Source organism: Crinia signifera, chromosome 2 (assembly GCF_055691185.1).
Source record: "Crinia signifera chromosome 2, ASM5569118v1, whole genome shotgun sequence".
NCBI lineage: Eukaryota > Metazoa > Chordata > Amphibia > Anura > Myobatrachidae > Crinia > Crinia signifera.
In genome coordinates, this window is record NC_139218.1 from 144,747,236 (window position 1) to 144,812,489 (window position 65,254).

General features: G+C 45.8%; 1 long non-coding RNA gene and 1 pseudogene across 1 annotated transcript; one reads left to right on the forward strand and one right to left on the reverse strand.

The window, feature by feature from the left end:
- LOC146058448 (G2/mitotic-specific cyclin-B1-like) overlaps window positions 1-1,059 on the forward strand; it is a 17,757-nt pseudogene extending 16,698 nt beyond the window's left edge.
- A 26,878-nt stretch (window positions 1,060-27,937) lies between these two features.
- LOC146058898 (uncharacterized) lies at window positions 27,938-41,109 on the reverse strand. The gene is made up of 3 exons (XR_014470029.1): window positions 41,022-41,109; window positions 31,545-31,578; window positions 27,938-27,978 (listed from the first exon to the last, which is right to left on the reverse strand). It is a non-coding gene; the product is annotated as an uncharacterized LOC146058898 (long non-coding RNA).
- Window positions 41,110-65,254: the final 24,145 nt, after the last annotated feature.

The following is a 65,254-nucleotide window of genomic DNA, read 5'->3' on the forward strand; positions in this document are numbered from 1 at the left end:
CTGTTATAATTTATGTGGCTTTCTAGGATACCGAGGCAGTGAAGCCAAACTATCCCCAAGGCCAGGGGATAACAGGCAACATGCATGCAATCCTTGTAGACTGCCTGGTCCAGGTGCAAATTAAATACAGCCTGTTGCTAGAAACCATGTTTATGACTGTTGGAATAATTGACCGCTTCCTGCAGGTAACTACTCTCTGGGTGGGCGCAGAGTTTGTAATGAAAATGTCTTTGCCTATGTAACATCTAACTATTTTGCAGGAGGGCCCAGTTCCCCAAAATCAGCTACAACTTGTGGGGGTGACTTCCATGTTCCTTTATGCTAAATATAAAGAAATGTATCCACCTGAGATAGGAGACTTCACCTTTGTGACAGACCACACCTACACCAAGGCTCAAATACGAGACATGGAAATGAAGATCCTCCGTGCCCTGATGTTTGCAATTGGCAGGCCTCTTCCCCTGCACTTCTTCAGGAGGGCTTCCTAAATTGGGGAGGTAATACCCCCATTAAGTTTAATCAGGTCATGCTATGGAGACCTGAAAGCAGAACTTGGTCAGATACAAGCAAAATGCATTATTCCCTCTGACCTAGACAAGTAGGGTTCTTAGACGACACTAAACATTTATAATTCCAATGCATATAGTATGTAACAGCAAATGTGTTCATCCTTATCTGTTTCTGCTCTATGACGCTTAAATGTTCTATAACCTATAGCAGGTGCAGGCAATGTGCCACACCAGGTGCTAGGGAACTACACATCCCAGTATGCTTTGCAACATCTTGGTCATATACAAATGACAGTGCAGTAAACATTTTAGGACGTGATGGTTTGTGGTAGATGGACTGCTGTATGGTGTCCACATGGCAATCTTCACCAGGTGTCACTTTCCTCCATGGAGAATGAGTGGGGCAAACATTCAATGGTAATAGGTGGGTTCCCATAGTTTTAGTGGAGTATTATAGACATGCGAGACTTGTTCATAAGCATCACTCTCTCAGGTCACTGCAGAGCAGCACAGTTTGGCAAAGTATCTGATGGAGCCAGGGCCAGATTAAAGCAAAGGCAAAAGGGGTCAATACCCCTGGGCCCCCCTCTAGCTAGGGGCCCCCTGTGGTTGCCATGTATTTTTTTAGCTAAAGGTTTTGTGCATGGGAGTGGGGTAGTGCTGCAGCTTCACCTATCTGCCAATGTGACAATGACTAATGGTGCTGAGCATGGGGAGCCAAGGCACACTGACTGTACAAGTGTGCAGTGCATTACTGGTAGTTGACTAAGTCTCATGACACTTTTGCACAAGAGGTCAGAGGCTGAGATGTTTGTGCTGAACTCTGATTGGTGGAGCTCATTACATGTTTCTCAGGCCCATGGGGGACAGCAGCAGCTGTGACCTTAATGACATGGCTTGTGGAATATATATGGGAAATGGTCCGTCAAACCTACTGCAGCATCCTTCTTCATGTTGCTGTAGGGAATATCACCCAGGGCTATCTTGTCACAAGCTATAGCTAATCGGAGATTGTGTACCTGGGTGACAGCTGAGGGTGGATGTGGTTCATTGAGCAGAATGCTAGCTCCCAGCCACTCTCCCGGTTTATCCGAGCTACTCCATGGGGCAGTGACTGGATGAGTTTCCATAGCTTATTAGGGATCTGTTTCTCCTGCCTCAGACAGGCAAAGGTTAATGCCAGAAAGCTGGAAGCTGGAAATTTTTTCGGCCTAAACACAGGTTTCAGTGAAATTGTGGTTTCTTGTGATGTGGCTCTTTATTGGACCAACCTAAAAAAAAAATATATATATATCCTTTTTTTTTTTTTTTTGCTTTTTTTCCGGTGTAAAAGGATAACCCCCCCAGAACCTCAAGAGAAGCTACTAGCTCTATATGTGGATCTTTATACCAAAAATAGAAATTTGGTACTCACCGTTAATTCCCTTTCTCCTAATCCATCGGGACACTGAAGTCACTACGCTGGGGGGATAGAGTGATGCATTAGAGGAGTCCTCCCCTCAGACCTCAGTCTTATGGGCCCTACACACATGCCGATGTGTGCAGGGCTACCTAGCTATGCTAGGTCGGGCTGTGCTGCGCCGCTATAGCATAGCACACAGAGCTGACAGCCCACACACAGAGCGAGCTGTCAGCTCTGTGTGCTAAGCGAGCAGACAGCGCCAGTGTTCTCCGGTGGGAGAACACTGCCGATGCCGAGATTGATGGACACTGTCCATCAATCTCGGCCAGCGATAAAGACGCGCGAGGACCGGCACGGCTGCCAATACAGCCCCCACACATACACCGATGTGTGGGCATTTGTGTGTAGGCCGTATAAGTTAACTGTGCTCGAGAGGAGAAAAGAGACCAGGGAATCTCCGACAGAGAGAGTAAAGAACAGCAAAAGTAACATGAGTATAACTGTAAAACTGTAAACTGCAGACAATCGCATGCACAACAAACAACACATGCAAACTGAACACACCCATACCCAAAAAAGCACAGCGCCGGGAGGGTGTTCAGTGTCCCCTATGGATTCGGAGAAAGGGAATTAACGGTGAGTACCAAATTCCTATTTTCTCCTTCATCCAAGGGACACTGAAGTCACTACGCTGGGGACATCCCAAAGCCATCCCCACGGGCGGCAAGGCGCTGGGCATCCTGCAGCACAGCACGGCCAACATTTGAAGAAGAAGCCGGAAAGGTATCAAACTTATAAAATTTTATAAATGTGTTCGGACCAGACCATGTCGCTGCTCTACACAACTGAGACAGAGACACACCTCTAGCTGCTGCCCAAGATGGTCCCACTGAACGTGTGGAGTGGGCCGAAACTTTAGAGGGCGGAACCTGAGCCACCTGCACATATGCCTGATTTATGGTAAGGCAAATCCATCTTAAACCCCACCTATAGGAAACGGAGCAACCTTGAAAGACAGAACACAGATGTGAGTAATTTATGGCGTTCACACCACGCCACATAAGCCTTCCTTTAAATTCGGTAGTAATGTTGTGAAGTGACCTCCTTCCGAGCTCTGAGCATTGTTGGAATTACCGATTTTGGGATGCCACATCTGCTTAAAAGCGCGGCTTCAATAGCCACGCCGTCAAACGCAGCAGCGGCAAGCCTTGGAAGACGAATGGCCCCTGCAGTAGAAGATCATCCCTTGGAGGAAGCTGCCAAGGTCGGTCTATCAGGAGCCCCTGAAGATCATCGTACCACGGACGACGAGGCCAATTCGGTGCCACCAATATGACTGTTGCTGATTCCCTCCGTTTGAGTACACGCGGCAGCAACGGAAACGGTGGGAATATGTAAATTATAGCGTAATTCTAAGCCGCGGTTAGGGCATCCGTTGCCACTGCCGCTGGGTCCCGTGACCTGGAGCAATACCGGGGCACCTTGCAGTTGTGTTTTGATGCCATCATGTCTATAAAAGGCATCCCCCAACGGTTGACAATCTGTGAAAAGACCTCCGGGTGTAGGGCCCATTCCACTGGGTGGACATCCTGGCAGCTTAAGTAATCCGCCTCCCAGTTGTCCACCCCTGGTATGAACACAGCTGAGAAAGCCAGGGCCTGCCGTTCCGCCCACTGGAGAATTGGGCGTACTTCCTGCATAGCTTTGCGACTGCGGGTACCGCCTTGGCGGTTGACATATGTCACAGCCGTGGCATTGTCCGATTGGATCCTTACAGCTCTTCCCCGCAGCAGAAGGTCCGCCTTGAATAAGGCCAGGCGAATCGCCCAAAGCTCCAGGATATTTATCGGGAGCTTCGCCTCCTGAGGACACCAACGCCCTTGGAAGTGATGTTCCATCACCACCGCACACCAGCCCCTGAGGCTGGCGTCCGTGATGACTATGGTCCATTCCCAGACCCCGAAACTGTGGCCCTTCAACAGGTTTGGTGTATGGAGCCACCATTGCAGAGAAAGACGGCTGCATGGCAACAGGATAATTCGCCTGTGCATGTGCACATGTGAACCGGACCACTGTTTCAGCAGATCCAGTTGGAATGTCCAGGAGTGGAAGCGGCCAAAGGGAAGTGCCTCGAAGGAGGTGACCATCTTGCCTAACAAGCGGATGCACAGATGTACTAACACTCTGTGAGGACTGAGGACCTGTCTGGCCAACTCCTGAAGAGAAAGAATCTTCTCCAATGGAAGGAAGATTCTCTGTAGATGGAGTCAGCTGGGACTTTTTGTAATTCAGAACCCACCCATGTTGCTGTAACACTTGACAACAAACATGAATGCTCTGAAGAAGTACCTCCTTGGACGGTCCCTTGATCAAAAGATCGTCCAAGTACGGGACCACACTTACCCCCTTCGTGTGTAGTAAGGAAATCATCACCCCCATGATTTTGGTGAAGAGGCGTGGAGCGGATGCCAGGCCAAATGGCATTGCCCGAAACTGGAAGTGATCTTCCTTGATAGCAAAGCGAAGGAACTGTTGGTGATTTTCGTGTATTGGGACATGTAAATAGGCATCTTTTATGTCTAAAGAGGCCAAGAATTCCATTGGTTCCAGACCGGCCACTACTGATCTTAGCGATTCCATCTTGAACTTGTGGTAGGTTATGTACCTGTTCAATGTCTTTAAATTTAAAATTGGGTGCACAGTCCCGTCTGGCTGTGGCACCAGAAAAAGAGGTGAATAAAAGCCCTCTGTGCGGTTGGCTGCTGGGACCGGCATTATGACCCAAGCTGCCAAAAGTTTTTGAATGGCCTGTATCAGTAGTAATTGGTCCTTTTCGACATGGGGGAGACCTGTCGTGACAGAACCCATTGGTCTGTACATGACATAATCCAGTGATGATGAAACCCCGCAACCTTCCCCACACTCTGGGGTCCCCCAGATAAGATGGGAGACAGTCGTGCTGCGGGCTTTTCTGGTTGCTTAGGGTCAGTGCGGTGGGCTCCCCCTAAACTTTGGTGCTCCATGAAAGGAACGGAAGGAGGGGCCTTGATAAGGCTTTTTAGGTGGTGGAGCTGAGGTGGGCAAGAAGGTGGAATTGCCCCCCGTGGCCTGAGCAATCAGCTTGTACAGCTCCGGGCCAAATAGTACATCACCTGTAAAAGGCAGACCTTCTACAACCTTTTTTATGTCTGCCTCCGCCTGCCTGCCACGATTTGAGCCACAAAGAACGCCTAGCTGTGACAGACAAGGCGGAAACTCTAGCCACCAAGGCTGCTGAATCTCTGGCGGCTTCTCCTATGTACGCGGGAGATTCGCGCATATTAGCCGCCAGCAAAGCCAAGTCTTCAATGGGCCTTTGTTCCTCTATGCCTTTAGCTAATTCCTCAGCCCAAGTTTCCATGGCCCTGCTCACCCAAGAAATGGCTAAAACAGGGCGTAGGGTGACCCCAGCGGTGGTAAAGATATGTTTTAACCCCACTACTAGACGTCTATCAGGAGCATCTTTAAGTGCAACAGCCCCTGGTATAGGAAGTGCTGCTTTTTTTGAAAGCTTAGACACTGACGCATCAGCCAAGGGCGGATTTTTCCCACTTAGCCCTTATAGAAACATAGAAACATAGAATTTGACGGCAGATAAGAACCACTTGGCCCATCTAGTCTGCCCCTTTTTTTAAACATGTTACCTCAAACCATATTTGATCCTTATTTTTTTGTAAGGATATCAATATGCTTATCCCAAGCATGTTTAAATTGTACTACTGTATTTGCGTCTACCACCTCTGTTGGGAGGCTATTCCACTTACAGTATCTACTACTCTTTCTGTGAAAAAATTCTTCCTCGCATTTCCCCTGAATCTTCCTCCCTCTAGTTTCAGTGCATGTCCTCGTGTTCTGTTGCTCCTCTTCCTGTGAAGAATGTCTCCCACCTGTACCTTGTTAAAGCCCTTGATATATTTGAAAGTTTCTATCATGTCCCCCCTTTCCCTTCTCTGCTCTAAAGTATACATATTAAGATCTTTTAGTCTTTCCTGGTACGTTTTGTGATGTAGGCCATGCACCATTTTAGTTGCTCTTCTTTGTACAGTCTCTAATGTATTTATATCCTTCTGGAGATATGGCCTCCAGAACTGAACACAATACTCTAGGTGAGGTCGTACCAATGACCTATACAGTGGCATTATTACTTCTTTCGGTACTTATGTATTATCTGGGCTCCCATGTTAAATACACCCCATTTTTTCATACCCCTACTATCCAACTACGCATGGAGTTGATTTTATATAGTGTGGCGAGCACAGCGAGCCACCGTGCCCGAAGCGTGGCGAGCGCAGCGAGCCCCGCGAGGGGACGCGGTCTCATAAGAAAAACGGGAGCCCAGATATTACATAAGTACCCTTCTTTCTTTCTACTGCTGATACCTCTCCCTATGCAACCAAGCATCTGACTTGCCTTCTTCATTGCTTTGTTACATTGCCTACCTGCTTTTAAGTCCCCTGAAATAGTGACACCTAGATCCCTCTCTTCCTCAGTAGTTTCCATTATAGTGCCATTTATACTATATTGAGTCTTTGGATTTCTGAGACCCAAGTGCATGATTTTACATTTTTTGGCATTAAACTGTAGTTGCCATTCTCTTGACCATTTCTCTAATCTGCCTAGATCCTCAATCATTTGTTTTACCCCTCCTGGTGTGTCTACCCTGTTGAATACCTTTGTGTCATCTGCAAAAAGGCACATTTTACCCTCAATTCCATTTGCAATATCACCAATAAAGATATTAAAAAGCACCGGTCCAAGTACAGATCCCTGGGGTACTCCACTTGTAACCTTTCCCTCCTTTGACTGTACTCCGTTTACTACAACTCTCTGTTTTCTGTCCTGCAACCACGCTCTTATCCATTCAACTATCTTAGAATCCAATCCCAAGCTTTCAAGTTTATTTAACAGTCTGCGATGTGGGACAGTGTCAAAAGCTTTACTAAAGTCTAGATAAGCTACATCTACAGCCCCACCTTGATCTATTACTTTAGTCACCCAGTCAAAAAAGTCAATAAGATTTGTTTGACATGATCTTCCCCCAGTAAACCTATGCTGTTTTGGATCCTGTAAATTGCTGGTTTTGAGATATTCTACAACTCTTTGTTTTAAGAGTGTTTCCATCAATTTCCCTACTACTGATGTAAGGCTCACTGGTCGATAGTTGCTTACCTCTTCCTTGCTTCCACTTTTGTGCAGTGGGACTACATTCGCTGTTTTCCAGTCCTCTGGGATTACTCCAGTAGCTAGTGACTGGTTGAATAATTCTGTTATTGGTTTTACCAGCTCCCCTTTAAGCTCTTTTAGTATCCTTGGATGTATCCCATCTGGCCCCATTGATTTATCCACTTTTAGTTTTGAGAGTTCTGTGAGGACTTTCTCCTCTGTAAATGTACTTGTCTCTCCCTCAGTTTTCTGACTATACTTGCAACTTAACTGTGGCTCCTTCCCCTCTCTTTCAGCAGTGAATACTGAGCAGAAATAATTATTAATATTATCTGCTATTACATTGTCCCCCTCAAGAAAACTTCCACTCTCTGTCTTCAGTCTAATTATTCCACTTTTTGTTTTTCTCCTTTCACTTATATACCTAAAAAAAGTTTTCCCCCCTTTACCCACTGACTGGGCCATTTTCTCTTCAGCCTGTGCTTTTGCACATCTGATTACCTTCTTAGCCTCCTTCTGTCTAACAAGATACACCTCTTTGTCCTCATTCTTCTGCGTCTGCTTAAATTTCTTAAAGGCCAACTTTTTTGCTTTCACAATACTTGCTACTTCTTTTACTTACTATCCCTTGCCTCTGGAGCAAAGGGATAAGTAGATTTAAATTGTTTTGATAACTGAAACTTTTTCTCTGGAGCTTTCCACACATCCAATAAGGGTTTGTCTAACTCCACAGATTCTGGGAAACACACCACCGCCTTAGGAGGGCGGCCAAAAATGGGGACAAAGGCTGGCGGTTCTGGTTCAGTTACATTCAAAGTGAACTTAACAGCCTGAATAAGGACCTCTAGGCCCTGAGATCCTTCTATTATCTCATCATCCCATTAGCCTGAGGGAGGGGATCATCCTGTACATCCACATCCCCTACGGGATCTTCCTGTTCATCCCCAGAGGAATCCCCCCTCAAAAGCAAGGGAATACTCCTTTTTTTAGGTGGGGGAGGAATGCTTACAGGTTGAGAGGTAGTAGCTCTTACAAAAGAATCCACTGAGCTGATAAGGTCCCTGGCCCAGGAAGGCTCAGCTGAACCCATAGAAGCTAGATGGGAGTGTACCACCTCGCTGTCCCTGCGGTACGCAGACAGTTCTGCTGCCAAAGTGGATAAAACACTAGTGACCCCCTCCAAATTGAGGAGAGGAGAAGGGGCCTTGTCTGCTTCATCCCTCTCATAACACTCCTTGCACAGGGTTACACCCTTAATGTGCTGAGTAAACTGCTGAGTGCACTGGGTGCAGACAACCAGTTTTTGAGACGCCTTTGAAGTGCTTTTAGCAGCCATTGCAAGCACTACCCAGCTCACAGTCACACACACAAGAATTAGGTAGCAGTGAAGGAGAGAAAGAAAGTAATAGGGGGAGAGGAGCCTGCCTTCCCCGAATTAAGCCCACAGTACAGGATATCACTCCAAAGGGAATCCCAGCAGGAATCCCTGTCACTCACCCAGCGCAGTGAACCGGCTGATGAGTAATCGGAGCAGCGTTCTGATGCCCTGTTCAGGAGATCCTTAGAGGCACACCAGCAGGAGAGGCAGCATGGGCTGTAAGATGGCGCCTCCGTGAAGCAGAGAGGGTAAGCTCCGCCCCCTCTGACGTCCCGCTCAGCGTGCGCTGTGCACAGCGGCGCTGAGTGATCTCTGCCCTCCATGCTGGACCAGCACGTACTCTGGTCCAGCCGTCACCCCTAGGTTAGCCCCTGTACCTCCGGCGGGTGACGCGGTCCTGGACCCGTAATGCTGGCCGCGGGCGGCTGCGGCAGGTCCCCAGCGCCGGTGCACTGGTGACCAGGGTCAGACGCGTGCGCCGCAAGCGGTGCCGCTCTGACTCCACCGGAGGGCATCCCACGTAGCAGGCAGCCAGCAGGGTCCTCTGGCTGCCTGAGGCACTTCATTAAATAAAATTTAAACATAAAAGAGCCACTATAAGAGGAGCCCTAGCCCAGGGATCCGACTCCTCCGGGCACTTAACTAAGTCTGATGTCTGAGGGGAGGATAGAGGGGGAGGAGCCATGCCACACTTCAATTTCTTAAAGTGCCGACTCCTCCAATGCATCACTCTATCCCCCCCAGCGTAGTGACTTCAGTGTCCCCCTGGATGAAAGAGAAATGAATATAAGTAGGCAACTGTCTCTTTTATGCTTCTTTCCTACTATATACAAAACCGGTAATCAGCACTTGGTATAAAACTGGAAATAGATTGGATTGACTGACCATTTTATTAAATTAATGTATTACACAATAAAAAAACATATTGCATGATAATTAAAAAAAAAATATAGCTGCATTAGATCATCCTGCTCATAGGTTGAGAATCCTGTAGTATCCATTCCTATGAATGCCACCAGATAGTCCAAAATGGTTAGGGATATGCTGGTGTAATAAAGTGGTAATAATTGCTGGCAAGTTCATTCAGTGAATTCCTCAAGAAATGTGGTGCGGCAAAGAGATGGATGGTAGCTTGTCCATCACCTACTAGAGCATCTGTAATTAGGCTGTCACCAGCATGTTCCATAGCTTGTACAATGCCCTTGGGGTTGGTAGTCTCCAGGCCAGTGTCTGATATTTGCAAAATATGGTTTCTGGGGCTGATTCAGACACTCCTCCAGTAGTTGGGAGGTGAAGCGGTGAAAGCTGCAAGCTGACGCGTTTTGCTACACCAGCTTATTTGTCTAATTTCACTGATGGATATGTACCTTTTGGTAGCTATGACACATGGCAACTGAATGCCTCTACATTAGGCCAATGTGCTATGGAAACAGAAGTTACTTAATGTGCAAGTCCTATGTTCTACACAGTCACAAATACTTTATTGGCAATGTCCTATAAAGCTCTGCATATAGATGTATTCAGGAGCAAATTGGCTACAGAGTGTATCCAATGTCACATTTCATGTTTTTTTTTTTGTTTAGCCAATCAGCGACAACCCTATTCATTTGAAATCTGCAGATTGTGGAGCAGCAGACACCAAAAACCCCTGATCATGGCCACACAACGATTGAGTAAACCCTCAGATCCTTCTGTGTGTGGCCATGATCAGGGGATATTGGATAGATATCGGATTGGATTAGTGTGTGGGCACCTATAGACTAGGGATGTGCACCGGCCACTTTTCGTGTTTTGTGTTTTGGGTTCTGATTACCTTGAGGTTTTGGGTTCCAATGGGTTTTGCCAAAACAACCCCTAAACCAGGGGTTCCCAATCTTTTTTTAATAAAGTCACCCCTAGAGTATCAGAATTTTTTCGCGGCACCCCTAGGCCAAATTTTTTTAATTACATTGTGTTTATATATGCAATGCTTCGTGTCAGTTATGTGGTTAATGGCAGGGTTTGCTTCTGTTTGTACACATTTTATGATTGGCAGCCACCAGCACTGGTTTTTCTCATAAATAATTAACCATTAATATTTTTAGTTGGTCCTGGACCACCAACCCAGGGCACCCCTGCAAGTGTCCTGAGGCACCCCAGGGAGCCACAGCACACAGTTTGGGAACCACTGCCCTAAACGTTTCGTGTTTGGATTTTTTTAGTTTTGGGTTCTGATTTTTTTTTTTAAAAAAGCATAAAAACTGCTAAAATTGCAGAATTATTGTTTTTTTTTTTTTTGCTCCTACGCTATATTAACCTCAATAACATTCATTTCCACTCATTTCCAGTCTATTCTGAACACCTCACACCTCACAATATTGTTTTTAGGGCAAAAGGTTGCACCGAGGTAGCTGGATAACTATGCTAAGCCACAAAAGAGTGCGGCACAAAACTGGTGCCTAGTACTGCCGTATCTACCTCTGAGTGGCACTGCAGAGGTAGATACGGCAGTACTAGGCACCAGTTTTGGGTTCTGATTTTGTTTTTAAAAAGCATAAAAACTGCTAAAATCGCAGAATTTTGGGGGGTTTTTTTTGCTCCTACACTATATTAATCTCAATAACATTCATTTCCACTCATTTCCAGTCTATTCTGAACACCTCACACCTCACAATATTGTTTTTAGGGCAAAAGGTTGTACCAAGGTAGCTGGATAACTATGCTAAGCCACACAAGAGTGCGGCACAAACACATGGCTAATGTAAGAGTGGCACTGCAGCGGTAGATACGGCAGTACTAGGCACCAGACAGGTAGATAAGGCAGTACTAGGCACAAGACAGGTAGATACATCAGCAATACTAGTATGTGCACCAGCATAATTTATAATAATTCATTTTATTATTAGGTAATGCTTGACACTCAGTGGCACACGTCAGTGCACCAGCAGCATGGAATTATTTTTTACAGTCCCACGCAGCACAAGTATTATTTTAAAAAAAATTATATATAGCAGCCTAGTATGTACTAGGTAGGTACACTTAGGCAGTAGCACTGCCAGTGGCAACAGTGGACTGAGTAAATAATACTGGCAGATTCAGTGCAGGCAGCACCAGTGGACTATATAATATAATTAATTATTAACATAATATATATAATATTACAGCACAGCACCAGAGGGAGGCCCCAGCACAGAGGAGACAGTAGTACTACAAGTACACAGTTAGACTGTCCTCCTTGCTAGGGTGATCCCACCCTAAGCAGAGAGGAGAACAGAGTACACAGCAGCACTGAGAGACAGCCCCAGGGAATAAAATATTGCGTTCAAGGTCAAGCTCAAGTTCAAGTTTAAGCCCCAGCAGCAGCACCAACACACCCTCTCCCAACCCACTACTAGACTGGAGCGAAGATGACGGGCGCAGCAGCCGCTATTTAAAGCCTCACAAAATCCGGCGCCGGGCGATTACATTCTGACTCGGATGGACCCGAGTCAGGTGGAAATCTCCGAGCGCTGCTCGGAACCGGGCTCGGAATGATGACGTCAGTGGGGCAGGGCCATCTTAAGAGCATTATGGGCCCCCGGGCAAAACAGTGCAGCGGGGCCCCGATCAAATATATACATTCTCAACCAGCGCTAATATAATCAATACAAACACTTCCCTTATAGGGGTTTTTTTCCTTTGAGTAGTTTTTCACCCTTGATAGTCACCAGGACGTCTCCACATCAGATGAAAATATATGTGAAAATACAAGCATGGGAAATATCATCGCATAAAACTGTATTTAATTTTCACAATCGTTTAAAACATGGGGGTACAATGTTAAAAAAGGGGGGGTTTTCCACAGCATCTGGGTAAGCATACAAAGTGCACTGGGTCACAAACTTAGGCCTGGAAAGAAAATTACCAGATGGATAGGAACTGTTTAGCGAAAAAAAACAGTTCAGATAGACATATGACAAGTCACATACGGATCCCGGGTCACGCAGGTGCTCTCACGGTCAGGTGGTAATCCTCTCTCCTGGGCGTCTGTCTGGCCCTGTGTCCACCTGGTGGACATTACACATGCCACACACTGTAATGCCCATTACATATAATAACATATGCTGTAATGTCTATTACGTATTATGCCACATAAGTGGTGCTTACATGCTTGTTGCTATAGGTTTCTTGCTAGATACCAGGGGTCTCTTGCTTGATGCCAAGGGTTTCTAGCTTGATGCAAACAAAAGGGTTTTGTGCTCAATGCCAGTGTTGCATGCTCTTTGCCAGGGTTTACATGCCCGTTGTCACTGGAAGTTGATAACCTGCCCTACTCCCATGATGTCCATTATATTTATTAACGGTCAGGTCTCAGGGGTCACTCACTCTGAGATACCTGCACAGCACCACTGGTATTCTTCTGCACAGCGCTGCCGGCCACCGGGTCTTCTGCCCATTGACACCAGGCAGTTTGCAGAGTCTCTGCACTTTGGTGCCAGGCTCGAGCTGCATGGTCTCCCACGCAGCGTCTCTGGCTTCAGAGTTGCAAGCAGCAGTGTCTTATTCTCCCACCACTGCTGAACTAGGGCATGGGACGGCGGCGCAGCCACTGGGAATGATATAGGGCAGGCAGGGGTAAAGCAGAAGGATGGGTAGTGACTAGGTCAGTGACAGTGATGGGGGAGCAACGGGCCCCCGGATCAGCTTGGGCCCCATAGCAGCTGCACTCCCTGCAGTTACGCCACTCTCTGAGTCCCACTCCCGACCTCATTACAAGCAGGCAGCGGCAGGGGTAGCTGCCCGTGACTCCAGCCACCCACCTGCTCCAAAGAAGATATCTGCTTCTGCGCAGCATGCTAGCCAGCTCCACACGTTGTTGGCGGGCCGCGGTGGTGTCCGTCGTCCTGCCTCCGCACTTTACTGATGCGGTGCAACTGCAAAATGTAATGAGTGGCGTGACCATGACGTCTTTACGTCCGGGCAGCCGCTCATTAAATATGCATGAGGGAGGAGCCGCATCCAAGGAGCAGACTGTGCTCTCCGAAACTGGCAGCCAGCCAGAAATCGGAGTCAGGTAGCTTTCATTTTTATTTATTTATTTATAGTGGCCGCCAGACAGAGCACCGACCCTGGGCATTGGGCCCCTAGGGTTATGGGGCCCCTGGGCAACTGCCCATCAAGCCCATACGCTAAGACGGCCCTGCAGTGGGGGCTCCGATCCCTGGAATCCGTGTCTGCACATCTCTACTATAGACCTAGCAATTATGCAGTTACTTAACATATGGTGTTACTACACACTGAATACCATCTGATGCACAAAATAGGGGTATAATCAGGTTCCATTTAATCTAAATTATGCTTAAGCTGTATGGACTCTCCTTCTATTGTAAACCTAGCGGCCGGCCCATTCCCATCCATTGTGAAAAGTTTGCACATCATTGTATTTTCGTGCACAGGGGAAGATTTTCATGAAGACACTGTGGAGTTGGTGAGGCTCAGCTGGACAGCGGTGGTGTCCTGTACTGTTTGCTCGCTGGTTTCCGGTGTAAAGTCTGTGTTTTCTGGCTTAATAAAGCCGATGTTGGACCTCCTGGAGCAGATGCTGCAAGCCCCAGAAAAGGCAAGTGCAACAATAAGGAGGATGGGTCCTATGATTATTGGGGGGGGGGGGGGGGGGTTATTCTGTGCTGGTTATGGCTATGTGCCAGTGAGGAGGTGCATGTTCTGTGCTGTGTTGGCGCCTTCTCATGCAATTCCTGGCACTGGCCTGTGGGGACAATGAGAATACTCAGTGATTACATGCAGAGATGCAGTAATGGAACTTATCATGTCAGCTACAAACCAAGACAGGATATATTACATTGCAACCCATCTCTTATAAATTTAGCCAGATCTGTCACTCATCCCCTGTGTGTATAACACTTAGCGGGGTTACAAGAGTGATTGACAGTGTTATACACACATAGTTTCAGCCGTTATACACAAACCCGCCCCCCCCCCCCCTAGGGAAAAGACCAGCGTTATACACATCCCCACCCCCTTGACATCACCTCCTCCCGCCCAGCCAGGGCTACAGTATACGCCCACCATCTACCATTACTCCACAGCCACCAGTTGAGCGGCAGTCTGCCCGCAACCCCCCCCCCCCCCCCCGCGCGCGAGCGGGTCTGCCTTTCTGCACACTGAGCGATTCTCCCCCCCGCGCGAGCGTGTCTGTCCGCACTCCCCGCGAGCGGGTCTGCCCGCACCCGCCCCGCCCCCTCCCCCCTGCGAGTGTTCCTGCCCGCACGCACACACACACCCCCGAGCGGGTCTGTGCCCACCAACAACACCCCCCAGCGCGCGTGCGGTTCTGCCCGAATCCCCCCCACCGCGGGTCTGCCGACGACGCAGTTAAGTAGGGAAATATGCCTCAATGGAAAGTATGGAGGCGAGCTTAGCAGTTCCACAGCAGCCACCTGCATTATGTACAACTAGGATCCTCATAGACATCCTTCATTGTTTCATAAGCAGACTTGGTGGCGCCCCTCCAGATCCTGGTGCCCTAGGCAGCTACATAAAGCTGCCTAATGGTAGAGCCGGCCCTGCTTACCACCCCGCTGTCTGTCAGCCATACCCCTGTGTATGTCATCTTCACACACCCCATCTATCAGCTTTACTCCTCTGTGTTTGTTAGCCTCACCCTCCCCCCTGTCAGCCATACACCTGTGACTATCAGCCTCACCAGCCCGCTGTCTGTCAGCCTTACCCCAATGTGTCTCAACCCCCTGAAGCTGACAGTCTCATCCCCCCGTTTCTGTCAGCCACATCCCGTCATCTATATGTCAGCCTCACCCCCCTCTGTGTCTGCCAGCCTTACCTGCACATCTCCATGTCTGTTGCAACCCCCCCCCCCCCCCACACACACACCATTGATGTCATTTTGTCCTAGATACACCCCTGATCACAATAATGCTGAATCATACTATTATACACTGTTCCCTCACCCACCAGTATGCCACACAGTACTATCTACACTTCTACTTCCTATACTGCATACCTGAGGCTGCCTCGCACTGCACTGCACTGCACTCTCCTACTGCTTCCTTCTCTTATTGCCTGATAAGTACAATGTAAATATTATTCCATATCTGCTCCTACACACATAGGGACTGATGCAGAGCTGTAGTCTGTGCGCAGAGCTTACGTTATGTGTTATCTTACTGTGCATGTTCCATAACTAAGGCATACCTCCCAACTGTCACGATTTCCGCGGGAACGTCCCGATATTCGGGGACGTTCCCGCGTCCCGCCCGGGGCCGCCATTGTCCCGCGGTGGGGGGGACAGTTGGGAGCCCCCCCAGCTTGCCGAGAATAGACGCTGTGCGCATGCACACAGCATCTATTCAGCGCCGACGAGCGGCGCCCCCTTTTCTCGAGGCCACGCCCCCCTTTCGGGAGCGCACGCGAACGTCCCGACCTCCCAACTTCAAAAGTTGGGAGGTATGACTAAGGGCCTGATTCAGACCATTATGCAGAGTTGTCCCATCTCAGACACCTCACCACTTACTGTACATAGGGCGAGATGTACTAAAGGGAAAATGCGGTAAAACCCCCGTTTGACCGCATTTTCCTATGTATCAATACCTGTCCGCCCCGTTTTCGCAAGGCAGGGTATCGCCACCCTCTGGGTGGCAATACCCTATAGAAGCCTATGGGCTTCTTTCGCCGCCCGCCGTACGCGCGCCCACCCCCTCCCGTCCTCCTTTGTTCTCCTCCTCCCCCTGGTGTCACAGCCGGGAGGACATCCGGCTTCAGGGGGAGGAGGAGATGCAGGGGGACGCTGGCAGCCGCCGGGAGGTGACGGAGACCCCCACAGCCCACATCACAGGTATCGCGGGGGTCTCCGTCACCGCAACCCGATGCTGGCCGCATATGTTAGTACATATGCGGCAGCATCCCGGCGGCTGCCATGCGAAGGGCGGCGATGTATGTTAATACATCCCGCCCATAGAGAGGGTGGCACTAGGCATTCTCATGTAGCCTCATACAGAGCATTGTGGGCTGTGCAGAGCTGTGCGCACATACATTTTGTCAAAGAATGTAGAGAACATGTCATATGCCACAATCCCGTTACCTGACCCAAAACAACTCTGATCCGTCAGGTAATACACATTAGTATTAATAGGAAATGGTTACTTACAGGGAAGATCCTTATCCTTAGACAGGACGGCTTCATCTTCCCTCTTTCTCTTGCTCCCTGTAATGCAGAATGGACATTGTATATTATGAGTTACATTTATCCAGCACAATCATATTAGGGACATATAGGATTATTTGAATGAACGTGTAAATACAGATTTATAAGCTGCTGCTATTGGTTCCATGTTGTAGGTTGAGCCATGAACCAGGCATGGATCGCCCATGGATGAGAGCAGACGGCCCATCTCCTGCCAGCCTGAGCGCTATATAACCTCCAGCTTCATCTTCCAACCTTGGTAATGAGACCCCGGAGGTGAGTGGGGTATCCAGGGCTGCGGGAAGGGTTAGCTTGCAGGGATGGAGGGTTAGGCTGCAGGGGGGGAATCCTAGGCACTGGCAGGGAGGGTTAGGGTTAGGCTGCAGGAGGAAGGTTAGGGTAAGGTTGTAGGTAGGGATTGTAAAAGATTTGGGGGCAGAGGTAAGTGTAATATCGAGACCCCTGTTGGGATTCCCTCTATCAGGATGCCTGTGTCGGTATTCTAACCACCAGCATCCCATCAGCCAATCATTTATATGTATTCCAGGGTAAAACTCCCTCATTGTTAGTATTTGTCTCTGGAAGACGACAGTCACTTTAGTAATTAGCTATAAATAAGTAGGAAACAGTATTATTACCTGCTCCGGAGGAGGCTCCACTCGTCGTGGGGACCACTTTCTCCTCTTTAAGTCTTTTCTTGCCTGATAAGTACAATGTAAATGTTATTCCATATATACTCCTACACACATAGGGCGGGATGTATTAATATACATTGCCGCCCTTCTCCTGACAGCCGCCGCGATGCTGCCACATATGTACTAACATATGCGGCTAGCATCGGGTTGCGGTGACGGAGACCCCCGCGATACCTGTGATGTGGTCTGCGGGGTTCTCCGTCACATCCCGGCGGCTGCCAGTGTCCCCCTGCGTCTCCTCCTCCCCCCTGCAGCCGGATGTCCTGCCGGCTGTGACACCTGCTGGGGGGGGAGGAGATCAAAGGAGGACAGGAGGGGGGGCCTGCGCGGACGGCGGGTGGCGATAGAAGCCCATAGGGTGGCGATACCCTGCCAGGCGAAGACGGGGCGGACGGGTATTGGTACAAAGGAAAATGCGGTAAAACCCCCATTTTTCTGCATTTTCCCTTTAGTACATCCCGCCCATAGAGACTGATGTAGAGCTGTAGTCTGTGCGCAGAGCATATGCTATGTGTTTTTGTACTGTGCATGTTCCATAACCAAGTGTGCACAGCTATGGGCAGTGCAGAGTGTTAGAAAGCAGCGCTCCGCGTCTGTCTCCATGCCCCTGGTTAGTGAGCAGCCTACAGACTGCCTTGTCCCTCTGCAGCCACTGTAGTTAGAGTGTCTCCCTGAGTGACAGCTTGCATAGCGAATTGCAGGGCAGAGTCCCCTGACCCTGCAGGCAGCGTTTCCTCTCCTTGACAGGAAGTGACAGAGAGTGCCATAGCGTGTGTGTCCCAATCTCCATGCTGGTTTGCAGCTCCACGTGCACCGGAGCGTGTAATAGCAAGTCCTGCTGTATTCCCCGCTATCAGTGCGCCTCTTACAGAGAGAGATCCATCCTGCGCAACACAAGCGTTACTGGGAGAGATACCGCCAGCGTAAACCAGTCATTGCCATTAACCCTGCACAAGCTGAATGGATCAGATAAGTAACACCTGTGACTGTGAATACTGCATCAGTTATATTGCATGTGAAGTTAACCACTGAAGTACCGTTGTACACTGCAAGCTTATCACTTGAATAAATCTTAAGCTGGTTACATCTTCTAAGTGTGTCGTCTAACAACCACACAGCACGATCATACAAGATACTCTGCCAATAGGTTATGGGCCCAGCACATCACGTGCGCGAAGATTAACCCCCTAAAGACCAAGTGCTAGCGCAGTACATAAAAGAACACCGAGGAATTATTCCTAAATTGACATTTGTGAAAGAGGTAACGAAAATGCACAGCACAGGGCATAGCATGAACTTTCCTAAACTCAAAGGCTCAGAGAATTACACTACATGGAAGTTCGCTATGGAAATGCAGCTTAAAAGGGAGAAACTATGGAAGGTCACAATAGCAACAGCAGATAAGTGAGTGAGTAGTTTTGCGCACCCAGCAGCCTTATGTCAACTAATTCTTAAGGTTCCTCAAACCTTCACCATACACCAAAAATAGAAAAATTGAATAGTGACTTATCAGGCGCTTGGAATCTCCACAATTTTCAGGATCTCTCCCATGTGCATCACGCAGGCAAATAGAAGAGAAATGGCATAAAATAGTGAAGTACGTTTTAAAACATCACAATTTAATAACAATGGCCATAAAAATACAATGATAAAAAATACTGTTTACAAGCACTATACATAAAGTGCATCAGCAGAATAAAATTCTCAACAAAATATCCTTGAATAAGGAGGAGGTAAGGAAATTACCAGATGGTCAGGAACTAGCTGTTAAGCAGTTCCAAACAAAGCAGGGGTTCCCAATCCTTTCACGTGAATGCGGCTGGGCAATCCACTGGTGATCTCTCTGGTTCTTCCTCCCTTTAAGCAATTTTCAGAATGCAGTTCACCAACGCGTTTCTTCCTCACAAGGAGGACTTTTTCAAGGTGTCCCACTGTCTGCGTTCTGATTCTTTATATACCGGTGTTTTTCCCGCGCCGAGGACGGACTCCTAATTAGATCATAAAACTACATGTCCCATAGTCCTCAGCCTCGGCGGGGACTTCCTGTCACGCCGTGTTCCGGCGTGTAGGGTATCCACGGCAATCCAGTCTGTGACGCAGCACAGCTCTGGGTGCCGATACGTCACTTCCGGCCCGGCGTTCCCAGCAGGTTGTTATGGTGACAAGACGCTAGTTGCCGTAACGTCACTTCCGGCCAGCGTAATGAATGGTGGGCAGCGGCAGCGTTACTTTGTCATTCTACCGCTTCATGTCTCAGCCCCAGGTTTCCATTTGTTTATATGGTTGCTGGGTAACGCCTCCCGGACATCCACTCTCCTATATACAACGATCTAAATTAAAAGGATAACAGGTTAAGTTACAAGAACCACTTTATTTCAAAATCGGAGTTGAGACCAGCGGGGATTAGAGTGTTTAACTCATAAATAGTTTGCATTTCTGCCTTAGCCAATTGCTTAGCCAATCCCCGCTGTCTCCAATTCTCCTTGATCTGTCTTAACCCAACAAAGCCAGTAATTCCTGATGTACAGCAGTTATGTTTAACTCTGAAATGTTCGGATAGTGCATGCACAGTGACTCCCTTCCTGATGTTTCTCAGGTGTTCGCTGATGCGCACCTTCAGTGGTCTAGATGTTTTTCCTACATACCACATATTACATTTACATCCGATTGCGTATATTACATTACTGCTGTTGCAGGTTACAAAGTCTCTAATTTTAAAGACCTTGGTGTTGATGGTTATTTCATTGATTTTGGAGGATTCACCCGGGATCCCTCTGCAACCTAAACACACTCCACACCTGAAAAAACCCTTTGATTTTACAGTCACCATAGATTTGGCAGGTGGGGCAGCACTTTTAACTAGGCTATTTCTGATCGTAGGTGCTCGTTTGTATATGCACCTAGGTTTTACTGGTAGCAAATCCCCAATAATGGGATCTTTTTGCAGTACTCCCCAATGTTTTTGAAGCGTTTTTTCCAAAAATCTATGTTGACTGCTGTACGTCGTCACAAATGCCCATTCGAATTTGTTATTGGCATTTCCTTGGAGCTTCTCTTTGGGTTTTAATAATTCTTCTCTATTGAGATCTGCTACCTGACAGTTAGCCATTTTTACATTATTCTCATCATAGCCTGACGATATGAACTTTTTTTCCATCGCACACGCCTGGGTTTTATATGTTTCCAGGGTGCTGCAGTTTCTCCTCAAGCGCCTAAATTGACCCTCCGGAATGGACTTAAGCCAATTTGAATGGTGACAGCTCATGGCTTGAATATAAGCATTGGAGTCAGTTGGCTTATTATAATTCATAGTGTGGAGTTCGTTATTTTCCACATATATTGAAATATCCAGAAAGTTAAGCCTAGTTCTGCTACTTTCGAACGTCAGTTCTATATTTAAATGGTTCGTATTTAAATAGTTAAAAAACTCACATAAAAGCTCCTCTCCTCCTCTCCAGATAAAAATGACATCATCTATATATCTTTTCCAGAGCACCAGGTTCGCCCCAAAGGGACAGTGGTTCCAGATCACATCCTCCTCCCACTGCCCCATAAAGATGTTTGCATAACTTGGGGCGAACCTGGTGCCCATAGCGGTGCCAACATTTTGGAGATAAAAATTGCCGTTAAAAGAAAAATAATTATTTTCTAAAATAAATTGTACTCCATCAATTAAAAAACTTTGTAGATCCCCATCTAAAGTACTATTTGTAAAGGCCCGTTTAAGGGCTTCAATTCCCCTTCGGTGCTCTATAATAGTATAAAGGGACCTAACGTCCCCGGTTACTAAAATCAGGCCTTCCTCCCATACTATTTCTTTTATTGCATTCAAAGCATCTCTAGTATCTTTTAGATGGGATTTATTACACATGACCAGGGGTTGCAGAAAAAAATCAATGTATTCTGACAAGTTTGCACTTAAAGATCCTATCCCCGAGATGATAGGCCTTCCGGGGGGACAATGGGGGTCCTTGTGTATCTTTGGTAAAATATACAATACCGGAATGGAAGGTTCATCATTATATAGGAAGGAATATTCTTTTTCCGTAATGACTTCTTTAAGTTTATATTCTGAGAACAGGCTTTTAATTTTACTCAGCATTTTAGTGGTAGGGTCATTCTTTAATTTTGTATATGTCTGGCCCTCCAACAGCTGCCTGTATACTTCCTTGTCATAATTCTCTTTGGTCATAATGACTATTCCACCCCCCTTGTCGGATGGTTTAATAATAAGGTTTTCATTCTCCCTTAGGCTTTTTAGGGCATTTCTTTCTTTAAATGTGAGGTTGCACCGTTGTATCTTGTGGTCCATTTCTTTAATATCATCTGATACTAATTTTAAAAAGGTTTCTACAAAATTTCCCCTAGAGAAAGTAGGGTTGAAGATGGACTTAGGTTTAAAAGGTGTCCTTCCTTCATTCACCTGTGTCTCTGTTTTTTGATTCAGAAAAAACTTCTTTAGGCTCAACTTTCGTATGAACTTATTTAAATCTACAAAAGTCTCAAATTTATTGAGGGGGAGTGAGGGGGCGAATTTAAGTCCCTTTTCCAACACTGCAATTTCGGCCACTTCTAATTGGTGGTCTGAAAGGTTAAATATTTTAATTTTTCCCTTCTCTTCACTAGTGTTCACTACATGGAAGTTCGCTATGGAAATGCAGCTTAAAAGGGAGAAACTATGGAAGGTCACAATAGCCCCAGGAGATAGTCCAAACCCAGAAGAGGTAGACAGGGCCATCGGCACGATAGGCCTGGCTGTGGAGCAGCATGTTTATTCTACAATCTGTGGGAAAGAGTCCGCTAAGGACATGTGGACAACCCTACAAGGTGCTTATGAGAATAAAGGCCTGATGAGAAGGATAAGCTTGAGACGCACACTATATGGAACAAAATTGAATGCATGCAAGGACATGAACGATTACATCGATAAAATACTATCGATAGCTCAGCAATTAGCATGTGTAGGAGCAAAAGTGGATGAGGAAGAAGAGGCGATGGTAATGCTGCAGAACTTGACAGAAGAATTTGACTTCCTAGTTGTCGCACTAGAGTCGAATGAAACCAAGCTTACAACAGAAGTTGTGAGGGCTAAGCTACTTCAGTTCCAAGAAAGAATCCACAAGGACGCCATAGCTGAGGGTTCTGCCTTAGTAGCAAAGGGTGCAAAACCCAAGAAATGCACATTCAAATGTTATGTGTGCCACAAAGTAGGGCACAAGGCTTCAGAATGCAGGATGAAGAACACTAGTGGTACGCACAAGCGATATGACAAGAAGAACGAGTCAGCACTGAATGTAGCAGACAAGCCAAGAAAGGATTGCTGGTACATGGACTCGGGAGCCTCTAGACACTTCAGCTGCAACAAGAAGTGGTTCAATTCTTTAACACAGTGTACACCCACAACAGTTACAGGGATTGGTGAAAAGGTCCTTACTGCATCAAGTGTTGGGACAATCAAAGTGAGACTAAGAATTGAGGGACAGACAGTAGTCACAGATATCCAAGATGTCCTGTACGTGCCAGAATTGGGAAGTAACCTCATCGCTATCAGTGTACTCGAGGCAAAAGGCTACAGAGTCAAGTTTGCAAAGGGCAGGTGTATGGTGCAAAATAAAAGAGGGACTGTAATTGCTTCAGCAACCCGATGCAACCAACTATACATCCTAGACACAGATGAATGTGTAGCTTTGGCAGCCCCTGGTGAAAGCGAGTCAATGGAACTCTGGCACAGACTTTTGGGACACTTAGGATATGACAATGTCCAGAAATTAGCTGATGGGATGGCAACAGGGATCACAGTGAAAGACACCGAAAGACCTGTGTGCGAGAGTTGCATAAAAGGCAAGCAAACCCGCAACCCATTTCCAAAGTCAGCAGATAGAGCAGAATCACAGTTAGCTCTGGTGCACACAGATGTGTGCGGACCAATGGAAGAGGAGTCAACCAGTGGTTACAAGTACTTCATGACTCTATTCGATGATGCCACAAGGATGACACTTGTATACTTCATGAAGAAGAAAAGTGAAGTGGTCAAGAAAATTGTGGAGTACAAGAACCTAGTGGAAACTCAAACGGGCCTAAAGCTAAAAGCCCTGAGATCCGACAATGGGGGAGAGTACGAAAATGAAGAACTAACTGACTTTCTCAGAAAACATGGCATAAAGCATCAGCTGACAATGGCCTACACGCCTGAGCAGAATGGCGTAAGTGAAAGGGCGAACCGAACAATTGTCGAAAGAGCACGAGCAATGGTAAACGATGCTGGCCTGGAGAAGAGTTCTTGGGCAGAAGCTGTATCTACTGCAGTATACCTGAAAAACAGAACACCTACAGTGGCCGTGAAGGGAAAGACCCCCTTAGAGGCCTGGTCTGGGAAGAAGCCAGACATCAATCATCTCCGTGTCTTTGGGAGCAGAGCTTATGCGCATATACCAAAGGAGAAGAGGAAGAAACTTGACCCGAAATCAAGAAAGTGCATACTGCTAGGCTATTGTGAAGAGAGCAAAGGGTACAGGCTCTGGGATGCAGAGAACAGACGTCTTCTGAAATCAAGAGATGTGATATTTCAAGAAACAGCATCACCCACAAGAGCAAAAGAGCAGGAAAAGCAAGCACTAGTAGAGGTGTGCGAAATAGAAAGCATGCCTGAAATGGAGAATACCGAGGAGGGAAGCGAACCAACAAACAGGGCTTCCGTAAGAAGCAACAAGGGCGTACCAGCCAGAAGGTATGATGAAGAGTATGCGAACATTGCTTTCAGTGAACCTCAGAGTATTCAAGAAGCGAAAGCGTGCAGTGATTGGGCGAAATGGAAATCTGCAATAGACACAGAGCTATCAGCACTGAAAGAGAATAACACTTGGACCATAGTAGATAGGCCAAGCAACCGCAAGACAGTCAAAAACAAGTGGGTCTTCTGCAAGAAGTTAAATTCGGACGGAGAAGTCGCCCGTTACAAAGCCCGCCTTGTTGCTAAGGGATACACTCAGAGATCCGGAATTGACTATGGAGAGATATACTCACCAGTTGCAAGGTATAACACTCTTAGATTAGTAATTGCAGTCGCCACCTTACATAACTTACTGCTATACCAACTGGATTTCGACTCAGCATTCCTAAATGGAGAACTGGCTGAAGAAATCTACATGGAATCACCAGATCATTACGATGAGGATGAGCTTCAGACAGAGAAGGTGTGTCTTCTGAAGAAATCAATATACGGCCTAAAACAGAGTGGTCGTTGCTGGTACATAAAATTGGATGCAGCACTACTTGAGATGAACTTTGTTAGATCAGAGACTGACCACTGCCTCTATCACAAAACTCTGGGAGAAAAGTTGTTCATCATAGCAGTCTATGTGGATGATATACTTATAGCAGGTCACGAAGATCACATCGCAGGTGTGAGGGATCAACTAAAACGAAGATTTAAGTTGAAAGACCTAGGCCCAGCCAATCATTTGTTGGGAATAAGAATTGTTCAAGACTTGCAAAAGGGAACAGTCACAGTCGACCAACAAATGTACATCGAGGCAACAATTTCGAAGTATGGGATGGCAGACTCCAAGTCAGTAAATACACCAATTGACAAAAGTATCAAGATGACAAAAGGTATGTCACCAACCACACAAGAAGAGGTAGAGGAAATGCAAGTTGTTCCTTACAAGAACGTGGTTGGAAGTCTTATGTATGCAAGTATTGGAACCCGCCCAGACATCACTCATGCAGTCAGTCGGGTGAGCCAATTTGCAGTGAATCCTGGAAGGCAACACTGGATCGCAGTGAAGAGGATTCTAAGATACCTTAAAGGGACAAAATCCTTGAAACTAAAATTCACAAAGACAAGCAACTCAAATTTAAAAGTCTTCTGTGATGCTGACTGGGGAGCAGATGAAGATGATCGACGTTCCCATACCGGTTATCTGTTCACATTGGCTGGAGCAGCAGTTAGCTGGGCAAGTAGAAAACAACCAACTGTTGCCCTGTCAACAACTGAGGCCGAGTACATGGCTCTTACAGAGACATCTAAGGAAGCACTCTGGATCAAAGAGACTTTGTGTGAATTAGGCCTACTCTATAAAGAAGATACTATTAGCATCGCATGTGATAACAGGGGAGCAATAGATCTTTCCTGTAGTACCAAGCACCATGGACGGTCAAAACACATCGCGATTAGACACCACTTCATCAGAGAACTAGTGGAGAGCAAGTCCATCCATGTCGAATATATTGCAAGCGAAGAGAATGTCGCTGACATGCTTACAAAAGGACTGTGACAAACTTGCTTATTAAGTTCGTGAAGGACTGTGGCCTTGTTTAAATCCAAAAATTTTGATTTGAAGTTTTTTGATGTCTTATGTGTCTTTCTCTCTTACCATATTTTCGGTTACAGGTATAACAAAGGACAAAGTATTGTATCATGTTCTTTTATGTAGCCGAAGACAGCCTTGAGCGAGGGGGAGTGTTCAGCGCTCCGCATCTGTCTCCATGCCCCTGGTTAGTGAGCAGCCTACAGACTGCCTTGTCCCTCTGCAGCCACTGTAGTTAGAGTGTCACCCTGAGTGACAGCTTGCATAGCGAATTGCAGGGCAGAGTCCCCTGACCCTGCAGGCAGCGTTTCCTCTCCTTGACAGGAAGTGACAGAGAGTGCCATAGCGTGTGTGTCCCGATCTCCATGCTGGTTTGCAGCTCCACGTGCACCGGAGCGTGTAATAGCAAGTCCTGCTGTATTCCCCGCTATCAGCGCGCCTCTTACAGAGAGAGATCCATCCTGCGCAACACAAGCGTTACTGGGAGAGATACCGCCAGCGTAAACCAGTCATTGCCATTAACCCTGTACAAGCTGAACGGATCAGATAAGTAACACTTGTGACTGTGAATACTGCATTAGTTATATTGCATGTGAAGTTAACCACTGAAGTACCGTTGTACACTGCAAGCTTATCACTTGAATAAATCTTAAGCTGGTTACATCTTCTAAGTGTGTCGTCTAACAACCACACAGCACGATCATACAAGATACTCTGCCAATACAGAGCTGTCCCATCTCAGACACATCGCTACTTGCACACAGTTGGCGGCACCAGGTATTCTCATGTAGGCTCATAGATGGAGGTACAATGCATTGTGGGCTATGCAGAGCTGTGCACACACCTAAGTACATCTGCAATAGGAAGACACTAGGCCCCGAGGTCCAAAACCATCCCCATTAGGCCCATTATAAGACTTACAAAAACTACTTTCCGCACTTGTAACAGCTCCATTAGTGATAATGAACAAATACTGAATCATCACAGAAATGGAAAATAATACTCACAGGGAAGCTCCTTGTCCTTGGAGAGGGTGACCTCAGCATCCCTCTTTCTTTTCTCCCCTGTTATTTCAGAATGGACATTGCATATTATAAATTACCTTTATTTCATGTTATTCTTAGTACATCTATAGGATTATATAACAGCAGCACAATCATATTAGGGACATATAGGAATATTTGTATGAATGTGTAAATACAGATTTATAAGCTGCTGCTATTGGTTCCATGTTGCAGCCTAAGCCATGAACCAGGGATGGATCGCCCATGGATGAGGGCAGACGGCCCATCTCCTGCCAACCTGAGCGCTATATAACCTCCAGCTTCATCTTCCTACTCGGTGCTGACCTTGGCAATGAGACCCCAGAGGTGAGTGGGGTTCGATTTCAGGGATGGAGGGTTAGGCTGCAGGGGAGAATCCTAGGCACTAGCAGGGAGGGTTAGATTGCAGGGGGAAGGTTAGGCTGTAGGTAGGGAGTGTTAAAGATTTGGGGGTAGGGGAGAGGTAAGTATCCTACTCAGACCCCTGTTAGTATCCCTCTATCAGGATGCCTGTGTCGGTATTCTGACCACCAGCATCCCATCTGCCAATCATTCATATGTATTCCAGGGTAAAACATCCTCTTTGTTAGTATTTGTCTCTGGAAGATGTCAGTCTCTTTAGTAATTAGCTAAAAAGTAGGAAACAGTATTATTACCTGCTCCGGAGGAGGCGCCACAGGTCGTGGGGACCACTTTCTCCTCCATCCTTCTCTTCTTGCCTGATAAGTACAATATAAATGTTATTCCATATCTGCTCCTACACACATAGGGACTGATGCAGAGCTGTAGTCTGTGCGCAGAGCATATGCTATGTGTTATCGTACTGTGCATGTTCCATAACTAAGTGCGCACTGCTATGGGCAGTGCAGAGCTGTCCCATCTCAAACACATCGCTACTTTTACAGAGATGGCGGCACCAGGTATTCTCATGTAGGCTCATAGATGGAGGTACAATGCATTGTGGGCTATTCAGAGCTGCCTTTCCATATGAAGACGATAGGCCTAGAGGTCCACCTTCATCACCATTAAACCCATTATAATGAATGGGCCCATTAAAAAAAGACTTAAGGTGGCGACACACGATGGCCGGTACACATTGCATCTAGTGCAAACCGCATGTGATGTGCTACAGCTGCGTCGTGAATTAGATGTGATGCATTACCTGTCCGATAATACACATTTATACTAAAAGGAAAATAATACTCACAGGGAATTTCTTCATCCTTAGAGAGGGCATTTTCAGTGTCTCTCTTTCTCTTTTTCCCTGTTATTGCAGAATGGACATTGCATATTATAAGTTACCTTTGTTGTATGTTATACTTGGTATAGCTTTAGGATTATATAACAGCATAGCAATCACATTAGGACATTTAGGAATTTTTGGATGAACGTGTCATTACAGATTTATAAGCTGCTGCTATTGGTTCCATATTGTAGGCTAAGCCATGAACCAGTGATGACTTCTCCATGGATGAGGGCAGATTGTCCATCTCCTTCCAGAGTCTGGCACTTGTTCTATATCTGGCAAACATTCCTGTTAGGGGGGGGGGGGGGGGGCAGTATCCTGACTGTAGGGACTGGTATAAGAAATGTCCCATGTTACAGAGCTCTCTCACTCCTCCCCTACCAGCAGCATGTAGCCTGCTGTGCTATCTGCTGGAAGAGTAGCATTGCATTACACAGCAGCATCACACTACTCCTACTTTATGCAGGAGGCCTCCATAGAGTGTTCGAGCTGTCTTTAGTGGACAGGGTTAGAGGTACTTTGACTCAGCAGCAGAGGTTATAGCTACTGTGAAGGACACCGCTGCCCTGCACCCCCTGCACCTATGGTAGTTACGCCCTTGCCTCTACCAGTCATGCAACTGGTAGGAACTTGAATGGTGATAATGGCCTTGGATTATAGGTGATAAAGGAAGAATGGTGGGGGCATATGTGACAAGGGGAGAGATGGGGGGGGGGGGGATGTCACAGATTCTCACACCGTTCTCACCTAGGGGCAGATTTATTAAGCTCGGTGAAGTGATAAATTGTCTGGATTTTATCACCGGCCAATCAGCTCCTAACTTTGAAGTTACAGGCTTGGTTTGAAAAATGACAGGTAGGAGCTGATTGGCTAGTGATAAAAAACAGACACTTTGGGGGAAATTTACCAATATGAAAAACCTAGTTTTTCGTATTGGTTGTTTCCCTACGACTGCATACGACTGTTTAAGTCGTATGCAAAGTCGTGTTCCGGAGGGGGATTTACAAAGCAGTCAGATACGACTGCTTTGTAACCCTCCGATGGTGTAATGATTCGTATTAGCGGCCGTATATACGGCCGCTAATACGAATTATTTCTAGCAGTCTGCACGGATCAAGTCAGATCCGTGCAGGCTGCAAGGTGTAAAAAAAATAGAAAAATAAATAAATAAAAAAAAAAAACGGCGTGGGGTCCCCCCCACAGCCATAACCAGCACCAGGCTGAAGGAGCCGGGGCCGGTAATTAAAAATCAGGGAGCCCGACAAATAGGGGTTCCCCGATTTTTAACAACCAGCCCCAGGCTCCAGGTCCGGGGCTGGTTCCCAAAATACGGGGGACAAAATGAGTAGGGGTCCCCCGTATTTTAAGAACCAGCCCCAGGCACAACCAGCCGGCAGGGTAATGTCACAGCCGGGGGACACTTATAATATAAGGTCCCGCGGCCAAAACATTCTCCCTACCGACCAGTCAGCCTGGCCAGGGGCCCTGGGGGAGTGGGGACCCCCCCAATAAAGGGGTCCCCCCCCTCCAGGACTTACCTGACCAGGCTGAAGCCTGGTGCTGTCCTCGATGCCCCTGGGCGGTGGGCATCGAGCTGATAAATGTTGTAAAAAATAGATAAACCATTGTTTTTTACTGTGGCACTACAAGTGCCAGCAAGCCTCCCCAGCAAGCTGGGACTTGGAGAACCACAAGTCCCAGCCTGCTGGGCATTAAAGGGCCCGCTGGCACTTGTAGTTCTACAGTTAAAAAAATAGTGCACAAAACACACTGACACACTTTTAAAATAAAACTTTATTACACACAAAGCCCACACACACTAATACTTACCTATCTTCTCTCCGTAGGTAGCCCTGATGTCCTGTGTCGGCGTCTTCTGGTCCTGTGTCGTCTTCTTCCTCCATGTCGACGTCGCTGTCGGCGATGGTGTCCCCGTCCGGATCCGAAGAAATCCATTTGGGAAGCTGTGGAAGGAAACCATACTCACCTGTCCCAGCGCGACGTAGTCCAGGTAAGGGTCTTTGCAAAAAAATAAACCGAAAACCCCGAAACCAAACCGGACACGACGGAGACGCACGGTGTGTTTGTTTACATCGTGCGGCTCCGCCTCCCGAATGCCGCTATTGGCCGCTAGGCCGCAAGGCGGCCAATAGCGGCATTCGGGAGGCGGAGCCGCACGATGTAAACAAACACACCGTGCGTCTCCGTCGTGTCCGGTTTGGTTTCGGGGTTTTCGGTTTATTTTTTTGCAAAGACCCTTACCTGGACTACGTCGCGCTGGGACAGGTGAGTATGGTTTCCTTCCACAGCTTCCCAAATGGATTTCTTCGGATCCGGACGGGGACACCATCGCCGACAGCGACGTCGACATGGAGGAAGAAGACGACACAGGACCAGAAGACGCCGACACAGGACATCAGGGCTACCTACGGAGAGAAGATAGGTAAGTATTAGTGTGTGTGGGCTTTGTGTGTAATAAAGTTTTATTTTAAAAGTGTGTCAGTGTGTTTTGTGCACTATTTTTTTAACTGTAGAACTACAAGTGCCAGCGGGCCCTTTAATGCCCAGCAGGCTGGGACTTGTGGTTCTCCAAGTCCCAGCTTGCTGGGGAGGCTTGCTGGCACTTGTAGTGCCACAGTAAAAAACAATGGTTTATCTATTTTTTACAACATTTATCAGCTCGATGCCCACCGCCCAGGGGCATCGAGGACAGCACCAGGCTTCAGCCTGGTCAGGTAAGTCCTGGAGGGGGGGGACCCCTTTATTGGGGGGGTCCCCACTCCCCCAGGGCCCCTGGCCAGGCTGACTGGTCGGTAGGGAGAATGTTTTGGCCGCGGGACCTTATATTATAAGTGTCCCCCGGCTGTGACATTACCCTGCCGGCTGGTTGTGCCTGGGGCTGGTTCTTAAAATACGGGGGACCCCTACTCATTTTGTCCCCCGTATTTTGGGAACCAGCCCCGGACCTGGAGCCTGGGGCTGGTTGTTAAAAATCGGGGAACCCCTATTTGTCGGGCTCCCTGATTTTTAATTACCGGCCCCGGCTCCTTCAGCCTGGTGCTGGTTATGGCTGTGGGGGGGACCCCACGCCGTTTTTTTTTTAAATTTATTTATTTTTCTATTTTTTTTACACTGAAGCCTGCACGGATCTGACTGATCCGTGCAGGCTAAAACGCAAATAGAACAGGAAAATGGTGTTCTATTTTCCTGTCGTATTTGCGTGGGTGTTTCACACCACTAAGCAGCCGTATTGTCAGTACGGCTGCTTAGTAAATCAGAAACCACCATTCTTTTGAATGGTGATTTCTGTCGTATTCTATCGATGGTGTAGACATTCGTATTTGTAACTACAAATACGAATGTTCCATCTTTAGGACTACGAATTGTTGTATTTTTGGGATTGTAAATCCCGAAAATACAAATTCGTAAAAAAAAGGTGTATTTCTCCCTACGAATACACCTTTTTTCTACGAATCCATTTTGGTAAATGTCCCCCTTTATCACTTCAACCCTGACCTAGATAGTACAGTTATGGATTGACATGTTATAATAAAACTACATATTGTTATAAACAGCATACTTACCAATACAGGGGGAAGGGACACTGCCGTCATCCACCTTAAAATAAAAAAGATGGTCTTTATACAATATCAATTTTTTTGCATCATTAAGACAGAACATTATAAAAGATAACACAATTAGGGGCAGATGTATTAAGCATTAACAAGAGATAAATGCAAGGGTGATAAAGAGAGATAAACAACCAGCCAATCAGCTCCTTACTGCCATGTTACAGGCTGTGTTTGAAAAAAGTCAGTAAGGAGCTGATTGGCTGGACATTTATCTCTCCTTATCACCCTTGCATTTATCTCTTGTTAAGGCTTAATACATCTGCCTCTTATTCTGTAATAGACTAAATTGTTGTGCATATAGTAAGAAATGAGACATAAGAAGTGAGGATGCACCAAGTACTACTGCTTGCCTACTCCCTCACCTGCCAATGCAGTAGAATGGCAGAGGGAGGAATTACCAGTAATCCTGCCATTTTGGCAGATTCCCCCCCCCCCCCCCCCCCCCCCCAGCCTCATTCCTAATATTTCTACATTTCCAGCCCTCCCACTCCATATGTGTATCCAGCCAACTCTTAATGTCTTTAGAACAAGCCAGTCCCCTTCTATCACTCAACAACCCTACAGTGTCTCTCCAGATCCCACTTTCCATCTTCTGTTTCAACAGTCGCCCAAACTCTCTCCAGACACCCCTCTCTTCTTCAGCAGCCAGTATCTTATTTGTAAAGCTCTGCATCTCATAACTGCCATTTACACTGAAGACTTATGTCCCATCCATGAGAAAATAATTTACTACTAGAAAAACACATTTCTCTATTACCATCTGTGTAATTCCTCAGGTACACATACAGTATGTATACAGTGATATGATCTAACATTAACACCAGTGACAGAAATGACCAACCTAAAAGGTAGATATTGCTACATTTATACAGCTTCATAATCAGGATAGAATATTACACGTCTATACTCACATCCATGTCCTCAACATCCATGGTACTTGGCTTTTCAAAAAAAAAGTCCAAAAATCTGTAAATTTGTTGATTATAAATCAGCAACTCGCAAAACACTGTTGTCTTTCGACCGCCAAACTCTACTCTGAGATAACAAGCTCAGTTTCAGTGATTGTGATGTCACGGAATTCAGAGCACAGCAGCCAATCAGCTCCTGAGGACTTTAGTGGTACTAAGATGCATAGTTCATAAGGCCTAGTATACATAAGGCACAGAATGTAATACCTATAGTATATAACATATCCAACATTTATCAATCCAATAAAGCTCTCCATCACCTGTCCTTACGGTTATCATTTAGGCCTAACGTATAAATGTCCCATTATTTGCTGCTTTAAAATTGTATTAATTCCGCTGTCCCAATATTTGTTTCATATTGTACAAGACAATATTGCTGTTATCATTATAGTTATTATTGTCTTTGATTTATATAATGTTTCACAGATCATCTGCGCCATTTCCCTGCATTGGTTATAAGCCAAAGGGATCCTTATGTGTACACGCATCTTTATATAAGGTTTCTTGTAGCCACCTATATGGAACCACTTTAATACACAATACATGAGCAAGCCCTGCCGCATATCAGTGTGTTTTCATGAACTGCTTTTGGGCTCATATACATTCCGATGTAAGTAGTAGCGGCTCCAGAGGAGGGGCTACAGGGCAGTCCAATGGTCAAACAGGGGAGCTACACCCACTGCCAGTGAGTCAGTTTGGGATGACAGTTGGTAGCAGTGGGTGTGGTTCCCCTATATGACCTTTGGACTATGCTGCAGCCCCAGCTCTGGAGCTGCCAGTGAAAGTCAGTCATTTATATGACATCTCTCAAAAGAAGGAGTACATGGCTACACATATAGGTGTCACTGTCAAAGTCTCCCTGAAGCACTTTGTCAGAAGTAAGCACGTATGATGTCACCATGTGGGGAGTGGCCCTAACTGTACTCATGCTGCAATAGGCACAGTTTTTGATAAATTTTTGATATTCTTAATTCTTCAACTAATGCACTTTGTGTTTCATGCTGTCTGTCTCTGCAATAAATGGTTCTATGGATTTTATTGGTAGATTCTGATGGGTTGCTATGGGCAACACCCCATCTTAAATAGAACTCCCAGTGTATTTTTATGCATGCAACTGCACCATTATGTTAATGTTACAGCCAATGGAATTCCTACAGAGATGCTCAGTGGGTGCAGCCCTAGGCCCTTATTCTGGTCCATTTGCATAGACCAGAATCTTCGCAAGAGCATCGATGGTGATCATTTTTGCACATGTCCATACCCCGGGTGGGTTCATCCATGGCAAACAGGATGTTCACCCGGTGCAGGTCGGAGAGGGCGTAGGGTGGCAGGCCGGCTATATGCATATGGGAATGCCCAGCATTTCATGGGCGTTCCCATGAGAATGCTGGGCGTTCTTATGCTAATGGTCGATGACATGGGTGTGGGAAGCGGGGGGTGGGCAGCTCATATCTTCCTTCAGAGTGCACATGAGTGCCATCCAGAGTGCACGAGTGCCATCCACATAATTCGATGGTTGGCGACCATCGAATGTTGCGAGTTTCCCCCGCCCGCAGGCTGCGAATGGATATTTATGTAAAACATCCATTCGCAGCAAATGTGTGTGTGAACACCTGCTGCAAATGAGGGGTGGCCAGGCTACCATTCAAAAGTCTGGGTTTGCGCATTAGAACATTGACACATTGAACCAGCCCTGTGTCAGTGCAGAATGTAAGTCTGATCATGGCTAGAGAAATCTGTGCAACTACAGAAATATAAACACACTCATTATTACCTCCCAGGCACACCCATATGTGACTAGCCATCCCACTATTACCTCCGAGGCACACCCACATGTGACTAGCCATCCCACTATTACCTCCGAGGCACACCCACATGTGACTAGCCATCCCACTATTACCTCCAAGGCACAACCACATGTGACTAGCCATCCCACTATTACCTCCGAGGAACACCCACATGTGACTAGCCATCCCACTATTACCTCCAAGGCACACCCACATGTGACTAGTCATCCACCTATTACCGCCCAGGCACACCCACATGTGACTAGCCATCCCACTATTACCTCCGAGGCACACCCACATGTGACTAGCCATCCACCTGTTACTGCCCAGGCACACCCACATGTGGCTAGCCATCCCTCTATTACAGCCCAGGCACACCCACATGTGGCTAGCCATCCCTCTATTACAGCCCAGGCACCCCCTCATGTGGCTAGCCTTCCATTTAATTACCTCCCAGGCACACTAAAATGTGGCTAGCCATCCCCTATTATCTCACAGACACACCCTAGCCACTCTGCTATTACCGCCTAGAAATGTTCACTGCACTATATATAATGTTTGTTATGATTACTTCTTACCTATAGTATTTTCTGTACTGTATTTCCCAATAATCTCTATATATGGATATTCTTAAGAGGAAAGTAACTATATTGTATACCCCATAGTGTAGTTCGTAAATGCCACGTATGCACTAACATTTCATTTTATAGAAACAGTTTATTGGAGAAATGTACAGTTCTGCAGCAGAATCTGAAATGATATTTTCAAAGTTGACCAAGGTTTACTTGTTCTCATTATGCCGTGTACAGTCAGAGGTAAAGAAAGGAAGCTGGCGATCTGTAATGACATATGGGATCCCACCATCTTCATTTAGTTGTTTTCATCATTATGCCATTTCAGATGCAAGCCAGAGCCAAATTACCATGTACAGGGGCTATGTGCCCCCCCCCCCCAGATCTACATCTTAATCAACATTTGTTTTTAATTGTTACATACAGTAAATTGCCCTGTAGTGGAAGTTTCTTCTTCACTAAGAAATTCCTTACTGACAGTGTCTCCGATCCCCATTATAGATAGAGGGGGCAGAGACCAGTACAGTAGGAGCTGCGCATAGTGGACTAGGGACAAGCAGGATACTGAGGGGGGCAGCACAAACTCCTCTGACCCCGGTTGCTGTGTGTTGACACTAGCCTTAGCTATGCCAGCTCAGTGGTAAATGAAACCCACCCTCAGGGCCTGCAATCTGCTTTAAGGCAGATTTAAACCTATTAAAAGGTCAAACTGCCAGAGGCGGCAAATGGGCACCCGTAGCAAAAGATCAGATTCTGATCTCAGGTCATTAAAACAGACCAAAAAAACCACATTTCCAAATATACAGTATGTACACAGTAAAATGACTGCTGTATTTGGGTATTAATTAATTTCTATGACTATGGCCACCTACAGGGAGATTCTGCAAGCCTCATTTATCATCCTGGCCTCTCTTCAGGTAAACAATATGTCAGCCCCTGTGCAGTCAGGACCATGCTGAGGTGTATTCACTTCATAACCACATGACTAATACTTTTGATCGGTCATTGTCCAGGTATTTAGGTAGCGTGCGCAGTACTGCAGGTTTTCCCCCTCCCCGTAATCCTGTCCCATCCATCTGTCATATTCACTGCAGCGGTACTCACCTGCACATGACACGAGAGATGGTACAGACCATACACTACTATTCTATTTTATCCATAACCACTAAATCTAGATTTAATTTGTAGCATAGAAACATATTCTGTACACGTCCTGCACTGTCCTAATACATTTTGTTCAGGGCATCTCTTCAATTTCAGGCAATTTGTGACAAAATCTACTTACTACTTCAACGAACCTCCTCCATCCACATATTTAGCAATACAGGTATGTGTAATGGCCAGTAGCACTTCACTCTTGTAATAGACAACTATTAAAACATAAAAAGGTCAAACAATGCTAACAGCTCCAGGGGAAAACGCAGGATTTTCAGAAGGGGGTTTCCAGAGGGGCGGAGCAAAGCACGGAGATGGACACTTAGGTGACCCAGTATATGCTTTGATGTCCCGTGGGTGGTAGGGGGTATTATATCCACCGCTCAGCATGTAGGGCCTGGATCAGAAATTTCCACTAATTACCAGGGGTGGATTTAGGGATGAGGGCGCCCCTAGGCACACCAATAATGTTCGCACCCCCCCCCCCACCACCATCACCTGATTTATAAAAAAAGCCACTAACTGACATGTTCTTTTATTATGTATACATAATTACCACGTAGGACAGTTTACAGGGGCAGTATCTGCATGTCCCATCCATTTACACTCTATTTAAGATGGAATATAGTACAGTACAGTGGATATTTTGCAGTTATTGGTACATTTTGGGCTGACAGTTATTTCACAGGCATCCAAGTGCTGCCGCCAAAAACTTGTGCCGCCCCTAGGCACGTGCCTCAAGTGCCTAATGGGAAATTCGGCTCTGCTAATTACCCCTTTACTGCACAGATGGTGGGAGATGAGGTGGGAGAAGGGGGCATTGGGCTGAATGAAGGGGCCCTGATACATAACTTCCAGGATGGTAGAGGATGTTTAATATGCAGAGGAGGGGTGTATAGTGGAGTGGGCTTATTATTCATAATTTTCTGGTGGGAGGACAGATTGCTTGACTGCAGATATCTCCAGTTCCCGGAAATAGATATCTTCGATTTTAATGGAATTTAAAACTAGAGAATCCCACCTACCAAATGGCATTGAGTATTTAAAACTACATACCAGGTGTGTGGAGCTGGAGCAGTAACCAGCTGCTGGAAGGCTGATATCTCTGGTTCTGGGACAGTAGAGACAAGCTACTGATGTCTATCAAAGGGGGAGAGTCCCAGCTTTTGGAATATACCCTCAGAAAAACTCTGTCAGACAGAACCGGAAATATCTGACTGGGAAGAGCAATTAACAGGCTTGGATGGGGACCACTGCTTTGAAGTCAGATATCTCCGGTTCCCAAGGTCCGATTTTAAAATTTCTTGTACTCTTGGAAAGGAGGTCCCTTAGACTTCTGGGGGGGGGGGGGTTTCTGGGTACTCGGAACCCCCCCCCCTGAGTGCGCTACTGAGCTCAGTCAGCATTGTGAAGTTTTAGCAGCCAGGTCATAGGCGGCCATTGTTACAGTGTCACTACAGAGCCAATCACAGGACAGAGCATTCTGCTGGCTACTGTGCTCATACTACAGCTAACACGTGAGATAGGAAGAGGATCCACCTGTCATTTATTCATGGAAAGATCTGTGAGAAGAGTCTGCTCTATCTACAGGATTATTGTGCTGGGAAGGACCTTCGAACATGCTGGATATAGGCCCTTATTCTGGTTAATTCGCTCGGACACGTGCACGCTAGGGATGTGCACCGGCCACTTTTCGGGTTTTGGGTTCTGATTACCTTGAGGTTTTGGGTTCTAATGGGTTTTGGCAAAACACCTCCTAAGTGTTTTGTGTTTGGATTTTTTTGCTCCTACGCTATATTAACCTTAATAACATTTATTTCCACTCATTTCCAGTCTATTCTGAACACCTCACAATATTGTTTTTAGGGCAAAAGTTTGCACCAAGGTAGCTGGATAACTATGCTAAGCCACACAAGTGTACGGCACAAACATGTGGCTCATGTAAGAGTGGCACTGCAGCGGCAGACAGGATGGCAGTTTAAAAAACGAAGCCCCCCCAAAAAAACCTATCTGGGTAGATACGCCAGTATTAGGCAGTGAGCCCCAGACCAGATGGTAGATATGGCAGTACTAGGCACCAGACAGGTAGATAAGACAGTACTAGGCACAAGACAGGTAGATACATCAGCAATATTAGTATTGTGCACCAGCAGAATTTATAATAATTAATTTTATTATTAGGTACTGCTTGGCACTCAGTGGCACACGTCAGTGCACCAGCAGCATGGAATTATTGTTTACAGTCCCAAACAGCACAAGTATTATTTTTTAATTAAATTAGATATAGCAGCCTAGTATGTAGTTGTACTACTAGGTAGGTACACTTAGGCAGTAACACTGCCAGTGGCAACAGTGGACTGAGTAAATAATACTGGCAACCTCTATTCACAGTATTCAGTGCAGGCAGCACCAGTGGACTATATATAAATCAATTAATTAAGTATCAATAATATAGCAGCCTAGTAGGTAGAGAAAATAAACTACTAGGTAGGTAGGCAGGCAGTAGCACTGCCAGTGGTCACCACAAAAGGTAGTTACATTACATACCACCAGTAGCTTTATGCAGTGCACCAGCAGAATTTATAATAATTAATTTTATTATATTAGGTACTGCTTGGCAGTGGCACTCAGTGGCACACGTCAGTGCACCAGCAGCATGGAATTATTTTTTAATTAAATTAGATATAGCAGCCTAGTATGTACTAGGTAGGTACACTAGGTAGGCAGTAGCACTGCCAGCGGCAACAGTGGACTGAGTAACTAAATAATACTGGCAGATTCAGTGCAGGCAGCACCAGTGGACTATATATAATATAATTAATTATTCATATATATTACAGCACTGCACCAGAGGTAGGCCCCAGCACAGAGGAGACAGTAGTACTACAGCAGGGTTGCCGACTTTATTATTCTCCTCTCTGGGAGAAGCCCGGAGGGGAGAGTTTCAGCAGCCGCTCAGGGGGCGGGGCTTAAGAGTGACATCACTAAGCCCCACCCCCATGATGGTAAAACACCAAATTCACGGATCTCAGTGGAGGGGGCGGGGCTAAAATGACGCGATTGTGCCGTTTTAGCCCCGCCCCCTTCTCTGAGACCCGATGATTGCGGCATTTTAATGCCGCGATCTGGGGGACAGCGGGGGTCCCCCCTGAATCCAGGAGGGTTGCCCACCCTTCCGGGGGGCCGGGAGGGGGGCCCGATTTTCGGGAGACTCCCGGAAATTCCGGGAGGGTCGGCAACCCTGTACTACAGGTACACAGTTAGACTGTCCTCCTTGATAGGGAGAGCCCACCCTAAGCAGAGAGGAGAACAGAGTATACAGCAGCAGCGAATAAAATAATTACAGCACAGCACACCAGAGGTAGACCGCACAGAGAAGATAGTAGTACTACAAGTACACAGTTAGACTACACAGCAGCACTGAGAGACAGCCCCAGCGAATAAAAAATATTGCGTTCAAGGTCAAGCGCAAGCGCAAGCTCAAATTTAAGCAGTAGCACCAACACACCCTCTCCCAACCCACTACTAGACTGGAGTGAAGATGGTGGGCGCAGCAGCCACTATTTAAAGCCTCGCAAAATCCGGCGCCGGGGGATGACGTTCTGACCACGCGGACTGACCCGAGTCAGGCAGGAATCTCAGAGCGCTGCGTGGAACTGGGCTCGGAATGATGACGTTCGTGGAGGCTCGGATCTCTGGAATCCGAGTCTGCACATATCTTGTGCAGGCACCCTTGCGAATGCACCAAACCACCCATTTGCATGCCAAATTTGTTTGCAAGGCTTGCGATCAAATGTTTTACATGAACATTCATTGGCATGCCAGTGGGAACCTCCCCCATCTTTTGCTGGTCAATGACCAGCGAATAATGGAGAAGACGCATGCATATGTAAGGGTGGCCCAGACCACTCATACATATGAGCGAAGAAATGCAGAGAATATGGTGGGCAGCTGATATCCGGCTATGTCAGCTGCCCGCACCCTGCATGTGCGTCATGACTACATCAGCATATGTACGTCCAGAATTTTAATAAGAACACCCATGAAACGCTGGGCGTACACATATGCTAATAGCCAAGCACCCCACGTCCCTCTCCAGGGGCGACCAGACTTCTCGCCGAAGTCGCACGCACCTGGCGTATACACATAAACAGAAATGCTGCTGCGCATGAGCATATGCAAAACATCAGTCCCTGTGTGAATTTGTGTCCGAGCGAACGAACCAGAATAAGGCCCAAGCAATTCACTAGATTAAGGCAAGTTTATGTAAACTATAAAACAAGGAGAATTAGTCTCTGCGTAAGTAACACCGATGGCTGAGTAGTCTGGAGGTGACATAAATCACCGAAGGGGGATCATGCTGAAAATTAGTTAACAGTGTGTTTAGGGATTAGGCAGTGTGCTGCGTCTGGCAGCCAATGGGTGCAAGGGGAGGAGTTGGGAGGAGACAAGGGTCTGGTGATTAGGAAGTTCAGCCTCTCTGGAAGTTTTTCCCCACCCTCCCATCCCTATTTTTCTGTCTCTAGTTCCTTCCTTTAGGCGGCGGTAAAGAACGGTCAATTGTGTAGATGGAATGTGTGTAGATTAGTGGGTGCGCTCTCCAGGCATCGATTGTCACGAGCCATACTTCTGTGCACAGAAGATGGCTGCCACCACCGAGCCGGGTGGTTGGTGGGAGAGTTGATCACCAGCGGTGTGTGAATGCTATGGTGATACTACCCCACCCCCTTTTTCTTACTCTGACCGTTCTTTAGTGCCTCCACCAATATTATAGTCATAATCTGTTGTCAAAATAAATTTGACATTCATTATTTTGAAACGCCAGCACTTGTGTCCATGTCGTTATTTGTAGATAAGTTTGTAGTTTAAGTGTTAAGGGTTTTTAAGCATGAGAGTACCGATGGTGAATTTATGTTCCACGCTATGGACAAAAGGAACAAAAATTACCTATTTCTCTTTTGTTGGCTCCAGAATGCCTTGAATCCACTGTAGCTGGTAGATCTAGCAGGTGTTCTCTGTAGTAGGACAATCGCTGAAGCTGGTAGAGTATATATAACAGATGTTCCCTGTATGAGGACAATCACTGAAGCTGGTACAGTATATATAGCAGGTGTTCCTTGTAGTAGGCAGGGCCGGTGCAAGGCACCGGAGCGCCCCAGGTGAGTCGGGGTGGGGGCGCCCCGGTGCTGGGGGGGAGGCGGTGGTGGTGGTACCTGTGTAAAAAACTTGCGGCGCCGGCGTCCCTGCAGTGCTGGAGCGGGCAGGGGTGTCCGTGCCGCGGGGGAACCTGCGGCGCTGTCATTGTGTATAAAGCTGGCGGCGGCCGGCGGGGTCCCTGCAGTGAATAGAAAATAACTAGCGCTTCCCGCGCCGCGCGCATACATGCTGGGGGTGAGGGGCGAACTGCCGCCCTCCAGGTGCAGGCAAATGCCTAGAGCTGCCTAGTGTTGGCGTCGGCCCTGGTAGTAGGACGATCGCTGAAGCTGGTATATAAAGCAGGTGTTCCCTGTAGTAGGACAATCACTGAAGCTGATATACATAATAGCTGTAGTAGGACAATCGCTGAAGCTGGTACAGTATATATAGCAGGTGTTCCCTGTAGTAAACCAATCGCTGAAGTTTGTACAGTATATATAGCAGGTGTTCCCTGAAGTAGGACGATCGCTGAAGCTGGTATATATAGTAGGTATTCCCTGTAGTAGAACAATCACTGAAGCTGATATATATAACACCTGTTCCCTGTAGTAGGACGATCGCTGAAGCTGGTATATATAGCAGGTGTTCCTTGTAGTAGGACGATCGCTGAAGCTGGTATATATAGCAGGTGTTCCCTGTAGTAGGACGATCGCTGAAGCTGGTATATATAGCAGGTGTTCCATGTAGAAGGACAATCACTGAAGCTGGTACAGTATATATAGCAGGTGTTCCCTGTAGTAGGATGATCGCTGAAGCTGATACAGTATATACAGCAGGTGTTCTCTGTAGTAGGACAATCACTGAAGCTGGTATACTGTATATATCAGGTGTTCCCTGTAGTAGGACAATCACTGAAGCTGGTACAGTACAGTATACTGTAAGCTGGTATACTGTATATAGCAGGTGTTCCCTGTAGTAGGACGAACGCTGAAGTTGGTATATATAGCAGATGTTCCCTGTAGTAGGACGATCACTGAAGCTGGTACAGTATATATAGCAGGTGTTCCCTGTAGTAGAGAGACACAGGGGTTTTACTATTCGCACAGGACCCTCATCTATTGGAGGTTGTTATAGGGCGGACCCCCACTCAATACATAAACTATTCTGTATAAAGTGTCATTGGAGGTGTGCTACCACTGGCCATCAAAAATGAGAAGACACAGTGAAGAGAAAAAAGTATGTCCTTATGTGGTGCACCTATAGAGACTTCCACGAATAAAATATAACTTTTAATAATGTTTTAAGAAAGCGAAATATAAAAACACACACACACAACATGAACGCAGGGTGTTTTAAAATAACGGCGGCTCTCTGTTTCCACACACAGTATTGTTTATCTATAATTCAATAACAGGAGTAAGTAGCCAACACTAGTATTATTATAATCAAATATGTATTAGTAGTGTTAAGTGGCTAAGGTCCTTGTGTAGAGGTGCACATAATATAGGTAATACGCACAAATCAATGTCGGCAGTATTGACACAGTTTCAAATGTCTTTAATAGATAGCTCCTCAAGTGATCAGAAACCTGTCTGAATCACTACTGTTCACCTAATAGCGGAGACCCCTAATCAGGTTAATATTGGGGTTAATTCATATAATGAAGTTGACCCTCCAAGGAACCAATTTCGACAGGTGATTTGCATCTATCATAAATGTAGGTTATACATGTAAAGGTGAGTCACTTCACAGGATACACATTCTGTCTAAATTGTCTAAATGGCTTGAATTGCCAGGTATCTGAGACACAATTGGGGTACCCAAGTGTAAGCCTACTTAGATAAGTTCCGGGGGGGGTCCGCTAGTGAATAAAGATATGAGTGTTAATAAATCACCAAATGTTCCCTATACTAAATTTGATTCACACTCTATCTCCTCATGTATATAGGCTGGAATTGCTATGAGGAGGTGGTTGTGGCCACTTTATAGGTAGGAATAGTTCCTTAGTGGGAATCAGTGGTGAGTATTTACAATGAAACACCTATACCGTATAAAATTATGGTATAGTAATACTGGTATCGGCATGTAGATGTCAGAAATATACTGTTAGTGAATTTCCAAAAGATCGTATTGTTTAATGGTCAGTAACAAATCTTATAAGGAAAATTCACCATTAATTGGGCTGCTACAGAGTTGCTACTATATATTCAAAAATAGCAGTCACTGATTGGAAATGGCTATCCGACACCTGCGGACCTGTGTCGGATATCGTATTTATCAAAGGAGGTGATATATAAGTGTCACCCTCAGTCCGGCATACGTGGTGTACAGATATAATTCTGCGCACAGGTAAATGGTGCAGATAGTCGGGCAAGACACTGCTCCGCTATCTGCTGCTATCTAATAGTTAATTAATGCAACGGCTGTAGCCCAATGAACAAAGGTGAGGGAATCCTCACACTATCTATGAGTGCACTACTACAAGGATTATCCTGTAAGGGTAAAAAACAATTCAAAATACATCCTAGTATGCGTGTGGTAAAGAGAGCGTCACCGCTAGCCGGCGCGCGCTTCGCAAACAGCTTTTTCAAGGCCAACCCGACTGGCCAAACTGAGGCTATTCTTATACCATCCCTGATGTGGGCGCGGCGGTTAGCGCCTTGATTGACGGCTGCCGCGTCCTGTAACTCTCTCTCCTTGCAATTACTTGCGGCGTTGAATCGTCTGGGGGCGCGGCAGTCTCAATAGGTGATTGACTGTTCTCGCGCCCTATCCTGTCATTGCTCCATGAGTGCTGCGCCACTCATTGGTAGTTCCTTCATGGTGATGACAATTGTTGTCTTACACGACCGTTGCTATGGTGACATCTAAGTTTCTATCTCGTCGTGGAGCCACAATTGTCTCTGCTAGCGGGGTCGGTATGTTTTAGTCTATCAGTATATTCCCGATATCCTGTCTGGTTGGATTGTATGTGATGCTTTATATTTCTACAGGATTCTACACCTTGTTTTGGTGTTAAACAACACCAAAATCAAGCCTGTCCCCGCAGAGACGGGCACATGGAGTCTATGCGTACTATGTCACAAACATAGATCGGATGGGCAGAATGAGTAAGGTTGGATAAGATAAAAGGTGAGTTGGATAAGGAAGATGAATCACTTCCAGTATCATCCCTGTGTTGGAATTTATATATAACACCAAAATGCATGGTGAGCACAGGGTTTGATTCCTGTGTCGTTTGCGAGAGGGGGAAAAAAGAAGAGACAAAAAGAGAAAGACAAAAAGGACCAGTATGTCCTTGGCATAATAAAAATATATACATACGCCAATCAGATAAAGATATATATATACGCCAATCAGATGTTCCATATGTTATTATTGGTCCCAACGACATGTAAATCTCGCGTTTGGACCATCGAAAGTGGTCCATCAAAGGCTATATCCAGTTTGAGCGGTAAGTATATGTCAAAATCAGAACGTTATACTGAATAATTTTTCTAGGATGTTCTTGGGGCTAAATGATGATGAGGTTTAGGAAGAGCAGAAGATGTATGGTGTAACAGAGTGACAAGAAGAGGAGGAAAAAAGGACCAGTGTGTCCTTGGCATAATAAAAATATAAAACCAATCTGATGTTACATCTATTGTACCTAGTCCTGTATATCTCGAATTAGGACCATCGGAAGATGTCTTTGTAAGGCTATATCCAGTTTGAGGCGGTAAGTATGTATCGAAAGGACGTGTTGGAGTCAACACGTTGTACAGAATTATTATACCTGGTGTTCTAAGGGCTGTATGATGGTGAGGTTGGGAAGATCAAAGAAGGTGTATAATGTAACACTGTGACAATGGGGTGTTGTGTATTCGGGATATTGAAAAAGCGGATAGTGTATCCTTCTGTGTTTGAGAGGGGGGATTTATAATGAAGGAAAAAAGGGAATACATTTTTTTATTTCTAGATATAAGTCTGTGCAATCCCTTAGTGCTGACTGATGGGGAACTTCTGGCAATCCATTGAAGAACCCCTAGCAGCCATAGGGGATTGAGGGTGATGTAGGTGTTGGTCAAATAACAATGTGAACACAAGTGAATAAGACAAAATCCTGATAAAACCGGTGACAAAAAAAGTGAACTAGAAAAAATGTGTGTGACCAGTAAGATAAATGGTATAGATTAATGGAATTACAATGAGGGGTATAAAGCAAGTAAGAGACAAAAGCCTCTAAGTATGGATAAGTATAGATAAGGAATACAGTTATGCAAAATAGTGAATATTGAAGGATGGTGTGATGCCAAGGTGTTTTTTAGAGATATGCTGAGTATTTGTTCTCTTCGTTAAGTCCGTTTGGGACCATGGTATCTAATAGGAAAATAAGCCTGGTTTCCTGTCTAAGCAGTTCACTATCCAGGTCACCTCTTCTGATGCCAAGGTTAACCTTAAGCATGCCATATGCTTTTAGGCCTGAGGGGTTTTGCTGATGATGCCGATAGAAGTGGCGAGCCACTGGTGTTAGGGTTTTCATCGCTGTTTTGTCCCTTTGGGATTAAGGACCACATCACCTGCGAGACGGCAGGGGTGGTGTATAACCTACAGTGTCCTTGCAACAAAACATATATAGGCAAGACCATCAGGCCCCTTAAGAAACGTATCATGGAACATGTAAACAGCGTCAAGAATGCCCAACCTCACCATCATACAGCCCTTAGAACACCAGGTATAATAATTCTGTACAACGTGTTGACTCCAACACGTCCTTTCGATACATACTTACCGCCTCAAACTGGATATAGCCTTACAAAGACATCTTCCGATGGTCCTAATTCGAGATATACAGGACTAGGTACAATAGATGTAACATCAGATTGGTTTTATATTTTTATTATGCCAAGGACACACTGGTCCTTTTTCCCTCCTCTTCTTGTCACTCTGTTACACCATACATCTTCTGCTCTTCCTAAACCTCATCATCATTTAGCCCCAAGAACATCCTAGAAAAATTATTCAGTATAACGTTCTGATTTTGACATATACTTACCGCTCAAACTGGATATAGCCTTTGATGGACCACTTTCGATGGTCCAAACGCGAGATTTACATGTCGTTGGGACCAATAATAACATATGGAACATCTGATTGGCGTATATATATATCTTTATCTGATTGGCGTATGTATATATTTTTATTATGCCAAGGACATACTGGTCCTTTTTGTCTTTCTCTTTTTGTCTCTTCTTTTTTCCCCCTCTCGCAAACGACACAGGAATCAAACCCTGTGCTCACCATGCATTTTGGTGTTATATATAAATTCCAACACAGGGATGATACTGGAAGTGGTTCATCTTCCTTATCCAACTCACCTTTTATCTTATCCAACCTTACTCATTCTGCCCATCCGATCTATGTTTGTGACATAGTACGCATAGACTCCATGTGCCCGTCTCTGCGGGGACAGGCTTGATTTTGGTGTTGTTTAACACCAAAACAAGGTGTAGAATCCTGTAGAAATATAAAGCATCACATACAATCCAACCAGACAGGATATCGGGAATATACTGATAGACTAAAACATACCGACCCCGCTAGCAGAGACAATTGTGGCTCCACGACGAGATAGAAACTTAGATGTCACCATAGCAACGGTCGTGTAAGACAACAATTGTCATCACCATGAAGGAACTACCAATGAGTGGCGCAGCACTCATGGAGCAATGACAGGATAGGGCGCGAGAACAGTCAATCACCTATTGAGACTGCCGCGCCCCCAGACGATTCAACGCCGCAAGTAATTGCAAGGAGAGAGAGTTACAGGACGCGGCAGCCATCAATCAAGGCGCTAACCGCCACGCCCACATCAGGGATGGTATAAGAATAGCCTCAGTTTGGCCAGTCGGGTTGGCCTTGAAAAAGCTGTTTGCGAAGCGCGCGCCGGCTAGCGGTGACGCTCTCTTTACCACACGCATACTAGGATGTATTTTGAATTGTTTTTTACCCTTACAGGATAATCCTTGTAGTAGTGCACTCATAGATAGTGTGAGGATTCCCTCACCTTTGTTCATTGGGCTACAGCCGTTGCATTAATTAACTATTAGATAGCAGCAGATAGCGGAGCAGTGTCTTGCCCGACTATCTGCACCATTTACCTGTGCGCAGAATTATATCTGTACACCACGTATGCCGGACTGAGGGTGACACTTATATATCACCTCCTTTGATAAATACGATATCCGACACAGGTCCGCAGGTGTCGGATAGCCATTTCCAATCAGTGACTGCTATTTTTGAATATATAGTAGCAACTCTGTAGCAGCCCAATTAATGGTGAATTTTCCTTATAAGATTTGTTACTGACCATTAAACAATACGATCTTTTGGAAATTCACTAACAGTATATTTCTGACATCTACATGCCGATACCAGTATTACTATACCATAATTTTATACGGTATAGGTGTTTCATTGTAAATACTCACCACTGATTCCCACTAAGGAACTATTCCTACCTATAAAGTGGCCACAACCACCTCCTCATAGCAATTCCAGCCTATATACATGAGGAGATAGAGTGTGAATCAAATTTAGTATAGGGAACATTTGGTGATTTATTAACACTCATATCTTTATTCACTAGCGGACCCCCCCGGAACTTATCTAAGTAGGCTTACACTTAGGTACCCCAATTGTGTCTCAGATACCTGGCAATTCAAGCCATTTAGACAATTTAGACAGAATGTGTATCCTGTGAAGTGACTCACCTTTACATGTATAACCTACATTTATGATAGATGCAAATCACCTGTTGAAATTGGTTCCTTGGAGGGTCAACTTCATTATATGAATTAACCCCAATATTAACCTGATTAGGGGTCTCCGCTATTAGGTGAACAGTAGTGATTCAGACAGGTTTCTGATCACTTGAGGAGCTATCTATTAAAGACATTTGAAACTGTGTCAATACTGCCGACATTGATTTGTGCGTATTACCTATATTATGTGCACCTCTACACAAGGACCTTAGCCACTTAACACTACTAATACATATTTGATTATAATAATACTAGTGTTGCCTACTTACTCCTGTTATTGAATTATAGATAAACAATACTGTGTGTGGAAACAGAGAGCCGCCGTTATTTTAAAACACCCTGCGTTCATGTTGTGTGTGTGTTTTTATATTTCGCTTTCTTAAAACATTATTAAAAGTTATATTTTATTCGTGGAAGTCTCTATAGGTGCACCACATAAGGACATACTTTTTTCTCTTCACTGTGTGTTCCCTGTAGTAGGACGATCACTGAAGCTGGTACAGTATATATAGCAGGTGTTCCCTGTAGTAGGATGATTGCTGAAGCTGATACAGTATATACAGCAGGTGTTCTCTGTAGTAGGACAATCACTGAAGCTGGTATACTGTATATATCAGGTGTTCCCTGTAGTAGGGCAATCACTGAAGCTGGTACAGTCAGGGGCGTAACTATAGCACCGCAGCCCCCGCGACCGCGGGGGGGGCGCTGTGCATGTGGGGGCGCCGGCGGCTGCGGTGCTATAGTTACCCCCCCCCCAATCCCCCGCAGACTTACGTATCTTGCTGGTCCCGGCGGCTCTGTTCTTCTGATGAGGACCACAACAAAATGGCCGCCCCCATATAGCAAACAGTTCTCTGAAACTGTCTGCTGTACGGGGGCGGCCATTTTGTGGTGGTCCTCAGCAGATGAACGGACGGAGCCGCCGGGACCAGCGCGATAGGTAAGACTGCGGGGGAGGGGGGTTAGCATAGGCGGCGGGGCGACGGGGGGTGGGGTGCTCTACGGGGCGGCGGCGGGGGGTGGGTATGGGCGCCCCCCCCTAACGGCGGGGGGGCGCCCATAACGTAGCTACGCCACTGGGTACAGTATATATAACAGGTGTTCCCTGTAGTCGGACAATCACTAAAGCTGGTACAGTATATATAGCAGGTGTTCTCTGTAGTAGGACGATCACTGAAGCTGGTATATATAGCAGATGTTCTCTGTAGTAGGACGATCACTGAAGCTGGTACAGTATATATAGCAGGTGTTCCCTGTAGTAGGACGATCACTGAAGCTGGTACAGTATATATAGCAGGTGTTCCCTGTAGTAAGACAATCGCTGAAGTTTGTACAGTATATATAGCAGGTGTTCTCTGTAGTAGGACAATCACTGAAGCTGGTATATATAGCAGATTTTCCCTGTAGTAGGACGATCACTGAAGCTGGTACAGTATATATAGCAGGTGTTCCCTGTAGTAAGACAATCGCTGAAGTTTGTACAGTATATATAGCAGGTGTTCCCTGTAGTAGGACAATCATTGAAGCTGATAAATTATTGGAGTTCTCAGTGTGTGGAAGAATGCAGCAAATTGACCAAGGACTAATTAATGTCACAGTAAGCGTTCAATATGCTGACTATGCACCCAATGCAGCCTTCAGTTCTGTGAGGGAGAAGAGATGATCTTCGTCTTCATCATATTCTGCAAAAGACTGCGGTACTTACATGCGGGTACCGAGCAGCTTTTCCAGTTCTTGTCGGGACAGCTTTCCATGAACCCCTTATGGAGACTGCTGGAACACTTCTTTCACATCTAAAAAACAAATGAATATAGAAATAAAATAAAAAATGAAAACCCTGCCGCTAAGACCAGAACTCCATGAACCCTGCCGCTAGATCACTTTTTACATTGCGATTTAGTTCTCCTGCAATCCTAACATCTGCTAAGGGGTGTATTCAATGCGGGCGGCGAGCTATACGGCGAGTAGTGCCGATAGCTTACCATCAGAGTATTCAACGGCTTCCCCTTTACTTGCCGTTTCCACCTCGCATGTTCCCTGAGGCAAAATCAAAATGGAAAACATTTAAGGGAATAAATAGCGAGGATTTTTGCTAAACATTGAATACGGCAAGGTCATCCTCGTCGTACAAACCGCCCTCGCCACCCGCATTGAGTAAGTGTTGAATGTTTCTGTTTTATCTCCCTGATGCATATTCATCTACTCTATTCCCCCCCCCCCCCTTTATTCTTTAGGGGCCTGATTCAGACCTGTTTAAATCTCTTTATTTATATACACCGTAGGAAAGTTTGGCATTGAAAACATTGCGATACAGTGTGCATATATGTTGACATAACAATAAAAGAGAATAAAACAAATACATTTCTGTATGCATAGTCATAAAAATAAAGATCAAACTTATAACCATTGGTGTATTTTTTTTTTTAACCAGTAAAGGGAGGGGGAGGGGGGTTGTGATTAACAACCATTGAGACACAAATTTAGTAATAAAATAAAGTTAGAATAATATTGGTTACACATAAGCACTAAGGGCCTTATTCTAGTTCACTCTTTCTGACAAAATCCTTCTTAGATGGACAAAACCATGTGCACTACAGGGGGGCAGATGTAAAATGTGCAGAGATAATTATATTTGGGTGAGTTATTTTGTTTCTGTGCAGGGAAAATACTGGCTGGTTTATTTTTACACTGCAATCTAATTCTCTCTGCACAAGTTACATCTGCCCCACCTGCAGTGCACATGGTTTTGTCTAGAAGGATCTAAGAAGGAATTTGTCAGAAAGAGTGAACTAGAATAACCCCCTGAGAGAGGCAATTAAATCATACCAAACCAGGGAGTTGTCTATGGAAATGAGAGAACCACGGACCCCAGACAACGTGCTACTTGTCCACTCTATCGTGGAGAAGAGCAGTAACATATTCCATTGATGCTAAGGACCAAATTGTATTTATTAAAGCTGGCATCGGCGGAGCAGAAGGCTGTTTCCACTGTGTAGCAATGAGGAGTTTAGCAGCATTAAAAATATGGAGAAACCCACTCAATGGGCGGTATTCAATGAGGCTGATTCGCCAGGTTTTTATGGCGATTTTGTGCTGTAAGGCGAATTTCTGACTAAAACGGTGAATCACCCTATTCAATGACCAGATGGCGAATACATTTCAAGGTTTTTTTCGCCATGATTCACCGAGTAGCAATCGCTATCTTTTTATGGTGAAGTGGAAGGTGAACTTTAAGTTTTTTGTTTTTTACAATTGGTGTCCAAAAATCTGGAATTTTATTCTGAGGAGGGGCATGCTATTTTTATTCATGTGCTGTAAGCACATGAATATATATTTAATTTAAAAAAAAATATATATATATATTTTTTTTACACAGAGCAGCCAGCAGGGGGCCGGAGCCGAGCCGCTCATTAGATATTCATATATTCACTTCACCCGATCATTACATATGCATGATCGGGTGTAGTGAATATACCCGGTCCCCTGCTGGCACCCCTGGGGGGCAGCCTGTGCTGCCTGGCTCCCGGGGAGCCAACCTCCCCCCAACAAACGTTCTGTGGCAGGCAGGGAGACTTCCATCTCCCTGCCTGCCACCATCCACAGGCTCCCTGTGGCGTCCGCCGCAGGAGCTCAAATTTGCCAGTCAGGGGCAGCGAGCCTGGCGAATGCGAGGCTCCGGAACGCAGCGAGCAGTGGCGAATGTGCAGCGAATCCCAAACAGGATTCGCTGCACGTCGCCAGTATTCACATTGAATACCGCCCAATGGCTTGCACAGTAGAATGTATATCGAATCTTTAGGGTATGTGAAGTTGATCACACTGCCAACCAGAGATAGAACCTCATCCCAATATGCAGAATTCAGGGGGCATTCCCATCAAATATGCATAGAGGTGCCATTATTCCCACAATTCCGCCAGCAGAGGTCTGAAGTTGTTGGGAAAATAGAATGTAATTTCTCAGGGACCAGGTACCAGTGTGAGTAAATCTTAAAAGAGTTTTCTTTGATATTTGTGTTAATAGAAATTTTAGCTATACGTAGTCAAATATCTGCCCAATCTTCCTCTTCTATACTAATTCTCAGGTCCGTTTCCCAGGCCCTTTCAAAAGATTCTTTGTGTATACAGGGCCGGCGCCACCACTAGGCAGGACTAGGCATTTGCCTAGGGCGCCGGCCACTGGAGGGCGGTACCGAGCCGCCGAGGTACCAGAAAGCATCATTCCTGCCCGGCGTCAATCAACGCTGCCCCCCGCACGCCGCCCGCTCCCAGGGGTTTCAGCGAGGACGGAGAGCAGTCGCAGCACCCGGCCGGAAGCTGTACTTTGCAGCAGGTACAGCGGTGCGCCCGTCCACCCACCCACCCCCTCTCCCGCCGCCGCTCCCGCTCGAGCTCCCGCAGCAGTAGTAGTATCGGCCGCCGCAGCAGCAGTATCCCTACCAACCCCCCCCCCCCGTGCCGCGCCGCGCCGCATTAAGTATTGTCCGCATCCTGCCCCCCCCTCCGGGCGGGCGTGCAGGTTTTGCCTGGGGCGGGCGGGGGGCTTGCACCGGCCCTGTGTGTATGTCAGGTTGGGTATTTAACACAGAGTAGAGAATAGAAATGGCTCCTACACGCTCAGGGCTATAGTTGCAGATGCGGTCAAACGTTGTCATTGGCCTGTGCTTTTGTGTCTTATAGGAAGAATGGATGAAACTTTTCAACTGCACATATTCAAAATTGTGTGTTGTCTCCAATTTGTATTTCTCACATAGATCTGAGAAGGTCTGAGGGGCGAATTCACCCAATATGTGTAGAAATTGTGTCATCCCACATGCAACCCAAGGGTGCATATAACTACTCATACAACCCGGTTGACGCAAAAGGGGAGTCATCGGGGATGGATAGGGCGCTAAACCACTCCTTTTGTTAAGTTTATCCCATATGATGAGGATAGCTTTAACACATGGAACATCGTGTACAGAGGCTGGCCTTAGAGCCGGGGAAAGCCAGGGGAGAAAACTAGCTTTTTGGAGTCCGATCAGATCAATCTCAAGGGTCACCCATTTTTTAGATCCCTCCCTTGCATGCCATGACATAATGTGACTCAGTTGGGAGGCATGGTAATAGTGTTCAAAAATAGGGAGGACTAGACCTCCTCTAAGTGACCCCTCTAAGTGGCCCACCTACTTAGATCATTCTTAATAGTTTGCAAAAGGGGGATGTAGTTGGCCTTGTACAATTGGTCTAAAGATTTAGTAATTTGAATGCCTAAATATTTAATGGCTTGTGGTCTCCATAGGTAGTCAAAGTTAAGCTCCAAGAGCCTCCACACATCAGGGGAAAGATGCAATGTCAGGGCCTCCGATTTCATACCATTGACCTTATGTCCAGAACATCCGCCATAGGCCTGCAATTCATCTTTTAAATGGGGAAGTGAGGTTGAGGGAAAGGACAAGGTCAGTAGTATGTCGTCGGCAAAGAGTGACAACTTATACTGTGTGCCTTGTACCAAAATTCCTTTAATGCCAGGATTATTCCTTATCTTGGCCGCCAATGGTTCAATGCTCAGGACATAGAGCAAAGGCGAAAGGGGGCATCCTTGCCGGGTACCATTGCTCAGGTGAAATATTGGTGAAAGAAGACCGTTTGTCAATACTGAGGTTGTCAGGCCACTATACAAGGCTTGTATTGCCTTCAAAAAATCTTCACCCATTCCATAGGTATGCAGGGTGAGATTTAATAGGATGAGAGATTCAGAAAGTGAGAGATTTGGTAAGAAATCTCCAGTTTTTTTTAAAGCGGCAATCATTTACACTGCAAAATCAAACTGGTTTTGCTGTGTAAATGATTGCCGCTTTAAATAAACTGGAGATTTCTCACCAAAACTCTCACTTTATGAATCTCTCATCCTATTAAATCTCACCCGCAGTGTCTGAAACATAAACGACCATGAAAGCCGGTCGAAGGCTTTTTCTGCATCCAGGGAGAGGAGCACAGAATGTAGTCTCAGCCTGTTAATGTAAGAATGTAAGGTTGACTGTGAGTCTGGTATTGCCCAAAGCCTGTCTTGTAGGAATGAAGCCCACCTGGTCTGGGTCAATGAGCTGTAATAAATATACATTCAGCCTATTAGCTAGAACCTTCGCAAATAATTTAATATCTGCATTGAGCAGTGAAATAGGTCTATAATTTGTGCGACATGTGGGGTTTTGGGATCACCACTATAACTGATTTCTAGGAATCTGTGTGAAATCGTTCTCCCTGCATAATCTTATTAAACAAAGATCTGCTATCGGGACCGCGATCGCCGCACGGTCTGTTGCCTCCCGGGTGCTCGGGTACGGCACATCGCGGACCGAGTCGACAGATTGTTGGGAGGGGCTGGGAGTAACCCGGCGGTCTTGGTGCACATCGGCACCAACGACAAAGTCAATGGTAGGTGGGATGTCCTCAAGAAAGAGTATAGGGAATTAGGTAAGAAATTAAAGGCGAGGACATCTAGGGTAATTTTCTCGGAAATATTACCAGTGCCACGCGCTAGCTCAGGGAGGCAGAGGGAGATCAGGGAGGTAAATGTGTGGCTTAAGGATTGGTGTAGGAAAGAGGGATTCGTGTTCATGGAACACTGGGCGGACTTCTCGGTCAGGCGCCATCTTTTTTGCCGTGATGGATTGCACCTGAACGAGGAGGGGGCTGCGGTGCTGGGGGGAAGGATGGTTAGAGGGTTGGAGGAGATTTTAAACTAGGCGACGGGGGGGTGGGGGCAGCAAGACATTATGGGACCATCAGGGAGAGAAGCCGGACTGGGATCAGGAATCATATGGGGGAAGGAGATGATGGGGGGGACGGAGACATAGACAAAGTCCTGGGACATAACAAGGGTATAATCGGGGGTAACTCTCAGGGTGCATCAGGAATGTCATGTAATAAAATGTTATGTTGTAACAGTCACGTTACCCCATTACAGTTCTTAGGTACAGATGATCTTAGTATACGGGAAGGAGGGAAGGACAGAGGAAGAATTCCCAGAACTATAAAGAGGGCAGTCAGTGTGCATGGTGAGGAGGCCTGTAGAGAGTCTATTGAAGGGGAGAGGGGAAAGAGGAAGCTAGTAAAGAATTCAAATGGGTCCTGGGGTGAAACTAATCACAATATTAGAGCCATATCTAAAAATAAACATAAATTAAAATGCTTACTGGCTAATGCAAGAAGCTTAGTGAGTAAAATCGGGGAGCTAGAAACGGTGATCAGTAGGGACGACTACGACATCATTGGTATTACAGAAACATGGTGTAATGAGTTGCATGACTGGGCATTAAACATGGAGGGATATACACTCTACAGGAAAGACAGGGAAAATAGAAGGGGCGGGGGTGTGTGCCTATATGTAAATAATAACTTAACATCATGTGAGAAAAATATGAGCACAGACCTGGAAGACGACAACTCTGAGACAGTGTGGGCAGAGATAACCGACAATAATAAAAAACCAAAAAACAAATTTATAATAGGGGTATGCTATAGACCACCAAATATAAACGAAAGGGAAGAGTCTCTTCTTTTAAACCAAATCAAACAAGCATCAAATCAGGGTCAGGTATTAATTATGGGGGATTTTAATTTACCCGACATTGATTGGGAAAACGAAACAGGTAAATCAGCAAGAAGCAATGGGTTCTTAAGCTTACTTAAAGACCAGTTTATTACACAAACGGTGGAAACTCCAACTCGTGATGAGGCACTCTTGGACTTAGTTTTAACAAATAACACAGACTTAGTTTCAAACACAAAAGTAATTGAACAATTAGGGAACAGTGATCACAATATGGTTTCACTGGAAATCAACTTCAGTAAATTACATCAAAAAGGATCTGCAAAAATACTAAACTTCACAAAAGCGAACTTTGAATTATTCAGGGAAGCCCTAACAGGAATTGGGTGGGAAACGGTTATGGAGGGAAAAAATGCAGAGGAAATGTGGGATACTCTAAAAAAGGTGCTTGATTCACTAACTATTGAATACATTCCTAAAGTAGCTAAAGGTAAAATCAACAAAAAAAAGCCACCATGGTTGGACAAAGAAGTAAGGTCAGCTATCAACAATAAAACCAGAGCCTTTAAATTCTATAAAAATAACTTGAATGAGGAGGCGTTCGCAAAATACAAAGAATCAAACAAAACTTGTAAAGGGGTAATCAAAGCAGCTAAAATATTATATGAAGAGTGCATAGCCACTGAAAGCAAAACCAACCCAAAGAAGTTTTTTAAATACATAAATAGTAAACGTTTAATTAAGGAAAACATAGGCCCACTAACTGATACTAGTGGAAAAAGTGTTACTGAGGACAAGGGAAAAGCAAAACTGTTAAATGAGTTCTTCTCATCAGTATTTACTAAGGGAGAGCAGACTGTGGAACGAACATTTACCACAAACGGGACAAATAAGCCAGATCTCATTGTGGATTTCACGCCGAAGGAAATAATACTGAGGCTAAGCAAACTAAAAACAAATAAATCACCAGGGCCAGATGGGATTCATCCGAGGGTATTAATGGAATTAAGGGATGAACTAGCTACCCCCCTACATTATATCTTTAGCAAGTCACTATCGTCAGGTATAGTACCAAAAGATTGGAGAATAGCAGAGGTAGTGCCAATATTCAAAAAAGGAAAAAAGGAAGATCCCGCTAATTACAGACCCGTTAGTTTAACATCAATTGTGGGTAAACTATTTGAAGGATTTTTAAGGGATGGTATCCAGAAATATTTAGATCATCACAGTCTACTCAGTGCTAACCAACATGGGTTCGTGAAAAATCGTTCATGCCAAACTAATCTACTAGGGTTCTATGAAGAGGTTAGCAAAAACCTCGATAATGGAAATGCTGTAGATGTGATTTTCCTAGATTTCGCTAAAGCATTTGATACTGTCCCACACAAGAGATTGATTAATAAAATGGAGAACCTAGGATTGGGTGAAAATATCTGCAGATGGGTAGGGAATTGGCTATGTAAGAGAGAACAAAGAGTGGTTGTGAATGGTGCCGTATCAGATATGATACCGGTACTAAGCGGAGTGCCCCAGGGTTCGGTTTTGGGGCCCATTTTGTTTAACATTTTTATTAACAATATTGGGATAGGGTTACTCAGCAATGTATCCATCTTTGCGGACGATACAAAACTTAGCAAAGTCATCAAATCATCAGAAGATGTCACCATGCTTCAAAATGATCTTGCAATTCTAGATGAGTGGGCAAAAAAATGGAAGATGAGGTTCAATGTAGATAAATGTAAGGTTATGCACCTTGGGAGACACAACCAGTGTGCAAGTTACAACCTTAGCGGAGAGGAACAGGGTAATTCCATACTTGAAAAGGATCTCGGGGTGACATTATATGGACTGCGATTTCCGTTTTTTGGCGTTATTTAGACCACAAAATGGCGATATCGCATTTTTCCTTAAAATCGACAATTTAATGTGATTAAGGGACTGAAATCGCATATTATGTGCGTTAAGGTATGCTGAGTAAAAGTGCGAGATTAATTCGCATTTTTATCGCATCCAAATGTTTTCCAATACAAAAGTATAGAAGTCGCTTATTTAATGCAATGTGCATTTGCACATCGCATTTTTTAGGTGCCTAATTATCGCACTTATTTCAGACCAGGGTCTGTTTGGCGAATTAGCCAGAACCCTGCACAGATCGCAATGTTCTGTGCAGGGTTCTGCTGTAAAAAATAAAACAAAGGGTTAAAAAAAAAAAAAAGAGCGCGGGGTCCCCCGCCCGAGCATAACCAGCCCCGGGCTCACTGAGCCGGTGCTGGTGACATAAAATCAGGGTCCCCGACAAATAGGGGTCCCCTTGATTTCATGAAACTAGCACCAGGCTCAAGGTCCGGCGATGGTTCCCAAAATACGGGGGACAAAATGACTAGGGGTCCCCCGTATTTTAAGAACCAGCACCGGACACAACCAGCCAGCAGGGTAATGCCACAGCCGGGGGAAACTTATTATATAAGCTCCCGCGGCCAAAGCATTAACCCCCTGGCTGGTCAGCATGGGCAGGGGTCCTGGGGAAGTGGGGACCCCCCCCCCAAATGAAGGGGTCCCCCCCTCCAGGACTTACCAGCCCATGCTGATAGTCCGGGGCTGTCCCCGATGCCCCTGGGCGGTGGGCATCGGGCTGATGGCTTGTGTAAAAAAAAGAATTAAAACTATTGTTTTATACTGGCGAACTATGAGTCCCAGCAAGCCTACCCCGCATGCTGGGACTTGGAGAACCACAAGTCCCAGCATGCGGGGCATTAAAGGGCCCGCTGGCACTTGTAGTTCAGCAGTACAAAAAATAGTTAACAAAAACACACTGACACACTGTAAAATAAAAGTTTAATACACACAAAACGGTACTTCTGTACTTTCACGGCGCCAGCATGGCGCCGCGCGTCAGAGTCCCCTTGCGGGGCTCGCTTCGCTCGCCCACGCTGCGGGCTCGGTGGCTCGCTACGCTCGCCACAGTCGCCACGCTAATTAAAATCAACTCCATGCCAACATGGATAGTGGAGGCATGAACTATCCATGTTGGCATGGCGTTAACTTAGTTTATTTTACTTAGTTAGTGGCGAGCGTAACCCGGAAGTACGCGCGGCGCCATGCTGGCGCCGTGAAAGTAAAGAAGTACCCACAAAACACACACACACTGATACTTACCTACCTTGAGCCCGTAGGTCGGTCCCTGGGTCCGGGGCTCCAGGGCAGAAGAGTCCGGTTCCGGGGCCTTGGTCCGGGATCCGAGGTAGTCCCCAGGGGTACCTAAGGAAGCAAATCCAACTCACCTGGTCCCCGGCGACGACCTCGGAATCCTCTCCGGTGACAGCGCTGCTCCCATCTGGTACCCGGCTCGCAGGACTTTGACAGGCGCAGAGATGTTTCCTCCTCGGCGTCTCTGCACAGAATGATTTCTTGGCCAATCAGGAGCCGAGAAAGTCGGCTCCTGATTGGCCAGAAATCATTCTGAATACAGACGCCGAGGAGGAAACATCTCTGCTCTAGATGCGCAGAGATGTTACTTCCTCGGCGTCTGTATTCAGAATGATTTCTGACCAATCAGGAGCCGACTTTCTCGGCTCCTGATTGGCCAAGAAATCATTCTGTGCAGAGACGCCGAGGAGGAAACATCTCTGCGCCTGTCAAAGTCCTGCGAGCCGGGTACCAGATGGGAGCAGCGCTGTCACCGGAGAGGATTCCGAGGTCGTCGCCGGGGACCAGGTGAGTTGGATTTGCTTCCTTAGGTACCCCTGGGGACTACCTCGGATCCCGGACCCCGGATTCTGCAGCCCAGGAGCCCCGGAACCCCAGGACCAGCCCCAGAACCAGGACCAAGGCCCCGGAACCGGACTCTTCTGCCCTGGAGCCCCGGAGCCCGGACCCAGGGACCGACCTACGGGCTCAAGGTAGGTAAGTATCAGTGTGTGTGTGTTTTGTGTGTATTAAACTTTTATTTTACAGTGTGTCAGTGTGTTTTTGTTAACTATTTTTTGTACTGCTGAACTACAAGTGCCAGCGGGCCCTTTAATGCCCCGCATGCTGGGACTTGTGGTTCTCCAAGTCCCAGCATGCGGGGTAGGCTTGCTGGGACTCATAGTTCGCCAGTATAAAACAATAGTTTTAATTCTTTTTTTTACACAAGCCATCAGCCCGATGCCCACCGCCCAGGGGCATCGGGGACAGCCCCGGACTATCAGCATGGGCTGGTAAGTCCTGGAGGGGGGGACCCCTTCATTTGGGGGGGGGGGTCCCCACTTCCCCAGGACCCCTGCCCATGCTGACCAGCCAGGGGGTTAATGCTTTGGCCGCGGGAGCTTATATAATAAGTTTCCCCCGGCTGTGGCATTACCCTGCTGGCTGGTTGTGGCCGGTGCTGGTTCTTAAAATACGGGGGACCCCTAGTCATTTTGTCCCCCGTATTTTGGGAACCAGCGCCGGACCTTGAGCCTGGTGCTGGTTTCATGAAATCAAGGGGACCCCTATTTGTCGGGGACCCTGATTTTATGTCACCAGCACCGGCTCAGTGAGCCCGGGGCTGGTTATGCTCGGGCGGGGGACCCCGCGCTCGTTTTTTTTTTTGGTTACTTTGCGCTGTCCTGCAAACGTGCGATTTTCAGACATGAAAATCGCACATTTTCAGGACTAAAGACCGCGCACCACTTCGCCGAAAATCGCCCCTCTTCGCACTTTTCAGCCTCCAATGCGCATCACATTAAATATGCGCATTTTGACTGAAAAGTGCGAATTGAAAAAAGGCGATTTGCGCCGATGTGGTGCGCGAAAAAAACATGCGCATTTAGCGCAAAGCATAGAATGTCACCCTCTGAGTCCAAATAGACAGCAAACTAGGATGTAGTGCCCATTGTAATGTAGCTACAAAAAAGGCCAACAAAATTCTGGCATGTATTAAGAGGGGAATGGAAACTAGGGACTCAAGGGTAATTATGCCACTATATAAAGCATTGGTGAGACCTCACCTAGAGTACGGAGTACAGTTCTGGGCCCCACACTATAAAAAGGACATCATAGAATTAGAAAAAGTCCAAAGGCGAGCAACAAAGCTTATTAGGGGAATGGAGAATTTAAGCTACGGGGAGAGATTAAGCAATTTGGGACTATTTACATTAGAAAAGAGACGTTTAAGGGGGGACATGCTCAACATGTACAAGTATATCAAGAGCCAATATAAGGAACTGTCACGCACCCTCTTTTCTACTAGAAAGGAATCTAGGACGCGAGGGCATGAGTATAGATTAGAAGAAAAAAGATTTCATTCAGCTAGTAGAAAGAATTTCTTTACGGTCAGAACAGTCAAACTCTGGAACTCTCTTCCCAGAGAGGTGGTAACGGCTGGCTCATTAAATGCGTTCAAGGCAAAGTTGGACAAACATTTACTGGAGAAAAACATCCATGGGTACAAATAAGAAATATAATTTGTCTGTAAAATACCAGAACCTACCAAATCAGCAATGGATATCTATACCAGGTTGAACTAGATGGACGCAAGTCTTTTTTCAGCCTTACCTACTATGTAACTATGTAAAGAGACCAAATGTGGGGACAATAGGCCAGCAAATGTCTTATAATAAGATGTGGAGAATCCATCGGGGCCTGGTGCTTTTGATGGTTTTTGCGATTTCAAAGCCTTATCTATTTCTTCAGCAGGATTCAGACCTGTTTAATAGGCTTCATATATTCGCAGCCTAGTGAACAGGTAAACGCTGCCTGCCCGAATCACCATAAAACAGTGGCAACAGTTTGTCCCAGTTGCCAGGAGGCAAGATAAATATTGTTGCCTCCCCCCCACACACACACCACCTTATATTAATATATGTATGCATGTGTATGTATATATGTATGTGTGCGTGTGTGTGTGTGTGTGTGAGACACTTGCAAAAAATTATGTTTAGAATAAAGGCAGTGTGACATGGGGCGTATGTGGCACTGTGGGGGCATATATGGCACTGTGAGGGCATATGTGTATCTGTAATTGCACTATTGGGGGCATATGTGTATCTGGAACTGCACTATTGGGGGCATATGGGTATCCCCCCATTTTCATTGGCCACACCCAATTTTTGGTGTGCCCTTATGGCACTGTGTAATGATGATCATTTGTGTGGGGAGTATTGTCTAATTGCCATCACAGTATGGGGTGTAAAGGTCATCACAGTGTGCGGCATATGTATAATGGGCATCACGGTATGTGGTAAATGTATAATGGGCATCATGGTGTATGGCATATGTATAATGGGCATCACGGTATGTGGTAAATGTATAATGGGCATCACGGTATGTGGTAAATGTATAATGGGCATCATGGTGTATGGCATATGTATATTGGGCATCACAGTGTGTGGCATATGTATAATGGGCATCACGGTATGTGGTAAATGTATAATGGGCATCATGGTGTATGACATATGTATAATGGGCATCACGGTATGTGGTAAATGTATAATGGGCATCATGGTATGTGGTAAATGTATAATGGGCATCATGGTGTATGGCATATGTATATTGGGCATCACAGTGTGTGGCATATGTATAATGGTCATCATGGTGTGTGGCATATGTATAATGGGCATCACAGTGTGTGACATATGTATAATGGGCATCACGGTGTGTGGCAAATGTATAATGGGATAACATTGTGGGGCATATGTATATTGGGCATCACGGTGTATGGCATATGTATAATGAGCATATGCCACACACCGTGATGCCCATTATACATTTGCCACACACCATGATGCTCATTATACATTTGCCACACACCGTGATGCCCATTATACATATGCCACACACTGTGATGCCCATTATACATATGCCGCACACCATTATTCCCATTATACATATGCCACACACCGTGATGCCCATTATACATATGCCACACACTGTGATGCCCATTATACATATGCCGCACACTATTTTTCCCATTATACATATGCCACATACTGTAATACTGTAATTAGTAGACAGCTATAAATACATACTACAACCAGTCCATGGATCTCCGCCGTCACTCTAATCCAATCTGTCAGATGAATAAGGCTGATTGCAGCCTGATACTTTGGGGGCAATGAGATTAGTGGGGATGGGCAAAAAGTACTTTTTGATCAACAACATCCTCAACTTTCCCACCTACCTCATAGGGGAAAGCAGAGGAAAAATTGTGATGTTTGGGTTCAACTGTGCATCATGGAGAGTTCAGCTCAGGTCTATGTGTGTTCTTGCCTGTCCACACACAGGGGCCCCGTGCTCTCGACTACATGAAATGCATGCACACACACTTATACATAATATTGCACACAACATGCATACATACATATAAAGATACTGATACAGCATACACACATATGTATATATATATATATATATGTGTATATATATATTTACACACACCTAAACACACAACATGCATACATACATATAAACATACCGATACAGCATACATACATATGTATATATATTTATACATACATACATACATACATACTGTACATACATATTTATAACATCAAGAGACCAGCATTAGTCCACATAAGTTCAATAAAGTACAAGCAAGTACATTTTAATTCCAAGTGACAGGCTTCCAATGCATAGCCACAGTAAGGGACCCATTTATCATTTAATATTTGTGGCTAAATCCCTGAAAACACCCGCTACTATGGGGGATGTGATGCTGCCTAATGTATCAACATCGGGCAGCATCGCTTTGGGTCCCTGAGCTACCTCCATTGTAGGCTGCACTGCCGCTGGGGCCCTAACCGCGCATGTGCAGACCCCCCCGGCACCCGGCTGAGCACGACAAGAAGGGAGATGGGGTGCCGTCTGCAGTGGTAACAGCAATGGCAGTGCAAGCGCAATACAGCATGAACATACAGTAGAGACCCATGGCAGGGACAGAGCTTTAATGTAAGCCCTGTCCCTGCATGTGATAATTGATACATCCATGCAATGTACTGTATTCAATCATCACATTACAAGCTGGGCCAATGTTATCACATCACATCCGCATCTTCAGATGTGGATGGTGATAAATGGGCCCCTATAACTGAGGTACTGATGAGACAATGTATTTCATGTTGTTTTTCCATGAGCCTTTACCTAAATGATTCCTAATCAAGGACATGTGGTGAGGTAAATGGCTGAAGAGGCAAAGGTAGGCAGGGAAGGTTGGTGGCTCACCTGCCATAGACTTTTTTACAAAACTGTTTTGACTAATAATCTATTAAAATATTAAATATATATATATATAGCTTTGTTGTTGGAAGCAGGCACTCACCAAACAGCATCAGAGCAAGTTGAAAAGGATTTTTTAATCAATCATCATGTAGGTCGACGTTTCGATCCGCCACAGGGATCTTTGTCAAGACAGAATATGTCACAAACAGGACAAGCAGCACCAGGAAGTGTACATGTCTGGTGTCAGTGGTCGACTTTTATGGGATCACTGGGCTTAATAGAGACACACCCACTTCCTGTAGGCCGAAAAACCCGGAAGTATGGTAAAAGTATTATTTGCAATATTCAAAAAGGCCCAAATGTGTACTATCCAAAGAGCCAAATTGGCGATTAGTGCCTGTCAGGAGTCTGCATGACATCCCAGACAGCAACATCCGGCCTTCCATCCTAAGCGCATTATCCGGATGTTCGTGCGTTCCACGGTAATGGAACGCTTGCTACTTCCATTTTTCGTTTACTAGCGTCCCCGCTGAATTATATAGCCTTGATAGCTTTAAAGTCATGCAGACTCCTGACAGGCACTTATCGCCAATTTGGCTCTTTGGATAGTACACATTTGGGCCTTTTTGAATATTGCAAATAATACTTTCACCATACTTCCGGGTTTTTCAGCTCTGATGCTGTTTGGTGAGTGCCTGCTTCCAACAACAAAGCTGTATTTGGGATATCGATTCCTCTAAAGTGGAGCACCTCCCTGTTGCCTCGTGATCCAGTAGTGTGCGGATCTACCTACCATTATATATATATATATATATATATATATATATATATCAGGGCCGGTGTAAGGCTTCTCAGCACCCCAGGCAAAACTTCAACCTAGTGCCCCCCATACTGCCACCAATATCCCTTAAGGCATACCTGCCTAACATTCTGGAATGGCAGGGAGGCTCCCAAACAATTGTGTGGTCCTCCCAGCCCCCCTGGAAGGTGGGCAAGTCCCCTGCTCTCTCTGGAAGCCCCCCGCACCCTCCCCTTTGCCACCCACAACAGAGGGCAGGGAAGAGGTGGCAGCAAAGTAGGGAAGTATGCCTCAAGGGAAAGTATGGAGGTGAGGTCTTAGAAGTTCCACAGCAACCACCTGCATTAAGTACAACAAGGATCCTCATAGACATCCTTGAGGTTTTGATTTGCAGACTTGCTGGCGCCCCCCTAGATTCCGGCGCCCTAGGCAGATGCCTAAAGCTGCCTAATGGTAGAACCGGCCCTGATATATATATATATATATATATATATATATATATATATATATATATATATATATATATATATATACATATACAGTACCAGTCAGAAGTTTGGACACACCTTCTTATTCAATGGTTTTTATTTATTTAAATTATTTTGTACATTGTACTGAAGACATCAAAACTATGAAAGAACACATGTGGAACTATGTCGGAAACCTCAAAATTTAAACAAATCAAAATATTCTTGATATTTTAGATTCCTCAAAGTAGTCCCCTTTTGCT